Raw genomic sequence first — 72,089 nt, 5'->3', positions numbered from 1 at the left:
TGGGTCAGAAGTTTACATACACTAAGTTGACTGTGTATTTAAACAGCTTGGAAAATTCCAGAAAATAATGTCAAGGCTTTAGAAGCTTCTGAAAGGCTAATTGACATCAATTGAATCAATTGGAGGTGTACCTGTGGATGTATTTCAAGGCCTACCTTGAAACTCAGTGCCTCTTTGCTTGATATTATGGGAAAATCAAAAGAAATCAGCCAAGACCTCAGTAACAAAATTGTAGACCTCCACAAGTCTGGTTCATCCTTGGGAGCAATTTCTAAATGCCTGAAGGTACCACGTTCATCTGTACAAACAATAGTACGCAAGAATAAACACCATGGGACCATGCAGCTGTCATACCACTCAGGAAGGGGAAGCGTTCTGTCTCCTAGAGATAAACATACTATGGTGCGAAAAGTTTAAATAAATACCAGAACAACAGCAAAGGACCTTGTGAAGATGCTGGAGGAAACAGGTACAAAGTATCTATATCCACAATAAAACGAGTCCTGTATCGACATAACCTGAAATGCCGCTCAGCAAGGAAGAAGCTACTGCTCCAAAACCGCCATAAAAAAGCCAGACTGCAGTTTTCAACTGCACATGGGGACAAAGATTGTACTTTTTGGAGAAATGTCCTCTGGTCTGATGAAACAAAAATGGAACTGTTTGGCCATAATGACCATCGTTATGTTTGGAGGAAAAAGGGGGTTGCTTGCAAGCCGAAGAACACCATCCCAACCGTGAAGCACGGGGGTGGCAGCATCATGCTGTGGGGGTGCTTTGCTGCAGGTGGGACTGGTGCATTTCCCAAAATAGATGGCATCATGAGGAAGGACAATTATGTGGATATATTGAAGCAACATCTCAAGACATCAGTCAGGAAGTTAAAGCTTGGTCGCAAATGGGTCTTCCAAATGGACAATGAACCCAAGCATACTTCCAGAGTTGTGGCAAAATGGCTTAAGGACAACAAAGTCAAGGTATTGGAGTGGCCATCACAAAGCCCTGACCTCAATCCTATAGAAAACGTGTGGGCAGAACTGAAAAAGCGTGTGCGAGCAAGGAGGCCTACAAACCTGACTCAGTTACATCAGCTCTGTCAGGAGGAATGGACCAAATTTCACCCAACTTATTGTGGGAAGCTTGTGGAAAGCTACCTGAAACGTTTGACCCAAGTTAAACAATTTAAAGGCAATGCTACCAAATACGAATTGAGTGTATGTAAACTTTCTTTATAACTTTCATCAAGAACCTTAACCCTCCCGTTGTCCTAGGGTCAAAATGACCCACCACTGTGTTGAACCAACTTTATTTAATTTTTATATTTTTGGGATCATTTGTGAGAAGGAGGCAGTGAGACTTTAAAGGGTAAGTTAGTCAGGATGATATCTATGAGGGTACCCATGTTTACGGATTTTGGGTTGTACCTGTGCAGACTGGCCGACGAATTGTCCAGGCTAGAGCTAGAGCTGGCTGGTGGATAGTGTAGGCCACGGACAATGGTGAAGACGCTAACGGTGACTAATAGCAAGTAGCCATTCAGTTGCAGCTACACTAGTTTCAGCTTAACCCTCCCGTTGTCCTAGGGTCAAAATGACCCGCCACTGTGTTGAACCAACTGTTTTTATATTTTTGGGATCATTTGTGAGAAGGAGGCAGTGAGACTTTAAAGAAAGTATCACTGCCTCCTTCTCACAAATGATCCAAAAAATATAAAAATTAAATAAAGTTGGTTCAACACAGTGGTGGGTCATTTTGACCCTAGGACAACGGGAGGGTTAAGGTTCTTGATGAAAGTTATAAAGAAATAATAGAATCCTTTCCACGTTGGGTGAGGCGGGTTGCAGGAAAGTATATTTAGTTAAAGAATGAAAAGTAAAATTGAGAAATATATACAAAATAGACAAAAAAACAAGAAACGGGATATTTACACTAGGACAATGAATAAAACCACGACCGCACTGCTACGCCATCTTGCTTGGTGAGAGGAGCGGGACTGGGTTTCCTCATAAACCTCCGCTCCCTCTGCTGCCTACTCAGTTCCTCTCGCCGTGCCTCCACACTCTCCTTCTCCCTCATGACCAGTGACCCCCGTAACCTAGCGTCCTCCTCTGCTAACCGGCTGAACCGCTCTATCGCGGCCTCCTGCTGCCTCGTCGTCCACGGCGTGATTCCCCCCCTAAAAAATTTATGCACGCATGACTGTAAGTCGCTTTGGATAAAAGCGTCTGCTAAATGGCATATTATTATTATTATTATTATAGGATTAAATGTCAGGAATTGTGAAAAACTGAGTTTAAATGTATTTGGCTAAGGTGTATGTAAACTTCCGACTTCAACTTTATGTGGTAGTAGAGTAGAGGCCTGAGGGCATACACTTAATATGTTGTAACATCTGTTATGAATGTATTGTAATGTTTTTAAATGTATGCCTTAAATTTTGCTGGCAGCAGCTAAATGGGGATCCATAATAAAATACAAAAATCAGAGACCTGGCAGTGTGGTGCCAGTACAACAAACTCTCCCTCAACGTGAGCAAGACAAAGGAGATGATATTGGACTACAGGAAAAGGAGGGCCGAACACGCCCCCATTCACATCGACGGGGCTGTAGTGGAGCGGGTCGAGAGTTTTAAGTTCCATGGTGTCCACATCACCAACAAACTATCATGGCCCAAACACACCAAGAAAGTTGTGAAGAGGGCATGACAACGCCTTTTACCCCTCTGCAGACTGAAAAGATTTGGCATGGGTCCCCAGATCCTCAAAAAGTTATACAGCTGCACCATCGAGAGCATCCTGACCGGTTGCATCACCGCCTGGTATGGCAACTGCTCAGCATTCAACCACAAGGCGCTACAGAGGGTACCTCGACTAACCTGTACCCCTGGACATTGACTCGGTACCAGTACCCCCTGTATATAGCCTCATCATAGTTATTTTATTGTGTTACTTTTTTAAATGTTTAATTTCTTACTTTGGATTATTTTGTAAATATTTTCTTAAAACTGCATTGTTGGTTAAGGGCTTGTAAGTAAGTATTTCACGGTAAAGTCTACACCTGTTGTATTCGGCACATGTGACAAATACAATTTGATTTGATTTTTGGTCCTCCCGCAAACTTTAGACCATGCATGCACACAGTTTCTAGTTGTTGAAGTCTTGCATTGCAAGATGGCAGAAGTAAATGGGGAATATATGATGACACTCTTATTCATAACAAACAGGTAGGCTTTGCTAAATGTAATACCAAGATGCAATAATTTGCCACTAGTGAGAAGAATGAAATATCGAATGATCTTTGCATTCTAAAATATTTAGAAATAGGCAGACATTTCCTCTTATTTAATTTCCATGATCATTGCATAATAAATTCCTCACCTTTTCTGACTGATGGTTTCATAGGCTACTCATGAAATAGCCTATTGGCCTACAACAAGTTAGGTTAGACTACCATTCATCCCATCTCTCATTTAATTGGACCACTTCACAGTAGTAAATTGATAAGCTATTTCAAGTAGCCTATTTTGTCATATCTGATCTGGTCCGAAGCGCAGTTTAACGGTAGAACAGATGGTTCACCTTTTCCATTGGCGTTTGTCTGAGTACTGTATTGTGACATTTCTTGCATAGACAATATTTCATTTATTAACTTAATACATACACTGAGTGTACAAAACAGTAGGAACGTCTTCCTAATATTGAGTTGTACCCCCTTTTGCTCTCAGAACCGCCTCAATTCGTCGGGGCATGGACTACAAGGTGTCGAAAGCGTTCCACAGGGATGCTGACCCACGTTGACTCAAATGCTTCCGACAGTAGACAATGTTTCAGAATTCACGGGAAAAAGTAAATGCAAAACATTATTGCATTCAAACGATCTGTTTACAGGTTCACAAAAATGTGCAATTGTTTTTGTCTTTCAGAAACGATCAGTTAGCGCAAATGTCACTGCAAAAGAAAACATTCTGCCAACACTGCCAAAATACATTTAATCAAGTTCGCCATTGCTATCTCCTATAGATACTTTCTTGGCCTAATTCCAATACTTCAAAACTATACAGCAAATAAGGGTGTTATTGTCACCATAAAAAGTGAATGATGGGTGTTTCATGCGGAGTTATAATACTCGTTCACGTGTGCACAGTTTTACGACATGTCTGATTTATAACGGGAAACATGCGTATGTATGGCGTGCGCTAAGTTTATAAATCAATATTTTTGTGCATGCGCAGTCTTTTCAGAAATGGTGCACAAAGTCTTTAGTGTTTAAAACTATAATAAATGAGGCCCCTGGAGTGTCCGAATATTTCTTCTTAGCCACTCTGTCCAATCCGTGTCTATAGATGTCCTATCCAGATGAGCTCTCCATGGCTGCTGGTCTTTGTGAAGAGAATATGACTTTCATTCCTCCATTGTGTACCTTTATAATTGACTTCTTCCCTGACCATAGCAGCTCATAGAGGAGAACCTGATGAGCGACTGCCTAGATCCAACTCCTCACTGTAAGAAAGGCCTTAATTAAAATGGCTGGAAGGACCCCACGGGCCACAGAGGCAGAGAGAAATATGAGAAAGAGCGAGAGAGTGCCAGAGAGAGACAGAGAGGAGCCCGTTTCATTCTCCTGTTGTCTTCTGTCATCCTCACATTGTTTCGTGTTATTATTTCAGAGCCGTGTTAGAAACTGCTCCAATGACTGGCTGTGAGACTGAAGAGGTCAATCTCTGACATCTTTGTTTATGGTTTACAAAATGGAACTAAAAGGTCAACTTATTAATTTTAGAGCGAGGATACAGATCTCTAGACAGTATGGATTGGAGAGAGTTAGGATGAATGTTTTATAAACTGTGCATGGTACTGAGTGTGTTATATTGTGTCATAGGCAATGACTTGACACACAGATTTTGTTATCAAACCCCAAGTGAAGGACGTACAAACAAAGCAATTTGATGCTTGTTTTCCCACTAACTTGTGTACTATCCCTCCAAGAGACACTGGAAGTAAAAAATCTGGTTGTGTCATATTGACACAGAAGGCAATACAAATCAAAATACATTTACAGTTGAAGTCGGAAGTTTACATACACCTTAGCGAAATACATTTAAAAACTAAGTTTTTCACAATTCCTGACATTTAATCCTAGTAAAAATTCCCTGTTTTAGGTCAGTTAGGATCACCACTTCAGATTTTATTTATTTCATCACATTCCCAGTGGGTCAGAAGTGTACATACAATCAATTAGTATTTGGTAGCATTGCCTTTAAATTGTTTAACTTGGGTCAAACATTTTGGGTAGCCTTCCACAAGCTTCCCACAATAAGTTGGGTGAATTTTGGCCCATTCCACCTGACAGAAATGGTTTAACTGAGTCAGGTTTGTAGGCCTCCTTGTTGCACATGTTTTTTTTTCAGTTCTGCCCACAAATATTCTATAGGATTGAGGTCAGGGCTTTGTGATGGCCACTCCAATACCTTGATTTTGTTGTCCTTAAGCCATTTTGCCACAACTTTGGAAGTATGCTTGGGGTCGTTGTCCATTTGGAAGACCCATTTGTGACCAAGCTTTAACTTCCTGACTGATGTCTTGAGATGTGGCTTCAATATAGCCACATACATTTCCTTCCTCATGATGCCATCTATTTTGTGAAGTGCACCAGTCCCTCTGCAGCAAAGCACCCCCACAGCATGATGCTGCCACCCCTGTGCTTCACGTTAGGATGGTGTTCTTCGGCTTGCAAGCCACCCCCTTTTTCCTCCAAACATAACGATGGTCATTATGGCCAAACAGTTCTATTTTTGTTTACATCAGACCAGAGGACATTTCTCCAAAAAGTACGATATTTGTCCCCATTTGCAGTTGCAAACCGTAGTCTGGCTTTTTTATGGCAGTTTTGGAGCAGTGGCTTCTTCCTTGCTGAGCGGCCTTTCAGTTTATGTCGATACAGTACTCGTTTTATTGTGGATATAGATAATTTTGTACCTATTTCCTCCAGAATCTTCACAAGGTCATTTGCTGTTGTTCTGGGATTGATTTGCACCAAAGTACGTTCATATCTAGAGACAGAACGCGACTCCTTTGTGAGCGGTATTACGGCTGCGTGGTCCCATGGTGTTTATACTTGCGTACTATTGTTTGTACAGATGAACGTGGTACCATCAGTCGTTTGGAAATTGCTCCCAAGGATGAACCAGACTTGTGGTCTACAATATTTTTTTCTGAGGCCTTGGCTGATTTCTTTTGATTTTCCATTGATGTCAAGCAAAGAGGCACTGAGTTTGAAGGTAGGCCTTGAAATACATCCACAGGTACAGCTCCAATTGACTCAAATTATGTCAATTAGCCTATCAAAAGCTTCTAAAGCCATGACATCATATTCTGGAATTTTCCAAGCTGTTTAAAGGCACAGTCAACTTAGTGTATATAAACTTCTGACCCACTGGAATTGTGATACAGTGAATTATAAGTAAAATAATCTGTCTGCAAACAATTGTTGGAAAAATTACTTGTGTCATGCACAAAGTAGATGTCCTAACAGACTTGCCAAAACTATAGTTTGTTAACAAGAGATTTGTGGAGTGGTTGAAAAATGAGCTTTAATGACTCCAACCTAAGTGTATGTAAACTTCCGACTTCAACTGTATGTGTCATGGTTGACGTCTAAAGCAAAGGTGAATCACCATTCAATCCTCCATATTCCACATGAAGAAGAAATCAAATGTTGCTTTTGAGCAGTAATCACAACAGGGCAGTGGCACTGAGCAACTCTGTGGGTGATGATGGGGGTAATTCCTTCTGGAAAGGGGGGTTGTTCTCTATGCGAAGTTAATTCCTGCCAACAGACACCAGACCTGGGTTCAAACACTATTTCAAATCATTTCAAATACTTTAGCTGGGCTTGATTGAGCTTGCTCCGCACAATGATCCAACAGTATAACTTCAAAACTGCAAACCCTGCTGATCTTGCACTCCAGGCAGGCTAAAGAAAACACTAAGTATTTGAAAGTACTATTTGAACCAGGTCTGGTCTGCACCCTCTTTCTAAACCCCATTTGTCTTGTTAATGTATCACTCTGATTACCTGATTGCGTTGGATGACTGTGGAGAAAATCTGATTATATAATTTTGGCAGAGTAAAACTTTTGATTGGAGAGGGATCTAGGTTGGATGATCATTGCGTCTGCCTCCTTTGACTGGGCTGATGTGAAATTTGGCCTCATTGATTTCAAAACAAGTAGCACATGTAATTGTAATCAGACCTCAAGAAGACTGTTCTGAGAATGTAGTCCTAAAATGTAGTCCTATTCTAAAACCTTATAACTTCCTTGCTGTGCAAACATTTGAGCTTGAACAATATGATATAATGTATTACTTATCCCTTAAAAATTGGCAATCAGCAGTTGAAACAATAACAAAGCGTATTCCCCGCCACTGTTTCAGTAAAAAGCTGAGAGATGGGGCTTGAGAAATGTAACCATTCTCAAATTCATAGCCAGAGCTATGGATGCAAGGACTGACAAAATTATAGTTCAGAATATTTTGAGACTATACAGTGTTTAACATTTACTTTGTTTACAAACATTGGAGTTAAACAAGCTTATATTTTGGGTGCTGATGGGGTGTGAAAGTTGAACTAAGCTCATGAAGCATTTCAAAGTTATATTCTTCAAGCATCAAATGGTACATATAAATTAATGATAAGTCCAAAAATGTATGTAGCAACTGCAGATGTGCCCTTTAATTGAAAATCCTTCATGAAGAATAGAAGTTCAAATTCAAATCCTATCCTCTTTAGCCGACATCCACAGAGCAGTTGTTTTGGCGGTGTCAGAGGTGGAACTGCATAAGAGCTGTCAAATCCAGTGGCTCCTGGCATTATACCTGAGGGGGAAATTGCCATTGGCTAAACAGAGTTGATTTAATATAAATCCCATGTAGTCTTGTTTACAAGTTCAAACACTTGAATGTGAATCGACACTTCGATTAGGCTGATAGAAATCCTCATGATTTTGTTTAATGATTTTCAATTTGAGCATCACTATTTCTATATAGCATACACTTTCTCATTCTGATCTTCTAACCCGAGCAGGACGGGTGTGGCTTCGTAACAATGATCAACAGCAGCTGCTCACCGATTTGAGCTTTGAGGGCACTATGGTGTTGAACGCTGAGCTGTAGTCAATGAATAGCATTCTCACGTAGGTGTTCCTCTTGTCCAGGTGGGAAAGGGCATTGTGGAGTGCAGTAGAGATTGCGTCATCTGTGGATCTGTTGGGCGGTATGCAAATTGGAGTGGGTCTAGGGTTTCTGGGATAATGGTGTTGATGTGAGCCATGACCAGCCTTTCAATGCTGATTTGATTGAGAGCCAGGTAATGAGTCAGATGTGCTTCCCAAATGGCACAATAAAAAAGGGAATATTTGGTGCCATTTGGGACAGAGTCAAACAGTAATGGTCCATGGCTGCATAATGCCAGTCCCAGTGTTGGTCACCTTGACAGAGAAGCAATTCCATCAACTGCAATGGTACAATTTATTCACACGTTTAAAGGACCTGAATACTTATTGAGGAAATGGAATGGATGTGAGAATGAGAATTCAGGGTGGGAATGAGAATGGACTGGATGAAGCCAAGGGCTGCAGATGAAAGAGTTGACTCTGTAGGGTTTGGCTTGGAGTCTCTGGTAGACATCACCTTCAGGCCGTGGTAGTTAGGCTGCTGTGGTGAAGGCAATCCCCAAAAAGAGAACTCCAAGTTAGTCGGACCCTGGAGAGGAAGTGAGCTCTTCTGGACTGCAGGTGCTGAATGTTTGGCAATATAGTTGAGTTAGTACAGGCATATGGACGAGATGCCCTTGGAGTGATCCAAACTTAGACCCCAGGAGAGCAAGCTGAAGTGACCGTGGCAAGGAAAAAAACTCCCTTGAAGGAAGAAACCCTTCAGAGGAACCAGGCTCAGCTGGGGAACCAATTCTCTTTTGGCTGGTTGGGTAGACGGTGTCCGTAAATGAGGCAGAGAATGGAGGACTGTGCCTGAGTTAATGCAAGTTCCGAGAGATGAGCATGTTGTGGGCTGTCCTGATGTTGTTGATGTCAGAACGGACGTAGGAATGATAGGTTTGAGAGGACCAGCGGCCGAGGAGTTGTACGGTGTAATAGTGGATTGAATGAAGAGGTATGTTGAGATTGTCTGAGCAGCAGGAAGTAGATGGGTGGTTTGTAAGGGCTGAGGGTAGATTGTTTGCCGAAACGGGTAGACTGGTGTGGTTCTGTCAAACTGATCGGTTTAGCTGGGTTTGATGTTGAAGATGAGGGTATATTTGTTGAGGATGGTGACATCTGACATACTGGGATGATGAGAAGGGTTGTAGATAGCAGATGAGGATGTAAACTCTGAACATTGCAGGAACCAAAAAAAATGCCAAAATAAAACATTCATTCTAGTGTGGAAAAAACTGTGATCGAGATGTAACTAGACCGCAGCGTCTGGATGCAAGCATACAGGATGTCGAGTGTGATGGGCTGGCAGTGATGGGGGTGGTGGACTTTGGTGTGTTGGAGGCCCTTGAGGAGAAAGGAGACTTGCGGGTGAGAGGAGGATGAACATGAAGACCCAGTAAGCAACTTGAGAAATAAGTTGATGGAGGATGTCCGCATGGAGAGGGATGAGCTGGCATGGGTGATGAAGGCAGACATGGTGACCAAGTCATTGGAGGGAAAAGCCTGGTGAGAGATGGTATGGATACACTGGAAGCATCTCCAGGCTGTCGAGTAAGAGGACAGGCTACTTGGTGCAATGGCTAATAGGATGGAGTGGCGTGATTGAGGAGAAGGTACCAAAGCCTGAGCTCCTAGAGCCACGAGGGTTAAAAGACCACGGTGTGAAGCAGGGAAGGCACGGAGGCAGCCAGAGAGAGAAGATGGGACAGGAAGGAGCGGCCTTGATGGATGATTTTGGCATAATTCAGGTTGCCCAGCAGTGAAAGCAGCTGACATTTAGTGTAGGGGGGAGATTCCAAGTAATTGAACAGGAGGAGGGAAATGGGCTGAAGTTTGTCGAGAGGCAGGGATAGCTGAAAGGAGAATGTATCCAGCATGATGCAGAGGAATTCAAGGTGAGTGGAGGGGCCTGCTGTCTTCTCCTCAGAGAGAGGTATGACAAGGCAGCTGAAGGTGGAGACGAGGGTAGAGAGGCCCAGGGCAGGAGGGGATGAAGGGTTCGTCAATAGTGAGGAAATCGCAGAGGAAGTGGAAAACATAAGGAAGCCTGTTTAACCTTTAGAACCCATAGTGGCCGTCAACGGCTGTTCTTTAAAATGACTATAGCGGTGGCAAATAGCCTTGTTTTTCTAAAAATAATATATTGGTCAATATTGCAAAATCAACTTGCTAACAACCTTATTTGCAACATTTTGTCATCAACCAGAAACCGTAAAAAAAGGGTATGCTGTCATAAGACAAAGTTTTTTTCCCACTTCATTACTCAAAATGACAGTGCCAAAGTGGCGACGACTTTTTACTGCGCAAGAAGCTGTATGTATGTTGGTTGGTGATACGGATTCGGACACGTCCTTGCACTTTGAAAGGGATGATGATGTAGAGGTCAGTAAAATTTACAAGTTGGTGCATTCACCCTATAGCCAGTGGGATAACCACTTTACAATTTTTTTTCTATTTTTTTTTTAGGGGGGTAGAAGGATTACTTTATCCTATCCCAGGTATTCCTTAAAGAGGTGGGGTTTCAAATGTCTCCGGAAGGTGGTGAGTGACTCCGCTGTCCTGGCGTCATGAGGGAGCTTGTTCCACCATTGGGGTGCCAGAGCAGCGAACAGTTTTGACTGGGCTGAGCGGGAACTATGCTTCCGCAGAGGAAGGGCCAGAGGTGGATGAACGCAATGCCCTCGTTTGGGTGTAGGGACTGATCAGAGCCTGAAGGTACAGAGGTGCCGTTCCCCTCACAGCTCCATAGGCAAGCACCATGGTCTTGTAACAGATGCGAGCTTCAACAGGAAGCCAGTGGAGTGTGCGGAGGAGCGGGGTGACGTGAGAGAACTTGGGAAGGTTGAACACCAGACGGGCTGCGGCATTCTGGATGAGTTGTAGGGGTTTAATGGCACAGGCAGGGAGCCCAGCCAACAGCGAGTTGCAGTAATCCAGACGGGAGATGACAAGTGCCTGGATTAGGACCTGTGCCGCTTCCTGTGTAAGGCAGGGTCGTACTCTCCGAATGTTGTAGAGCATGAACCTGCAGGATCGGGTCACCGCCTTGATGTTAGCGGAGAACGACAGGGTGTTGTCCAGGGTCACGCCAAGGCTCTTCGCACTCTGGGAGGAGGACACAACGGAGTTGTCAACCGTGATGGCGAGATCATGGAACGGGCAGTCCTTCCCCGGGAGGAAGAGCAGCTCCGTCTTGCCAAGGTTCAGCTTGAGGTGGTGATCCGTCATCCATACTGATATGTCTGCCAGACATGCAGAGATGTGATTCGCCTCCTGGTTATCAGAAGGGGGAAAGGAGAAGATTAGTTGTGTATCGTCAGCGTAGCAATGATAGGAGAGGCCATGTGAGGATATGACAGAGCCAAGTGACTTGGTGTATAGGGAGAATAGGAGAGGGCCTAGAACTGAGCCCTGGGGGACACCAGTGGTGAGAGCACGTGGTGCGGAGACAGCTTCTCGCCACGCCACTTGGTAGGAGCGACCGGTCAGGTAGGACGCAATCCAGGAGTGAGCCGCGCCGGAGATGCCCAGCTCGGAGAGGGTGGAGAGGAGGATCTGATGGTTCACAGTATCAAAGGCAGCAGACAGGTCTAGAAGGACAAGAGCAGAGGAGAGAGAGTTAGCTTTAGCAGTGCGGAGAGCCTCCGTGACACAGAGAAGAGCAGTCTCAGTTGAATTACCAGTCCTGAAACCTGACTGGTTTGGATCAAGAAGGTCATTCTGAGAGAGATAGCAAGAGAGTTGGCTAAAGACGGCACGCTAAATAGTTTTGGAAAGAAAAGAAAGAAGGGATACTGGTCTGTAGTTGTTGACATCAGAGGGATCGAGTGTTGGTTTTTTTGAGAAGGGGGTGCAACTCTCGCTCTCTTGAAGACGGAAGGGACATAGCCAGCGGTCAAGGATGAGTTGATCAGCGAGGTGAGGTAGGGGAGAATGTCACCGGAGATGGTCTGGAGAAGAGAGGAGGGGATGGGGTCAAGCGGGCAGGTTGTTGGGCGGCCTGCAGTCACAAGTCGCTAGATTTTATCTGGAGAGAGAGGGGAGAAAGAAGTCAAAGCATAGGGTAGGGCAGTGTGAGCAGGACCAGCAGTGTCATTAGACTTAACAAACGAAGATCGGATGTCATCAACCTTCTTTTCAAAGTGGTTGACGAAGTCATCCACAGAGATAGGAGGGGGGGGGGAGGAGGATTCAGCAGGGAGGAGAATGTGGCAAAGAGCTTCCTAGGGTTAGAGGCAGATGCTTGGAATTTAGAGTGGTAGAAAGTGGCCTTAGCAGCAGAAACAGATGAAGAAAATGTAGAGAGGAGGGAGTGAAAAGATGCCAGGTCGGCAGGGAGTTTAGTTTTCTTCCATTTCCAGAGCCCCAGAGTTCCTCTGTGGAGATGGGAGAACTTTCCAGAAGGACAACTATCTCTGCAGCACTCCACCAATCAGGCCTTTATGGTAGAGTGGCCAGACAGAAGCCACTCCTCAGTAAAAGGCACATGAGTCCGCTTGGAGTTTGCCAAAAGGCACCGAAAGACTCTCAGACCATGAGAAACAAGATTCTCTGGTCTGATGAAACCAAGATTGAACTCTTTGGCCTGAATGCCAAGCGTCACGTCTGGAGGAAACCTTTACTAAATTATACTTGGTACATTTTGAGTGAGTAATTTAAACACTATGGTTTTTTGTGTCTTTACACAATGGAAGACAAAATGAGTGTTATTCCTATCGACATTAATTTGGTGTCATTAAAAAGGTTGTGGCCTTTAAAACTAAGGGAACTTGTAATTTGTTCTTGAACCATGTCCGTTTGTTTGAAATGTTTGAAATGTCTTAAATTCTCAGTAATCTACAGGAACCTTCTAGAATTATTTTGGGGTCTAAAGGGTTAACATTCAGCAAGATCCAACAGAGGGTCTCTGCTAAGGTTTATAATATTCGAGAGCTGCTCTTGCATCCAAAAGTCAGGCGGATAGAGTAGTACCACACCTCCCAGCAGACTCAGAAGAGATGCCACGTGTCGGGAAACAGAGGCAGCACCTTGAAGGCGGAGGTCGGCCTTGGCAAGCCAGGCTCCACAGCCAGCAAGTTTAACGAGAGTGACGGCCTGGTTGACTGTGGCATACTGCAAGGAGAGTTCAGGACTGGGGATGAGGCTGTTGACACTGGAAACTGAAGATTTGTGGGGGGGGGGGGCGGAGAGATCCAAACGGACAGCCAGATCCATGATGATGTATTGGTAGTCGTCCAACTCCTGGCGGCGAGAAGGATGGGCTAAGTAGATGACGTCTCTGTAGTAGGAGAAAGCTACATTCTGGGACAGTGAGAACTCTGGAGTAGTGAGGGTCAGTGGAGCGCAGCGGCACCTGGAAGAGGCCACGGTCGATGATAGGGAGTAAGGCCTGTGTGGGAGAAGGAGTGAGGGGCGGCAGGTAGCTTAGTGGTTAAGAGCGTTGTGCCAGTAACCGAAAGGTCGCTGGTTCTAATCCCCGAGCTGACTAGGTGAAAAATCTGTCGATGTGCCCTTGAGCAAGGCACTTAACCCTAATTGCTCCTGTATGTCGCTCTGGATAAGAGTGTCTGCTAAAATGACTAAAATAAAAAAATGTGAGGAGAGCGGCAAGATTAACGTCTGCACCTTGCAGGATCTGCTGGCAGAGAGAGGAAGAAACTGGAGGTGGCTTGAAGATCAGGGTGTTGGGTGGAAGATGAGCTGGGGTGGCCGTAGAGAGGGAGTGGTGGGCCGGAGGGCGGGGATGCGGCTGGCAGTGAAGACTGGAACAGAGAGGCAGTCGGTTCACTGAACTGGGACAGGGTCGCAGCTTGGAGGGCGGTGGGCCTGTAACTAGCTGAGTAGGTGGGGACAAGTTCTGAACCTACACATCCATGTATAACTGATCACATTATGAAAAACTATCGTAATTTTGAATTCCGTAAAGTTAGTGTAGAAGAGGTGAAAATATTGTTGTCTATCAACCATGACAAGCCACCTGGGTCTGATGATTTGGATGGAAAATTACTGAGGATGATAGCGGACGATATAGCCAAGCAACCTTTACTGGCTCAAACAGCCGACCAATTAACCAGTTACCAACCCTTAGTAAACGTTTAGGGGAAAAAATGGTGTTTGACTAGATACAAGGATATTAAAAAGTAAACAAATCCAGACTTTCAGCACGCTTATAGGTTAGGGCATTCAACATGTATAGGCACTTACACAAATGTCTGATGATTGGCTGAGAGAAATTGATAAAAATATTGTGGGATCTGTTTTGTTACACGTTGGTGCAGTTTTTGACATTATCGATCCTAATCTGCTGCTGGAAAAAAGTGTTAAGGCTTTACAGCCCCTGCTATATTGTGGATCGAGAGTTACCTGTCTAACAGAACACAAAGGGTGTTTTTTAATGGAAGCTTCTCCAACATAATCCAGATAGAGTCAGACATTCCCCAGGGCAGCTATCTAGCCTCTTTACTTTTTTCAGTCTTTACTAATGACCTGCCACTGGCTCATTGTATTTGGGACAAATCAGAACCTCAACTAACTCTTGTAATGAATAATTGAGCAAGTTGAGGAGACTAAACTGCTTGGAGTAACCATGGATTGTAAACTGTCAATGTCAAAATATATTGATGCAACAGTAGCTAAGATGGGGAGATGTCTGTCCATAATAAAGCATTGCTCTGCTATCAACAAGGAATGTCCTGTAGGCCCTAGTTTTGTTGCACCTGGACTACTGTCCAGTCATGTGGTCAGGTGCCACAGAAAAGGGCAGCACGGCTGTACAGAGAGCTAACAATAATATGCATGTAATTCTCTCCTGGCTCAAAGTAGAGGAGAGATTGACTTCATCACTAATTGTTTTTGTGAGAAGTATTGACATGTTGGCTGCGCCGAGCTGTCCGTTTAAACTACTAGCACACAGCTTATGTCACGCCCTGGCTCTGGGGACTCTTATGTTGAGCCAGGGTGTGTAGGGTCTATGTTTCTAGTTCATGTGTTTTCTAGGTTGGCCGGGGTTGTTCTCAATCAGAGGCAACGAGAACCAGCTGTTGCTTGTTGTCTCTGATTGGGAACCATACTTAGGCAGCCTGTTGTGCACTTGTGTTTTGTGGGATCTTGTTCCGTGTTGGTTTGTGTTGTTAACCGAGGACTTAACGTTTCATTTGGTTGTTTTGTATTTTGTATCGTGTTGCCAGTACACTATTAAAAAGATGTACGCATATCACGCTGCGCCTTGGTCCAATCATTATGACGATCGTGTCAGCTTAGACACCCATGTATACCCCACAAGACATGCCACCAGAGGTCTCTTCACAGTCCCCAACAGACTATGGGAGGCACACAGTAGTATATAGAGCCATGACTACATGGAACTCTATTCCACATCATGTGCCTCAAGCAAGCAGCAAAATCTGATTTTTTTAAAATGATAAAAATACACCTTATGGAACAGCGGGGACTGTGAAGGGACACACAGGCACACGCATACACATAACATACGCACACAGAGTTTGTGTTGTAGATATCTGGTAGAGTAGTGGCCTGAGGGCACACAATGTGTTGTGAAATGTATTGTAATGTAAAAAAATATATATATAACTGCCTTAATTCTACTGGACCCCAGGAAGAGTATCTGCTGTAATGGGGATCATTAATAAATACGCATACAAATGAGAGAGGTTGTTGCTGACAGAGAGAAAAGGTGAGACGCTGCAGTGGTGGCAACGAAGGCTGTGACGATAGTGCAGGCAAGATAGCCGGGAGGTTAGAGTGGGCAACCGGAAAACCAGTTACGATGCAGAGAGAGAGGGGCCGAGAGAGAAAGAGAGAGGTTTTCTATGGGGTTGAGATCTGGAGACTGGCTAGGCCACTCCAGGACCTTGAAATGCATCTTACGAAGCCACTCCTTCGTTGCCCGGGCGGTGTGTTTGGGATCATTGTCATGCTGAAAGACCCAGCCACGTTTCATCTTCAATGCCTTTGCTGATGGAAGGAGGTTTTCACTCAAAATCTCACGATACATGGCCCCATTCATTCTTTCCTTTACACGGATCAGTCGTCCTGGTCCCTTTGCAGAAAAACAGCCCCAAAGCATGACGTTTCCACCCCCATGCTTCACAGTAGGTATGGTGTTCTTTGGATGCAACTCAGCATTCTTTGTCCTCCAAACACGACGAGTTGAGTTTTTACCAAAAAGTTATATTTTGGTTTCATCTGACCATATGACATTCTCCCAATCCTCTTCTGGATCATCCAAATGCACTCTAGCAAACTTCAGACGGGCCTGGACATGTACTGGCTTAAGCAGGGGGACACGTCTGGCACTGCAGGATTTGAGTCCCTGGCGGCGTAGTGTTTTACTGATAGTAGGCTTTGTTACTTTGGTCCCAGCTCTCTGCAGGTCATTCACTAGGTCCCGCCGTGTGGTTCTGGGATTTTTGCTCACCGTTCTTGTGATCATTTTGACCCCACGGGGTGAGATCTTGCGTGGAGCCCCAGATCGAGGGAGATTATCAGTGGTCTTGTATGTCTTCCATTTCCTAATAATTGCTCCCACAGTTGATCTCTTCAAACCAAGCTGCTTACCTATTGCAGATTCAGTCTTCCCAGCCTGGTGCAGGTCTACAATTTTGTTTCTGGTGTCCTTTGACAGCTCTTTGGTCTTGGCCATAGTGGAGTTTGGAGTGTGACTGTTTGAGGTTGTGGACAGGTGTCTTTTATACTGATAACAAGTTCAAACAGGTGCCTTTAATACAGGTAACGAGTGGAGAACAGAGGAGCCTCTTAAAGAAGAAGTTACAGGTCTGTGAGAGCCAGAAATCTTGCTTGTTTGTAGGTGACCAAATACTTATTTTCCACCATAATTTGCAAATAAATTCATAAAAAATCCTACAATGTGATTTTCTGGGGTTTTTTTCCCTCAATTTGTCTGTCATAGTTGACGTGTACCTATGATGAAAATTACAGGCCTCTCTCATCTTTTTAAGTGGGAGAACTTGCACAATTGGTGGCTGACTAAATACTTTTTTTCCCCACTGTATATATATATATATATATATATATATATATATATATATATATATATATATATATATATATATATATATTATACCATTCTCTTCTACACCAATGCTATAGTCCTTTTCAATTCAGCCTTTCTAGGTTCCTGTTCTGATATGTGTGGTGTTCACAGACATATATAATACTTATTCTATTTCTATGGGTGGCATTCACAGACTGTTGTCTATGAGGCTGTCTTTCTCACAGTTTCTATGGATGACCTTGGTTGTGGTAAGGATGTTGTTGATGGGCAGATAAATGCACTATGATTGGTCTTTCGCACATCTCAAAGTATCCAAAGATGGACCTTGAACAGAACCGAAACAAAACCTTGGGAATAAAAACATCAAATGTTTTTCATGTCAACTCATTTCCACCAACTAAATATCTACCTTCAAGGTGTGGGGGAATAGAGGTTGTAGACGAGTATATAGGAAACATAATTTATTGTTTTTGTTCATATATTTAAAATAGAAATAAACTTACCTGATGTTAATTGAAAGGTATTGAAATTATTTTGCCAGATATGCAATGTAGCCATGACATTTGAATGCTTGGAGCGCAGCAATCATGGACATGTGCTTTCTAGAAATCCATACGGCGCTGTTGTTGTCCAGTACACTTCATTAATTAACTTTGTATTGACCACAGACAATGCTCATTCTGACCCTGGCCATTCTACACGCTGTTGTTTCACACTCAGATTATTTCTGATGTTGTTTACACGGTTGTTGTTTACACTGTTGTTAATTCACACATCCGACTCACTTTCTCTCTGTCTTTCTGCCACTGTGAAGTGCTGTTGTTGTATACACTATTGTTGTTGTTTACATTGCTGTTTACAGTGTTGTTTTCAGGGATATACCGTATCATAATGGAAATAGATTCAAAGAAATCTCTGGGGTACGTTGAAAATCATCAACAGTAGTCTTCTGAAGGAGAATTCATTATACTGTTGTTTTTCCTTTCTCTTACTTGATCGTAAAAGAAAACCTTCAATACTCTAAGAGAGGAGGAAAGGTAATAAAATGATGCAATTCCCCATCCTATTTTCCTTCAAGTTATACAATGTTACTGTAACACTGCTGAAAGAATGCAACTTGACATAAGGCAAAGGAGACCTAACACAAGGTTACTTCCTGTTCTCCTGTTAGGTCTGATGTGATGTGCATCATGCTGCAAGCCAAGCAAGGCCTGCAGGCCTCCATCAGGGCCTATGGCAGTCTTAGAAGAAGCCAGGCATCTATGATACACTAGGGCCTGTGGTAGTCTTAGTAGAAATCAGGCATCTACAATACCCCGGGGCTTGTGGCAGTACAGTGTTACATCACATCCCTCTCCAGGCTCTGTAATAGAGCATTGTAACATCTTGGGCCTCCCCTTTCCCTGTCCAGCAAAACATTCCTCCTGCCTCCGACTCTCAAGCAAGACTTGTAATAAAACCTTCACAAATTTGAAAGTTAGATGTTAAAATAAGAGTGTGAATGACTGATTTCGCCAAGATTAGCAGCCGCGAGTTTCCAGCAGCAACTTTCTCAGGACTCTGGAAATCAACAGTGCACTATCTAGGGAATAGTGTGCCATTTGGGACACAAACAGAACCTTTCATTTCGGCCCTGCAGGATTGTCATCAGAAATAGATTTTCTCTCTGAAAGACAAATTGAATCGTAGCATATGAAATACAACAGAGAGGAGGAAACAGAAAGAGTTTGTTTCTATGCTTTTCTTCTACCAGTTCCACTCCCTCCCTCCATCCCCCTCTCTCTTCTCTCTTCTCTCCCCCTCTCCATCTCTTTTTTTGTCTATCCCCCATTTCTCTCACATTCGGAGTGTTCAAACCTAAATTAAGATCTGTGGCAGGATAAACAGTTCAAACTGGTTCCCATGGTTACAGCTCACACAGTGTGGTGATTGTGTTATAATCCGACAGGAATCAAATCTAAATTAATCAGGGATGATACGGGTGCTATTCTCAGTTTGTGTGTGTGTCTGTGAGCACGTGTGTGTGAGTTTGTGTAAATGTCCGTCCATACACACAAAAAGCTTATTTCTCGCAAATGTTGTGCACATATTTGTTTACATCCCTGTTAATGAGCATTTCTCCTTTGCCAAGATAATCAATTCATTTGACAGGTGTGGCATATGAACAAGCTGATTAAACAGCATTATTATTATACAGGTGCACCTTGTGCTGGGACAATAAAAGGCCACTCTAAAATATGAAGCTTTGTCACACAACACAATGCCACAGATGTCTCACGTTTTGAGGGAGCGTGCAATTGGCAATTGTGCAAACGTCTCAGGGAAGCTCATCTGCGTGCTCGTCGTCCTGACCAGAGTCTTGACCTGACTGCAGTTCTGCGTCGTAACCGACTTCAGTGGGCAAATGCTCACCTTCGATGGCCACTGGCACGGTGGAGAAGTGTGCTCTTCACGGATGAATCCCGGTTTCAACTGTACCGGGCAGATGGCAGACAGCATGTATGGTGCCATGTGGGTGAGTGGTTTGCTGATGTCAACGTTGTGAACAGAGTGCCACATGGTGGCGGTGGGGTTATGGTATGGGCAGGCATAAGCTACAGACAACAAACACTTTATTTTATCTGAGGAAATTTGAATGCACAGATGCTTCAAAGATGCACAGATCTTTCACCTCATGCTTCAGCATTATAATTCCCAGTCCCATGTAGCAAGGATCTGTACACAATTCCTGGAAGCTGAAAATGTCCCAGTTCTTCCATGGCATGTTTGGGATGCTCTGGATCGACGTGTACGACAGCTTGTTCAGGTTCCCGCCAATATCCAGCAACTTCGCACAGCCATTGAAGAGGAGTGGGACAACATTCCACAGGCTAAATCAACAGCCTGATCCACTCTATGTGAAGGAGATGTGTCGCGCTGCATGAGACAAATGGTGGTCACACCTGATACTGACTGGTTTTCTGATCCACGGCCCTACATTTTTTAAAGGTATCTGTGACCAACAGATGCATATCTCTATTCCCGGTCATGTGAAATCCAGGGCCTAATTTATGTATTTCAATTGACTGATTTCCTTACATGAACTGTAACTCAGTAAAATCTTTGAAATTGTTGCATGTTGCGTTTATATTGTTCTTCAGTGTACAATGAAGTTGAGCCAGCCTAAGTTTTCTCCTTTCACAGCAAACAACTCTGTAACTGTTTTAAAGTCACCAATGGCCTCATAGTGAAATCCCTGAGTGGTTTATTTCCTCTCCGGCAACAGAGTTAGGAAGGACGCCTGTATCTTTGTCGTGACAGTGTGTGTTAATACACCATCCAAAGTGCAATTAATAACCATGCTCTTGAGAGATTGCAAAGCAGTCATCAAGGCAAAGGGTGGCTACTTTGAAGAATCAAAAATCTTAAATATATTTTGATTTGTTTAACACCTTTTTGGTTACTACATGATTCCATGTGTTATTTCATAGTTTTGACGTCTTCACTATTATTATACCATGTAGAAAATAGTAAAAATAAAGAACAACCCTTGAATGAGTAGGTGTGTCCAAACATTTGCCTGGTACTTTATATATATATATATATATATATATATATATATATATATATATATATATATATATATATATATATTATACAGTGGGGAGAACAAGTATGTAGAGGTCTGTAATTTTTATCATAGGATATACTTCACCTGTGAGAGACGGAATCTAAAACAAAATTCCAGAAAATCACATTGTATGATTTGTAAGTAATTAATTTGCATTTTATTGCATGACATAAGTATTTGATCACCTACCAACCAGTAAGAATTCCGGCTCTCACAGACCTGTTAGTTTTTCTTTAAGAAGCCCTCCTGTTCTCCACTCATTACCTGTATTAACTGCACCTGTTTGAACTAGTTACCTGTATAAAAGACACCTGTCCACACACTCAATCAAACTCCAACCTCTCCACAATGGCCAAGACCAGAGAGCTGTTTAAGGACATCAGGGATAGAATTGTAGACCTGCACAAGGCTGGGATGGGCTACAGGACAATAGGCAAGCAGCTTGGTGAGAAGGCAACAACTGTTGGCGCAATTATTAGAAAATGGAAGAAGTTCAAGATGACGGTCAATCATCCTCGGTCTGGTGCTCCATGCAAGATCTCACCTCGTGGGGCATCAATGATCATGAGGAAGGTGAGGGATCAGCCCAGAACTACACGGCAGGAACTGGTCAATGACCTGAAGAGAGCTGGGACCACAGTCTCAAAGAAAACCATTAGTAACACATTACGCCGTCATGGATTAAAATCCTGCAGCGCACGCAAGGTCCCCCTGCTGAAGCCAGCGCATGTCCAGGCCCGTCTGAAGTTTGCCAATGACCATCTGGATGATCCAGAGGAGGAATGGGAGAAGGTCATGTGGTCTGATGAGACAAAAATAGAGCTACAGTGGGGGAAAAAAGTATTTAGTCAGCCACCAATTGTGCAAGTTCTCCCACTTAAAAAGATGAGAGAGGCAAATAATTTTGCAAATAATTTAATTAAAAATCCTACAAAGTGATTTTCTGGATTTTTTTTCTCATTTTGTCTGTCATAGTTGACGTGTACCTATGATGAAAATTACAGGCCTCTCTCATCTTTTTAAGTGGGAGAACTTGCACAATTGGTGGCTGACTAAATACTTTTTTCCCCCACTGTATATGTTTGATACCGTTACATTTGTTCCATTCCAGCCATTACAATGAGCCCATCCTCCCATAGCTCCTCCCACCAGCCTCCTCTGACATTGATCCATATGTTTTTTCACCAGCTGGAACACATTTAAAAATATGTTGCTATGAACATGCATTGAAGAGAATAATCTAAGCTTTCCAGTGGCCAGTGTCCTTCATAATTGTGCATGCGCTGCTTGAGAAATGTTGATTTCCTGTCTTTCTACAAGGGCTCACGCTCCTCTAGTCCAGACTGCGTTCCAACTCTGGCCTGCAAGCCCATGTGGAGCGAGTGAAGAGGTTAGGAGATGCACACCCTCCTTGTCTACCTTTGGCCTGCAGCCTACCACTCAAGATGTTTAATGTCTGTCTGGATAGCTTTTGTTCTAATATTTCAAAAAATGTGGATGTCTTCCTACTGCTACTGAAAAAGTTAATTGATAGTCATTGTAGAATGGAATTGAATGTAATAGAATTACTTAGCCTACGTTCCACTTCAATTATCACTTAGTGTCAGTCTCTAAAACATGCACCTGTGTCTGAGTTAAATGTGTATGTTTCCTTGCAGTATTTGTCAAAACAAGAGGAGGCATCATCAGAATCTGTCCTGCTCCATCGGGAAGGATTCAATATTTAGCCATTCTCGGGTTCCACTTACGGATTGGTTAACATTTCTTTACCGGTAGGTTAATTAATTTGACACACTAAGAACATTTTGGATAATGACATTTTTAGAAAGTGTTTCACCATCAGGGGCTGCATTACCCAAAAGGGCTTCCAAAAATCCTTAACACTGGGATGGCATGCTTCATTGATGATGATATATTTGGGTTAGTGGTAGACCTGCCAAAGTCAGAAAATACATCATTTTGACCATGTATGTCTTTTTAATAATCAGGCTTTTGGGATATTTCATGCATTATTTACTGGACAGCTTAAAGGGGCCCGCCAAGATTTTCAACATTTAGCTTGCTTTGCCACCCATCCCGATAAGTGTTTCCCTTAGGTAATCACAATTATTCTTGTGAGCCTACACTATTCAGGCAAATTAAGTAAAAGCTGTTACAAATGTGTTTTGAGTACTGTTTTTAGAGCTGCAACTAACAACTATTTTGATAATCAATCTGTCAGTTATTAATTTGATTGCTCAATTTGTTTGAATTTTTAAAAGCCTGTTTTGCTGACAATATAGGCTGAATGTTTGATCAAATATTAAAAATGTTTACAGTGCAATTGGCAACAACAGACCAAATTCAAACTCAGTTATTTTGTGACAACTTCCATTAAAGTGTATTTCCACATGAGATAGGAGCAGTGTCAGCTCAAGACGATTTGGGATCCTATGTAAGATTTGATTTTGGTGCCCCTCCTTTAGAAGTTGATGGTCATCCTTCCCTGGGACACTCAAGTCTTTTCATATCACTAACATTTGTCTTACCTCTCATTATTGAAGGTCTGCAACAAAGCTCTGAGGAGGTTCAAGAGGAGGAAGGGTTTCCAAATTGGGTCAAGTTCACTACGGAGATTGTTGGTGATAGATTCATCCAAGTTCTCGCACAAGAGAAAGGTATAGCATTACCCATTTTGTCATGACTCTCTCCTTGGTGAGGATCAAAGGTGCCAGATCAGCTTGGCAAATGGCTGACAGATAGCCAGACCCCCCTCTCTCCCACAGGAGAGGAGAAGGGGGAGTTGGGCCGGTTTCATGACTTAACAGCCGGTCATAAATAGTTTGCAGAAGCTCTTGTGGTATCTGAGGAATTTATGACTTTGCTAATGGTTTCAAATGGTTTTAGAGGATGTTGACTAAGCTTAAAGGGAGCATCTGGAGAGTAGTTCTATAGGGGCACCCTAAAGCCGAGGAAGTCTGTTAGGTGGCCTCCTGGGATTGGTCGGTAGGGAAAACACACATATCATGGTAAAGATTATAAATACTTGGTTAAAACAAAGGAGGACAGAATAACATATTACAGATTGGGGTCTGGTTATTCTCCAGATGTCTGCAGATATCTGTAAATTCAAGCTGTAACCCTTTGATATAAATAAACCTTTATAATCAAAGAACAGCGTCAGCGGACTTCCTTGTTTTCACAGCATAATTAGCAACGTTTTCGCGACACCACACTCTCCCTTTGGCTCTCTAGTATGGTAAGACTGAAATCTCTTTGTTATAGAGAGACCTTTGCCGCCAAAACCTTTTTCTCCAAAAGATTTGACATTGGAACATTTATTTTTGAGATCCACATTTTTGGAATGGTCGGTGGGGATCTAAAGAATTATCATGTCATATTGTTTATTGTTTTGTGATGTCATTAAGGATGGTATTACTAAATAACTGTATCTCTGAAAGTGTACAGAATTCAGTTATCAGGTTTGCATCTAAATGTTGTACAAAATATATGATTAAGTATGAGAATACATTTGTGAAGATAGCAATGTGATTTTAGCCTTCTAAATGAGATAATTGTTTTTCATAGAAACATTTGCCAGTCAGTAACCACGCCCAAGTGAGCACAAACCTTGGGTCGGCGTGATGGAACTCCCCTTTTTACCCGAGGATAAAAGCCTTGGGAACGAAATGTACATTTAGACCAGAAAAGAGTGGCAACTGCACGTTTAGAATGGTTAGAACTTTGAATACAGACCAGGAAGCGTGGAGCGGTGGCTACACGACTTAAAATGGTTAGATCAGGAAGACAAGAATACATGAGAGTGGCGACTGCACGTTTGAAATGGTGAGAAACTCTGAAACTCTCCATCTCTACACGAGAAGAAGACCACGCACTAGACCTTTTTTTCACTTTTATTTAACCAGGTAAGCCAGTTGAGTACAAGTTCTCATTTACAACTGCGACCTGGCCAAGATAAAGCAAAGCAGTGTGATAAAAACAACAACAACACAGAGTTACATATGGAATAAACAAAATGTACAGTCAATAACAGAATAGAAAATGTATATACAGTGTGTGAATAATGTAGTAAGTAATGGAGGTAAGGCAATAAATAGAACATAGTGCAAAAATAATTACAATTTAGTATTAACACTGGAGTGAGATATGTGCAGAAGATGATGTGCAAATAGAGATACTGGGGTGAAAATGAGTAAAATAAATGACAATGTAAATAACAATATGGGGATGAGGTAGTTGGGTGGGCTAATTACAGATGGCCTGTGTACAGGTGAAGTGATTGGTAAGCTGCTCTGACAACTGATGCTTAAAGTTAGTGAGGGAGATAAGTGTCTCCAGCTTCAGAGATTTTTGCAGTTCGTTCCAGTCATTTCCAGCAGAGAACTGGAAGGAATGGTGGCCAAAGGAGGTGTTGGCTTTGGGGATGACCAGTGAGATATACCTGCTGGAACACATACTACGGGTGTGTGTTGCTATGGTGACCAATGAGCTAAGATAAGGCGGGGATTTGCCTAGAAGTGATTTATAAATGACCTGGAGCCAGTGGGTTTGGCGACTAATATATAGTGAGGGCCAGCAAACGAGAGTGTACAGGTCACAATGGTGAGTAGTATATGAGGCTTTGGTGACAAAAAGGATGGCACTGTGATAGAATACATCCAATTTGCTGAGTAGAGTGTTGGAAACTATTTTGTAAATGACATCGCCGAAGTCAAGGATCGGTAGGATAGTCCGTTTTACGAGGGCATGTTTAGCAACATGAGTGATGGAGGCTTTGTTGCGAAATAGGAAGCCAATTCTAGATTTAACTTTGGATTTGAGATGCTTATCTTGAGTCTGGAAGGAGAGTTTACGGTCTAACCAGACACCTAGGTATTTGTAGTTGGCCACATATTCTAAGTCAGACCCGCCGAGAGTAGTGATTCTAGTCGGGCGGGCGGGTGCAAGCAGCATTCGGTTGAAGAGCATGCATTTAGTTTTACTAGCGTTTAAGAGCAGTTGGAGGCCACGGAAGGAGTGTTGTATGACATTGAAGGTCGTTTGGAGGTTTGTTAACACAGTGTCCAATGAAGGGTCAGATGTATACAAAATGGTGTCGTCTGCGTAGAGGTGGATCTGAGAGTCACCAGCAGCAAGAGCGAAATCATTGATATACACAGAGAATAGAGTCGGCCCGAGAATTGAACCCTGTGGCACCCCCATAGAGACTGCCAGAGGTCCAGACAATAGGCCCTCCGATTTGACACATTGAACTCTATCTGAGAAGTAGTTGGTGAACCAGGCGAGGCAGTCATTTGAGAAACCAAGGCTATTTAGTCTGCCAATAAGAATGCAGTGATTGACAGAGTCAAAAGCCTTGCCCAGGTCGATGAAGACGGCTGCACAGTACTGTCTTTAACGATCGTGGTTATTATATTGTTTAGGACCTTGAGCGTGGCTGAGGTGCACCCATGACCAGCTCGGAAACCAGATTGCATAGCGGAGAAGGTACGGTGGGATTCGAAATGGTCAGTGATCTGTTTGTTAACTTGGCTTTCAAATACTTTCGAAAGGCAGGGCAGGATGGATATAGGTCTGTAACAGTTTGGATCTAGAGTGTCACTCCCTTTGAAGAGGGGGATGACCGTGACAGCTTTCCAATCTCTGGGAATCTCAGACGATACGAAAGTGAGGATGAACAGGCTAGTAGTTGGGGGGGAGGGGGGGGCATGGGCAAGTTGCAGCGGAGGGTGCAGAGCTGGTGGCCGGGGCAGGGGTAGCCAGGTGGAAAGCATGGCCAGCCATAGCAAAATGCTTATTGAAATTCTCGATTATCGTAGATTTATCGGTGGTGACACTGTTTCCTAGCCTCAGTGCAGTGGGTATCTGGGAGGATGTGCTCTAATTCTCCATGGACTTTACAGTGTCCCAAAACCTTTTGGAGTTAGTGCTACAGGATGCACATTTCTGTTTGAAAAAGCTAGCCTTTGCTTTCCTAACTGATTGTGTATATTGGTTCCTAAATTCCCTGAAAAGTTGCATATCGCGGGGGCTGTTCGATGCTAATGCAGTACGCCACAGGATGTTTTTGTGCTGGTCAAGCGCAGTCAAGTCTGGGGTGAACCAGGGGCTATATCTGTTCTTAGTTCTGAATTTTTTGAATGGGTCATGCTTATTTAAGATGGCAAGGAAAGCACTTTGAAGAACATCCAGGCATCCTCTACTGACGGAATGAGGTCAATATCCATCCAGGATACCCAAGCCAGGTCAATTAGAAAGTGTTTTAGGGAGTGTTTGACAGTGATGAGGGGTGGTCGTTTGACCGCGGACCCATTACGGACGCAGGCAATGAGGCAGTGATCGCTGAGATCCTGGTTGAAGACAGCGGAGGTATATTTAGAGGGTAAATGAGTCAGGATGATATCTATGAGGGTGCCCATGTTTACGGATTTAGGGTTGTACCTGGTAGGTTCCTTGATAATTTGTGTGAGATTGAGGGCATCTAGTTTAGATTGTAGGACGGCCGGGGTGTTAAGCATATCCCAGTTTAGGTCACCAAGCAGTACGAACTCTGAGGATAGATGTTGGGCAAGCAATTCACATATGGTGTCCAGGGCAGAACTGGGGGCTGAGGAGGGTCTGTAGCAAGCGGCAACAGTGAGAGACTTATTTCTGGAAAGGTGGATTTTTAGAAGTAGAAGCTCAAACTGTTTGGGCACAGACCTGGATAGTATGACAGAGCTCTGCAGGCTATCTCTACAGTAGATTGAAACTCCGCCCCCTTTGGCAGTTCTATCTAGATGGAAAATGTTGTAGTTCGGGATGGACATTTCTGAATTTTTGGTGGCCTTCCTAAGCCAAGATTCAGACACTGCTAGAAAATCAGGTTTGGCAGAGTGTGCTAACGCAATGAATAACTCAAACTTGGGGAGGAGGCTTCTGATGTTAACATGCAAGAAACCAAGGCTTTTACGGTTACAGAAGTCAACAAATGATAGCACCTGTTGGGTAGGAGTGATACTGGGGGCTACAGGGCCTGGGTTAACCTCTACATCACAAGAGGAACAGAGGAGGAATAGAATAAGGATACGGCTAAAGGCTTTAAGAACTGTTCTTCTAGTGCGTTGGGTACAGAGAATAAAGGGCAGATATCCGGGCGTTGTAGAATAGAGTCAGGGCATTATGTACAGACAAGGATATAGAAGGATATGAGTACAGTGGAGGTACACCTAAGCATTGGGTAACTATGAAAGAGATAGCATCACTGGAGGTACCGATTGAGACGGTCTCCGCGTGTATGGGGGGTTGGACAAAGGAGCTCTCTAAAGCTGGTTGAGCTGAACTTGGGGCTCTACAGTGAAATTGTATAATAAGAACTAACCCAAACAGCAATAGGCTGGGCATATTGACATGGGAGAGAGGCATAACGCAATCACAGGTGGTATTCGAGAGGGCTAAGACAACAACTGGTAATGGCGATGAAAGTTTGGGCTGAGACTAAACAGATAAACAGGATGGGGTACCATGTAAAGGATCAGTCCAGCAGGCATTAGCTGTGTAGCTGAGTGATCATAAGGTCCAGTGAACAGCACTGAGTAAGTCCGGGAGCAGATCGTAGGCTGCTAAAGCACAGGCAAGCAGGAGGCATGGCTGTTGATTGCGCTTGCTAGCGGGCCGGGGCTAGCAGATGGATCTTCCTTGTCGTCGCAACGGAAAGCCTGTTGAAACCACATCAGACGATTACGTCGGCAGACCAGTCGTGATGGATCGGCGGGGCTCCGTGTCGACACTAGGAAGTCCCGTCCGGTTGACAGAGAGGTAGATAGCCGGGAGATGGGCCTGGCTCGAGGCTAGCTCAAGGCTAACTGGTACGTCAGGAAGTGGTGATTAGTCAACAACAGCTATTCGGTTGCAGCTAGCTAGTTGCGATGGTCCGGTGTTAAGGTCCAGTGATTCAGTGATTCCGGCAGAAAATCCGATATGCTCTGGGTCGATAGCACGCTGTGCAGACTGGCCGATAATTGTCCAGGCTAGAGCTGGCTGGTAGGTAGTGCAGGCCACGGACAGTGGTGAAGACCGCTAACGGTGGCTAATAGCAAGTAGCTAGTTAGCTGGCTAGCTGGCTAGTTTCAGCCGTAGGTTCTTGATAAAAATAAATAAATAATAGAATCCGTTCCAAATTTGATTGCAGGAAAGTATATTTAGTTAAAGGATGGAAAGTGAGATAGAGAAATATATATACGAATAAAAGACAAAAATCTGGCTATTTTTTGATTTATTTTTATTTAACCTTTATTTAACCAGGTAAGCCAGTTGAGAACAAGTTCTCATTTACAACTGCGACCTGGCCAAGATAAAGCAAAGCAGTGCGATAAAAACAACACAGAGTTACATATGGGGTAAAAAAAACATAAAGTCAAAAATACAACAGAAAATATATACACAGTGGTGCAAATGTAGCAAGTTATGGAGGTAAGGCAATAAATAGGCTATAGTGCAAAATAATTACAATAGTATTAAAAAGGACACAACAGAATTACATGAGGACACAACAGAATACACGACCGCACTACTATGCCATCTTGGTATCAATACCTTATCATATCAGTCTGCAGCTGTACATGTAAAGTACTAGAACTTTCACTAAAGACACGAGTTGGGAAGGACAATCCCTCTCCGACAACCGTTGGTACATCTGAAGTATCTATACTAACAAACACTCCATTCGAAGACAAGCCGAGTCTCACCGAAGTGGGATAGGACTCTCAAACCCTTTTTGAGAAAGTGGTTCAACAGAGAGATGACGATCAAGGACAGCTACACGTAAATATGCATTGTGTTTCTTATCCAAATGAGCGGTGGTTTCCAAATGTAACAACTATAAGTTGAATCTCTATCTCTCCCTTTCACTCTCTTTCTAGTGACTCCTCTTTCCCCTAACCAAGCAGTCATGCTAATGTTAGTCCAGTCCACTAGGGACCTGTTTTCATTGTATTACGTAAGTAATCAGTAACCTTTACTGTGTGTGTGTGTGTGTTTTGTATTCTGTGTTATTATTTAGTTAGTTAGTAAATACATAAATAAATCATTAATTAAGCCAATTTGTGTATTGCTGATTTTATAAATAACAGTCATCACATTAATGTAAGTCACATCACAACAATTTTGATGTAACATTCATTATCTGGGCTTGGGAACTGAGAGATCATTTGTTGATATATTTCCCTTATGGTAATCAGTTGCCTTTTTAAAGTACTCCTCAGTAGATATATTGATATGGATATTTTTTTTAAATAGATGCCTTGCCCATTTCATATACGGAATTATTTGATAAATACATCTCTGTGCTCTTGGAGACATCGTCAGTGATGTTTCCTAGGATCATGTTTTGGGTCTTTCAACATTGTACAACTTCACCCATCAGACCTTAGCTTGTTACATTATGCTACAGTGAGGGAAAAAAGTATTTGATCCCCTGCTGATTTTGTACGTTTGCCCACTGACAAAGACATGATCAGTCTATAATTTTAATGGTAGGTTTATTTGAACAGTGAGATACAGAATAACAACAAAAAAATCCAGAAAAACGCATGTCAAAAATGTTATGAATTGATTTGCATTTTAATGAGGGAAATAAGTATTTGACCCCTCTGCAAAACATGACTTAGTACTTGGTGGCAAAACCCTTGTTGGCAGTCACAGTGGTCAGACGTTTCTTGTAGTTGGCCACCAGGTTTGCACACATCTCAGGAGGGATTTTGTTCCACTCCTCTTTGCAGATCTTCTCCAAGTCATTTAGGTTTCGAGGCTGACGTTTGGCAACTCGAACCTTCAACTCCCTCCACAGATGTTCTATGGGATTAAGGTCTGGAGACTAGCTAGGCCACTCCAGGACCTTAATGTGCTTCTTCTTGAGCCACTCCTTTGTTGCCTTGGCCGTGTGTTTTGGGTCATTGTCATGCTGGAATACCCATCCATGACCCATTTTCAATGCCCTAGCTGAGGAAAGGAGGTTCTCACCCAAGATTTGACGGTACATGGCCCCGTCCATCATCCCTTTGATGTGGTGAAGTTGTCCTGTCCCCTTAGCAGAAAAACACCCCCAAATCATAATTTTTCCACCTCCATGTTTGACGGTGGGGATGGTGTTCTTGGGGTCACAGGCAGCATTCCATCTTGCATGGAGCCCCAGGCCGAGGGAGATTGACAGTTATTTTGTGTTTCTTCCATTTGCGAATAATCGAACCAACTGTTGTCACCTTCTCACCAAGCTGCTTGGCGATGGTCTTGTAGCCCATTCCAGCCTTGTGTAGGTCTACAATCTTGTCCCTGACATCCTTGGAGAGCTCTTTGGTCTTGGCCATGGTGGAGAGTTTGGAATCTGATTGATTGATTGCTTCTGTGGGCAGTTGTCTTTTATACAGGTAACAAGCTGAGATTAGGAGCACTCCCTTTAAGAGTGTGCTCCTAATCTCAGCTCGTTAGCTGTATAAAAGACACCTGGGAGCCAGAAATCTTTCTGATTGAGAGGGGGTGAAATACTTATTTCCCTCATTAAAATGCAAATCAATTTATAACATTTTTGACATGCGTTTTTCTGGATTTTTTTGTTGTTATTCTGTCTCTCAATGTTCAAATAAACCTACCATTAAAATTATAGACTGATCATTTCTTTGTCAGTGGGCAAACGTACAAAATCAGCAGGGGATCAAATACTTTTTTCCCTCACTGTAGTTCCATTGGATTTACTGATCCGCGTGACTAACCACTGGCCAACTCCCTGTCACAAAATAACGATTTGCACGTGTTCCTATCTTTCAGTACAATCGCGAAAGGATGAGGCCAACATGGAGAAGACAGGGTTGGGTGTTTGGGATTATGGATGTCAAACACAACAGAAGGCGCCCTGTTCTTAAAATGGTGGAAAATCGTTCACAGAAAACCTTAATCCCTATCATCAGACGACATGTGCAAAGAGGTTCCACCATTCTGAGTGACTGCTGGAGAGTGAATGTCAGGTCTCTGAATAGGCTGGGTTACAATCACCAGGCACTCAACCATACAAACAACTTTGTGGATCCTCACACAGGATGTCACACACAACACATTGAAAGAGTGTGGCAGACATTTTAGGGGCAGGTCTGGAGGCTAAGGGACAATCAGAACAAAATAAGTTTAAAGAAGCATCTCCATTTTATTGAGTGGATGTACTGGTTGGGTAAAGAAAATAAGAAAGGAGTACATTGTAACATAGTAACTACATAGTAATTACTTGAGTAAATCACAATGTTTTTCACTTTACATTAAGTTGCTTGTTCCTGTGTAGAAACATTAAATTACAATACTTACCTTTATAACGACATTGTAATAACTGAAATTGTTATATACCCTGCAAAATATTTAATAATTTTGAAAGTACATGGTAATTACACTTAAAGGTGCTGTAACAACGTTTTTTCCTCGATTGAGATGGATTCCCATTGATCACAACTACAAGTACTATATTGGGTGTCTGCCATCGTTGTAACAATAACTACATGGTAATTACATGAGTAATTCATGATGTGTTTCCCTTTACATTAAGTTGCTTGTTCCTGTGTAGAAACATTGTAGTTACTATACTTTTATTTATAACAACATTTTAATAACTGACATTTTGATATCTCCTGTGAAATATGTAATTGCATTGACAGTACATTGTAATTACACTTATAGGTGTGTAACAACAGTTATTCTACATTGAAGTGTATTTCCCCAATGTTTGTAATAAAAAGGTGTACCCTACTGTGTTTCACTTTACTTGAAGCTGCTTGCTGATGAGTCCCTACATTAACATCATACGTTATATTATTTTGAGCAACATTTCACTTACATTACACCTTTGAAGCCAGAGAAATATACCCTTAAATCCCTTTTCATTTACATTACATTTTAGTCATTTAGCAGACGCTCTTATCCAGAGCGACTTACAGGAGCAATTAGGGTTAAGTGCCTTGCTCAAGGGCACATTTACGTCATTTAGCAGACGCTCTTATCCAGAGCGACTTACAAGTTGGTGCATTCACCCTATAGCCAGTGGGATAACCACTTTACACTTTTTTTTTTTTTTTTTTACCTTTTCAAAGGCAGGTACATTATATTTCCATACCATTATGTGTTTCACTTTATATGAAGTTGCTTGCTCCTGGGTAGGTGCATTATTGTTACATGCATATCCATTGTAAATACATTGCTCTTACATTTAATTCAGTACATCCTTTAAGCCAAATAATATGGAAATAAGATAACTGAAGCTGTAGTTAATTTTTATTTTAATTTTTTTTATTTCACCTTTATTTAACCAGGTAAACCAGTTGAGAACAAGTTCTCATTTACAACTGCGACCTGGCCAAGATAAAGCATAGCAGTGCGATAAAAACAAACACAGAGTTACATATGGGGTAAAACAAAACAAAGTCAAAAATACAACAGAAATACATATAATATACAGTGTGCAAATTTAGCAAGTTATGGAGGTAAGGCAATAAAATAGGCTATAGTGCAAAATAATTACAATTAGTATTAACACTGGAATGATAGATGTGCAAGAGATGATGTGCAAATAGAGATACTGGGGTACAAATGAGCAAAATAAATAACAATATAGGGATGAGGTAGTTTGGCGGGCCAATTTCAGATGGGCTGTGTACAGGTGCAGTGATCGGTAAGGTGCTCTGACAACTGATGCTTAAAGTTAGTGAGGGAGATAAGTGTCTCCAGCTTCAGAGATTTTTGCAGTTCGTTCCAGTCATTGGCAGCAGAGAACTGGAAGGAACTGCGGCCAAAGGAGGTGTTGGATTTGGGGATGACCAGTGAGATAAACCCGCTGGAGCGCAGACTACGGGTGGGTGTTGCTATGGTGACCAATGAGCTAAGATAAGGCGGGGATTTGCCTAGCAGTGATTTATAGATGGCCTGGAGCCAGTGGGTTTGGCGACGAATATGTAGTGAGGACCAGCCAACAAGAGCGTACAGGTCACAGTGGTGGGTATTATATGGGGCTTTGGAGACAAAACGGATGGCACTGTGATAGACTACATCCAATTTGCTGAGTAGAGTGTTGGAGGCTATTTTGTAAATGACATCGCCGAAGTCAAGGATCGGTAGGATAGTCAGTTTTACGAGGGCATGTTTGGCAGCATGAGTGAAGGAGGCTTTGTTGCGAAATAGGAAACCGATTCTAGATTTAACTTTGGATTGGAGATTCTTTATGTGAGTCTGGAAGGAGACTTTACAGTCTAACCAGACACCTAGATATTTGTAGTTGTCCACATACTCTAGGTCAGACCCGTCGAGAGTAGTGATTCTAGTCGGGTGGGCGGGTGCAAGCAGCGTTCGGTTGAAGAGCATGCATTTAGTTTTACTAGTGTTTAAGAGCAGTTGGAGGCTACTGAAGGAGTGTTGTATGGAATTGAAGCTCGTTTGGAGGTTTGTTAACACAGTGTCCAATGAAGGGCCAGATGTATACAAAATGGTGTCGTCTGCGTAGAGGTGGATCTGAGAGTCACCAGCAGCAAGAGCGACGTCATTGATATACACAGAGAAAAGAGTCGGCCCGAGAATTGAACCCTGTGGCACCCCCCATAGAGACTGCCATAGGTCCAGACAACAGGCCCTCCGATTTGACACATTGAACTCTATCTGAGAAGTAGTTGGTGAACCAGGCGAGGCAGTCATTTGAGAAACCAAGGCTATTTAGTCTGCCAATAAGAATGCGGTGGTTGACAGAGTCGAAAGCCTTGGCCAGGTCAATGAAAACGGCTGCACAGTACTGTCTATTATCGATCGCGGTTATAATATCGTTTAGGACCTTGAGCGTGGCTGAAGTGCACCCATGACCAGCTCGGAAACCGGATTGCATAGCGGAGAAGGTACGGTGGGATTCGAAATGGTCGGTGATCTGTTTGTTGACTTGGCTTTCAAAAACTTTTGAAAGGCAGGGCAGGATGGATATGGGTCTGTAACAGTTTGGATCTAGAGTGTCACCCCCTTTGAAGAGGGGGATGACTGCGGCAGCTTTCCAATCTCTGGGGATCTCAGACGTTACGAAAGAGAGGTTGAACAGGCTAGTAATAGGGGTTGCGACAATTTCGGCGGCTAGTTTTAGAAAGAAAGGGTCCAGATTGTCTAGCCCAGATGATTTGTAGGGGTCCAGATTTTGCAGCTCTTTTAGAACATCAGCTGTCTGGTTTTGTGTGAAGGAGAAGCGGGGGGGGCATGGGCAAGTTGCAGCGGAGGGTGCAGAGCTGGTGGCCGGGGTAGTGGTAGCCAGGTGGAAAGCGTGGCCTGGCTTGTTGAAATTCTCGATTATTGTAGATTTATCGGTGGTGATAGTGTTTCCTAGCCTCAGTGCAGTGGGCAGCTGGGAGGAAGTGCTCTTATTTTTTTTTTGGAGTTAGTGCTACAGGATGCAAATTTCTGTTTGAAAAAGTTAGCCTTTGCTTTCCTAACTGCTTGTGTATATTGGTTCCTAACTTCCCTGAAAAGTTGCATATCGCGGGGGCTATTTGATGCTAATGGAGTACGCCACAGGATGTTTTTGTGCTGGTCAAGGGCAGTCAAGTCTGAGGAGAACCAGGGGCTATATCTGTTCTTAGTTCTGTATTTTTTGAATGGGGCATGTCTATTTAAGATTGAGAGGAAATTACTTTTAAAGAACAACCAGGCATCCTCTACTGACGGAATGTGATCTATATCAATCCAGGATACCTGGGCCAGGTCAATTAGGAAGGCCTGCTCGCTGAAGTGTTTTTGGGAGCGTTTGACAGTGATGAGGGGTGGTCGTTTGACCGCGGACCCGTTACGGACGCAGGCAATAAGGCAGTGATCGCTGAGATCCTGGTTGAAGACAGCGGAGGTGTATTTAGAGGGTAAGTTAGTCAGGATGATATCTATGAGGGTACCCATGTTTACGGATTTAGGGTTGTACCTGGTAGGTTCGTTGATAATTTGTGTGAGATTGAGGGCATCTAGTTTAGATTGTAGGATGGCCGGGGTGTTAAGCATATCCCAATTTAGGTCACCAAGCAGTACGAACTCTGAGGATAGATGGGGGGCAATCAATTCACATATGGTGTCCAGGGCACAGCTGGGGGCTGAGGGGGGTCTGTAGCAAGTGGCAACAGTGAGAGATTTATTTCTGGAAAGGTGGATTTTTAGAAGTAGAAGCTCAAACTGTTTGGGCACAGACCTGGATAGTATGATGGAGCTCTGCAGGCTATCTCTACAGTAGATTGCAACTCCACCCCCTTTGGCAGTTCTATCTAGACGGAAAATGTTATAGTTGGGGATGGAAATTTCAGAATTTTTGGTGGCCTTCCTAAGCCAGGATTCAGACACTGCTAGAACATCAGGGTTGGCGGAGTGTGCTAACGCAGTGAATAACTCAAACTTAGGAAGGAGGCTTCTGATATTTATGTGCAGAAAACCAAGACTTTTACGGTTACAGAAGTCAACAAATGATAGCTCCTGGGGAGTAGGAGTGATACTGGGGGCTGCAGGGCCTGGGTTAGCCTCTACATCACCAGAGGAACAGAGGAGGACTAGAATAAGGATACGACTAAAGGCTTTAAGAACTGGTCTTCTAGTGCGTTGGGTACATAGAATAAAGGGGGCAGTTCTCCGGGCGTTGTAGAAAAGATTCAGGGCATTATGTACAGAAAAGGATATGGAAGGATATGAGTACAGTTCAGGTAACCCTAAGCGTTGGGTAACAATGAAAGAGATAGCGTCATTGGAGGCATCGATTGAGCCGGTCTCGCGTGTATGGGGGGTGGAACAAAGGAACTATATGAGGCAGTTTGAGAGGGACTAGGGGTTCTACAGTGAAATTGTATAATAAGAACTAACCCAAACAGCAATAGGCAAGGCATAATTGACATGGGAGAGAGGCATAAAGCAGTCACAGGTGTTATTAGAGAGAGCTAAGACACAACTGGAAATAGCGATAACGTTTGGGCTAAGACTAAACAGAATAAACAGGACAGGGTACCGTGTAAAGGAACAGTCCAGCAGGCATCAGCTGTGCAGCTGAGTGATCATAAGGTCCAGTGAACAGCAATATGTGAGTCCGAGAGCAGTTCAAATTGGTGCTTCAGCACAGCTAGCAGGGAGCACAGTTGTAGTTTGCGTGTGCTAGCGGGCCGGGCTGGCAGATGGATCTTCGTGGTCGTCGCAACGGGGAAGCCTGTTGAAACCACATCAGACTATTTCGTCGGCAAACCAGTCGTGTTGGATCGGCGGGGCTCCGTGTCAACACTAGGTGGTTCCGTCCGGTTGACAGAGAGGTAGATAGCCGGGAGATGGGAGATGGGCCTAGCTCAGGATGATTAGCCAGACCTCAACGTCCATTTTGTAGCAGCTAGCTGGTAGCGATGAATCCGGAGTTAAAGGTCCAGTGATTCAGTGATTCCGGCAGAAAAACTGATATGTTCTGGGTCGATAACGCGCTGTGCAGACAGTGCAGACTGGCCGAATAATAGTCCAGACTAGAGCTGGCTGGTAGGTGGTGCAGGCCACGGACAATGGTGAAAAACCGCTAACGGTAGCTGATAGCAAGTAGCTAGTTAGCTGGCTACTCCCGTCCGGTAGACCTAGAGGTAGATAGCCGGGATATGAGCCTGACTCTAGGCTAGCTCGAGGCTAACTGGTGCTTGCATCGGGGGCAGTGGTGATTAGCCAAACAGCAACATCCATTCGGTTGCGGCTAGCTAGTTGCGATCCGGTGATTAATGTCCAGTGATTAAATTATTCCGGCAGAAAATCCAATGTTCCGGGTGAAATAGCAACTGTGGCTAATAGCAAGTAGCTAGTTAGCTGGCTAGCTAGTTTCAACTGGAGATTCTAGATAAAAGGTAAGTCAATAATAGAATCCGTTCCACATTGAGTGAGGCGGGTTGCAGGAAAGTATATTTTGTAGAAGGATGAAAAGTCTGATAGGAAAATATGTACGAAAAATACAAAAAAAACAGGGTATTTACAGGTATTTACAGGCTATTTACAGACACACGACAAAAACAGGACTGCACTACTACGCCATCTTGGAATGATAGGGTGTGCATTGTTCCAAACAGCTGACGGAGTCCTAGCCTAGCTTAATTTGGTGGTAGTGCCTTATGTAGTTACATGTAACAAGGTTACATAATACGATGCATTGTTAACATGGTGCTACACAGGAGACTGCACAAGTGTAATTACAGAACATGTTAGTTACATTTGGAACAAGACATCTTGTAATTACATATACCTAAATCATGAGTAATTACACATGTGGAATAACCAATCAATCAATCAATTTTATTTTATATAGCCCTTCTTACATCAGCTAATATCTCGAAGTGCTGTACAGAAACCCAGCCTAAAACCCCAAACAGCTAGTAATGCAGGTGTAGAAGCACGGTGGCTAGGAAAAACTCCCTAGAAAGGCCAAAACCTAGGAAGAAACCTAGAGAGGAACCAGGCTATGAGGGGTGGCCAGTCCTCTTCTGGCTGTGCCGGGTGGAGATTATAACAGAACCATGCCAAGATGTTCAAAAATGTTCATAAGTGACAAGCATGGTCAAATAATAATCAGGAATAAATCTCAGTTGGCTTTTCATAGCCGATCATTAAGAGTTGAAAACAGCAGGTCTGGGACAGGTAGGGGTTCCATAACCGCAGGCAGAACAGTTGAAACTGGAATAGCAGCAAGGCCAGGCGGACTGGGGACAGCAAGGAGTCACCACGGCCGGTAGTCCCGACGTATGGTCCTAGGGCTCAGGTCTCTCAGTTGGCTTTTCATAGCCGATCATTAAGAGTTGAAAACAGCAGGTCTGGGACAGGTAGGGGTTTCGTAACCGCAGGCAGAACAGTTGAAACTGGAATAGCAGCAAGGCCAGGCGGACTGGGGACAGCAAGGTGTCAGCATGCCCGGTAGTCCTGACGTATGGTCCTAGGGCTCAGGTTCTCAGAGAGAAAGAGAGAACGAGAGAATTAGAGAGAGCATACTTAAATTCACACAGGACACTGGATAAGACAGGAGAAGTACTCCAGGTATAACCAACTAACCCCAGCCCCCCGACACATAAACTACTGCAGCATAAATACTGGAGGCTGAGACAGGAGCGGTCCGGAGACACTGTGGCCCCATCCGAAGAAACCCCGGACAGGGCCAAACAGGAAGGATATAACCCCACCCACTCTGCCAAAGCACAGCCCCGCACCACCAGAGGGATATCCTCAACCACCAACTTACAATCCTGAGACAAGGCCGAGTATAGCCCACAGAGGTCTCCACCACAGCACAAACCAAGGGGGCGCCAACCCAGACAGGAAGATCACGTCAGTAACTCAACCCACTCAAGTGACGCACCCCTCCTAGGGACGGCATGAAAGAGCACCAGCAAGCCAGTGACTCAGCCCCTGTAACAGGGTTAGAGGCAGAGAACCCCAGTGGAGAGAGGGGAACCGGCCTGGCAGAGACAGCAAGGGCTGTTCGTTGCTCCAGAGCCTTTCCGTTCACCTTCACACTCCTGGGCCAGACTACACTCAATCATATGACCTACTGAAGAGATAAGTCTTCAGTAAAGACTTAAAGGTTGAGACCGAGTCTGCGTCTCTCACATGGGTAGGCAAACTGTTCCATAAAAATGGAGATCTATAGGAGAAAGCCCTGCCTCCCGCTGTTTGCTTAGAAATTCTAGGGACAATTAGGAGGCCTGCGTCTTGTGACCGTAGCGTACGTATTGGTATGTACGGCAGGACCAACTCGGAAAGATAGGTAGGAGCAAGCCCATGTAACGCTTTATAGGTTAACAGTAAAACCTTGAAATCAGCCCTTGCCTTAACAGGAAGCCAGTGTAGGGAAGCTAGCACTGGAGTAATATGATCAAATTTCTTGGTTCTAGTCAGGATTCTAGCAGCCGTATTTAGCACTAACTGAAGTTTATTTAGTGCTTTATCCGGGTAGCCTGAAAGTAGAGCATTGCAGTAGTCTAACCTAGAAGTAACAAATGCATGGATTAATTTTTTCTGCATCATTTTTGGACAGAAAATTTCTGATTTTTGCAATGTTACGTAGATGGAAAAAAGCTGTCCTTGAAACAGTCTTGATATGTTCGTCAAAAGAGAGATCAGGGTCAAGAGTAACGCCGAGGTCCTTCACAGTTTTATTTGAGACGACTTTACAACCATCAAGATGAATTGTCAGATTTAACAGAAGATCTCTTTGTTTCTTGGGACCTAGAACAAGCATCTCTGTTTTGTCCGAGTTTAAAAGTAGAAAGTTTTCAGCCATCCACTTCCTTATGTCTGAAACACAGGCTTCTAGCGAGGGCAATTTTGGGGGCTTCACCATGTTTCATTGAAATGTACAGCTGTGTGTCATCCGCATAGCAGTGAAAGTTAACATTATGTTTTCGAATAACATCCCCAAGAGGTAAAATATATAGTGAAAACAATAGTGGTCCTAAAACGGAACCTTGAGGAACACCGAAATGTACAGTTGATTTGTCGGAGGACAGACCATTCACAGAGACAAACTGATATCTTTCCGACAGGTAAGATCTAAACCAGGCCAGAACTTGTCCGTGTAGACCAATTTGGGTTTCCAGTCTCTCCAAAAGAATGTGGTGATCGAGTAGTGTCAAAGGCAGCACTAAGGTCTAGTAGCACGAGGACAGATGCAGAGCCTCGGTCTGATGCCATTAAAAGGTAATTTACCACCTTCACAAGTGCAGTCTCAGTGCTATGATGGGGTCTAAAACCAGACTGAAGCATTTCGTATACATTGTTTGTCTTCAGAAAGGCAGTGAGTTGCTGCAGCAACAGCTTTTTCTAAAATTTTTGAGAGGAATGGAAGATTCGATATAGGCCGATAGTTTTTTATATTTTCCGGGTCAAGGTTTGGCTTTTTCAAGAGAGGCTTTATCACTGCCACTTTTAGTGAGTTTGGTACACATCCGGTGGATAGAGAGCTGTTTATTATGTTCAACATAGGAGGGCCAAGCACAGGAAGCAGCTCCTTCAGCAGTTTAGTAGGAATAGGATCCAGTATGCAGCTTGAAGGTTTAGAGGCCATGATTATTTTCATCATTGTGTCAAGAGATATAGTACTAAAACACTTAAGTGTCTCTCCCGATCCCAGGCCCTCGCAGATCTGTGCAGATCCAGGACAGCTAAGCCCTGGAGGAATACGCAGATTCAAAGAGGAGTCCGTAATTTGCTTTCTAATGGTCATGATCTTTTCCTCAAAGAAGTTCATGAATTTATTACTGCTGAAGTGAAAGCCATCCTCTCTTGGGGAATGCTGCTTTTTAGTTAGCTTTGCAACAGTATCAAAAAATAAATTTTGGATTGTTCTTATTTTCCTCGATTAAGTTGGAAAAGTAGGATGATCGAGCAGCAGTGAGGGCTCTTCGGTACTGCACGGTACTGTCTTTCCAAGCTAGTCGGAAGACTTCCAGTTTGGTGTGGCGCCATTTCCGTTCCAATTTCCTGGAAGCTTGCTTCAAAGCTCGGGTATTTTCTGTATACCAGGGAGCTAGTTTCTTATGACAAATGTTTTTCGTTTTTAGGGGTGCAACTGCATCTAGGGTATTGCGCAAGGTTAAATTGAGTTCCTCAGTTAAGTGGTTAACTGATTTTTGTCCTCTGACGTCCTTGGGTAGGCAGAAGGAGTCTGGAAGGGCATCAAGGAATTTTTGTGTTGTCTGAGAATTTATAGCACGACTTTTGATGCTCCTTGGTTGGGGTCTGAGCAGATTATTTGTTGCGATTGCAAACGTAATAAAATGGTGGTCCGATAGTCCAGGATTTTGTGGAAAAACATTAAGATCTACAACATTTATTCCATGGGACAAAACTAGGTCCAGAGTATGACTGTGGCAGTGAGTAGGTCCAGAGACATGTTGGACAAAACCCACTGAGTCGATGATGGCTCCGAAAGACTTTTGGAGTGGGTCTGTGGACTTCTCCATGTGAATATTAAAATCACCAAAAATTAGAATATGATCTGCTATGACTACAAGGTCTGATAGGAATTCAGGAAACTCAGAGAGGAACGCTGTATATGGCCCAGGAGGCCTGTAAACAGTAGCTATAAAAAGTGATTGAGTAGGCTGCATAGATTTCATGACTAGAAGCTCAAAAGACGAAAACGCCATTTTTTTTTTGTAAATTGAAATTTGCTATCGTAAATGTTAGCAACACCTCCGCCTTTGCGGGATGCACGGGGAATATGGTCACTAGTGTAACCAGGAGGTGAGGCCTCATTTAACACAGCAAATTCATCAGGCTTAAGCCATGTTTCAGTCAGGCCAATCACATCAAGATTATGATCAGTGATTAGTTCATTGACTATGACTGCCTTTGAAGTGAGGGATCTAACATTAAGTAACCCTATTTTGAGATGTGAGGTATCACGATCTCTTTCAATAATGGCAGGAATGGAGGAGGTCTTTATCCTAATAAGATTGCTAAGGTGAACACCGCCATGTTTAGTTTTGCCCAACCTAGGTCGAGGCACAGACAGTCTCAATGGGTATGGCTGAGCTGACTACACTGACTGTGCTATTGGCAGACTCCACTAAGCTGGCAGGTTGGCTAACAGCCTGCTGCCTGGCCTGCACCCTATTTCACTGTGGGGCTAGAGGAGTTAGAGCCCTATCTATGTTGGTAGATAAGATGAGAGCACCCCTCCAGCTAGGATGGAGTCCGTCCCTCATCAGCAGGTCAGGCTTGGTCCTGTTTGTGGGTGAGTCCCAGAAAGAGGGCCAATTATCTACAAATTCTATCTTTTGGGAGGGGCAGAAAACAGTTTTCAACCAGCGATTGAGTGCTGAGACTCTGCTGTAGAGCTCGTCACTCCCCCCTAACTGGGAGGGGGCCAGAGACAATTACTCGATGCCGACACATCTTTCTAGCTGATTTACACGCTGAAGCTATGTTGCACTTGGTGACCTCTGACTGTTTCATCCTAACATCGTTGGTGCCGACGTGGATAACAATATCTCTATACTCTCTACACTCGCCAGTTTTAGCTTTAGCCAGCACCATCTTTAGATTAGCCTTAACGTCGGTAGCCCTGCCCCCTGGTAAACAGTGTATGATCGCTGGGTGATTCGTTTTAAGTCTAATACTGCGGGTAATGGAGTCGCCAATGACTAGGGTTTTCAATTTGTCAGAGCTAATGGTGGGAGCCTTCGGCGTCTCAGACCCCGTAACGGGAGGAGTAGAGACAAGAGAAGACTCAGACTCAGACTCCGACTCGCTACATAATGGGGAAAACCGGTTGAAAGTTTCTGTCGGCTGAATGAGCGACACCGGTTGATCATTCCAACAGTATTTCCCTCCAGAAGCCATGAGAAAGTTGTCCGGCTGCGGGGACTGTGCGGGGGGATTTATACTAACGTTACTATCTGTACTTACTGGTGGCACAGACGCTGTTTCTTCCTTTCCTACACTGAAATTACCCTTGCCTAACGATTGTGTCTGAAGCTGGGCTTGTAGCACAGCTATTCTCGCCGTAAGGCGATCGTTCTCCTGTATATTATGAGTACAGCGACTGCAATTAGAAGACATCATGTTAATGTTACTACTTAGCTTCGGCTGTTGAAGATGTTGACGAACCATGTCCAGATAAAGCGTCCGGAGTGAAAAAGTTGAATGAGGGAAAAAAAAGTTGCGATGGAAAAAAGGAAAATAAAGTAAAGTTGGCAGCAAAAACGCACAGGAAAATGACTCTTCTGTCTCGGGATAAAACGTCCGGGGGTGAAAAAAGTTTAACGAAAAAAGATGAGTGAGGACAAAACTAAAAAAGTTGGTAAATTTGTTGAACACAGAGATTGATTAAACGTTTATTAAAAGTAAAACGTGAATAGTTTGGCAGGTAGCCAAGTAGCAGCAAACAGCACAGCAGCACGGAGACAATGCGGAAGCAAACAGCACAGCAGCACGATTTGTAATCATACATCCTTGTTCCACTTGTGTAATAACCTATACCTCTAAACCCATATTACAGTGTAATTACATACAATTTACATAGCAATTACATGTAACTGTTATGTTATAAATACATGTATTACTATACCTAAGTGAAAGTGTTACCTAATCATTTTCTAGAGGCAGACGACCCCCATAGCTTGGAGGGGATAGGACAGGATGAAGGTCAGCCCGCTACATCTGCAGCAGCCAGAAGGGAAGACTGTGTTACTAACACGGGCCAGAGGACAACGAGAGAAGCTGAGCATGCATGAGAAACTGGCCATGGAATTTTATGATCGCAAACTAATGTATTTAAAATAAGAGCCTGATATGAAGATGCAAATCCTTCATGTTGAGTTGTCTATGTAGGAGGAGGAGAGAAACATGAAGCAGCAGCAATGATCTTCACAAACCAGCACCAGTTCGGGGTCCCGATATTTCTCCAACAATGTTGGAGAACAAAAAATTGGGAGTGCACACACTTTGCACATTTATTGAGAACGAGTTTTAACGATTCCTGTACTCCACAGCATCTACTGTAGAGGGAAACTTAATGGGAATATGACATCCATCTTTACAGCCAATGACTGCAGGTAAGTTCCCATTTAAGTGATAATGCCAGAGAAGCCGGTGTTTGGAGGATATATTGGCATGGGTGTTGTTATATTGGCAAACCGTGCCAATATATCCTCCAAACACTGGATTCGAGGGCATTATAACTTTTATACTACGGGCTACCAACATATTCAATTAATAGCCAACTACGGCTAACTTACGTCAAACAGTGCAGTCAGAATAACAGCAAAGTAGCTGCATTTGCATTTGTTTAAGCTGTTTTCTAGTGACATTTATTTGGATACATTAAAAAAATAATGAACTAACGATGCACGATTTCACCTGGCATAGAAAATGTGCGCTCTTGTCAGGACACTGTTGTTTAGAGGAGCTATCCAACAACCCAGCTAACACAATCACTTCAAACTGAAGCTGGAAAGACTGCAAACTAGCTGCATTTCATTTTGTTTTCTATTGACATTTCTTTGTACATGTCCATACAAATGGTGCCGATTCATGATTTCGACTGGCTGAGAAAAGCTGCCTACCTGTCTGTCACGTCCCGACCCCTACACATTCATTTCTATGGGACAGCTGGAGACCAAATTTCAATATTTAAATAATGTTGCAAATGTCAGAGAGACAGACCACACATTTTATACAAATCTCCACTTTGAAAACACATTGATAGACTAAAGGAAATGGGAGATAATGTCTAGATGCTTTTTATAGTGGAGTTTATAAATTGTCAGGCTGGGCTGACAGTGGATTGCGCAGTGAGATGGAACAGAGTAAATAGGCATTTCAACGTCATAGCTTTAGCTGGTTGTAACATGTGGAATAGACACCCCCTGGAATGCGGTTTTAACCAGTCAGCATCCAGGATTAGACCCACCCGTTGTATAAATTCATATAACTCTACCTTGTAGTTGGCTTGGGCAGCAGCATCAGGGATCTTGATATAATTGTCTTTCAGTTCACGTATATGACCGACCGCCTCGATTCGGTCTTATGTAGCAAAATTTGAAATGGTGTTTATTACATTGGATAAAAGTAGAAACTCAGAGCTAGAAAATGGTATATCATACACTGCAGTTGAGGAACAATGGGAAAGTAATTCTGCTTTGAAAGTTTATCAATTTGTAACCCCACTTTTGAGAAAATTGCCCTTGACTGTTTTGGTACACCTACTGGAGTGCTCTTCTTTGTCTACACCCATTCAGCATTGTTTACACCCTCTTAAGCCTCTTTAAGGATTCACATGTGAGGCCATGTGGTAAACACATGCTATATCAAATAAAATCAAAGTTTATTTGTCACATGCATAGGATACAGAAGGTGTAAACGGTACAGTGATAGTACTTGCATAGTAGCAATATCAAAAACAGAAAGAGTCCAGATAAAAATATTGTATACATTTTTTATCATTATTAGATGACGCTTACCCGACACACTTGTCTAAATTAATGGGTCATGTGAAGAAAATGCTATAACCACCCCCCAGCCACATATAGCTAAGTGGATGGGTCACTATTGTCTAGACATGTACACATGTTCATGAAATACAATTGATGGCTGTAATCCCCCCCAGACACACCTGCTAATTTGATGGGTCATGTAATAATCCGTCCGAAGTGGAGTCTTTTGTTTAGACATGTACCTAGCTAGGTAGCTAGCTAGCTAAACAATGAACCGGCATAACCCCAACTCATACTACAACCAATACAAACATTGTCATAGCTTTGGCCGGTGTAGGCTGTCATTGTTAATAAGAATTTGTTCTTAACTGACTTGCCTAGTTAAATAAAGGTTAAATAAACATTAAAATTAAATAGCTGTAGTATGAATCTGCATGTAGCTAAAGCTAACAAACTAGGTTCAATGTTAACTAGCTAACATTAGGCTATAACTAGCAATGCTCATGGATTTCTGATTCAAATAAATTTACTACACAAATCATACACGTACCGTTAGCTAGCTAGCCAATACGCTCAATAAAAATTACTTTCTGACATAATTAGAAACTATTTGGAAAATGTAGCTAGACTTACCGTAAACATGGATGAACGCCTCACAGCAGACTGGAACCATTTAACTCTGTTTTGTTTGTAGCTACATCCTGTTTGGCCAGCTTTGTGTCAAGTCACTGCGGTTCACACTGACCGTGGCGTGTGCAGAAATTAGCCCATCACTTTCTCCTACTGAACTGTTGATAGCACCTGCTAAATTCAGGGCATCAATATTCTTGAGAAAAATAGCAAAACTTTTGTAGTTCTCGATGGCTAACGTTATATCTTTCAAAAAGGGCATGGAAGAAAGGACTGTTAACGCATACTGAACAGCTCACGTTATAGACAGATTCTGGCTGGGCCACTCAAGGACATTCAGAGACTTGTCCCGAAGCCACTCCTGCGTTGTCTTGGCTGTGAGTTTAAGGTCGTTGTTCTGTTGGAAGGTGAACCTTCACCCCAGTCTGAGGTCCTGAGCACTCTAGAGCAGGTTTTCATCAAGGACCTCTCTGTACTTTGCTCCGTTCATCTTTCCCTCGATACTGACTAATCTCTCAGTCCCTGCCGCTGAAAAGCATGATGTTTCCACCACGATGCTTCACCATAGGGATGGTGCCAGGTTTCCTCCAGACGTGACGCTTGGCATTCATGCCAAAGAGTTCAATATTGATTTCATCAAACCAGAGAATCTGGTTTCTCATGGTCTGAGAGTCATTTAGGTGCCTTTTGGCAAACTCCAAGCAAGCTGTCATGTGCCTTTTACTGAGGATTGGCTTCCGTCTGGCCACTCTACCATAAAGGCCTGATTGGTGGAGTGCTGCAGAGATGGTTGTCCTTCTGGAAGGTTCTCCCATCTCCACATAGGAACTCTGGAGCTCTGTCAGAGTGACCATCTGGTTCTAGGTCACCTCCCTGACCAAGGACCTTCTACCCCGATTGCTTAGTTTGGCCGGGCGGCCAGCTCTAGAAAGAGTCTTGGTGGTTCCAAACTTCTTCCATTTAAGAATGCTAGAGACCACTGTGTTCTTGGGGACCTTCAATGCTGCAGACATTTGTTGGTACCCTTCCCCTGATCTGTGCCTCAACACAATCCTATCTCGGAGTTCTACGGACAATTCCTTCGACCTCATGGCTAGGTGTTTGCTCTGACATGCTCTGTCAACTGTGGGACCTTATATAGACAGGTGTGTGCCTTTCCAAATCATGTCAAATCAATAGAATGTACCACAGGTGGACTCCAATCAAGTTGTAGAAACATCGCAAGGATGATCAATGGAAACAGGATGTACCTGAGCTCAATCTCGTGTCTCATAGCAAAGTGTCGGAATTCCTATGTAAATAAGGTATTTCTGTTTCGTATTTTTAATAAAGTTTAATCAATTTTTTGAATAAGGCTGTAACGTAACAAAATGTGGAAAAGGTCAAGGGGTCTGAATATTTTCCGAATGCACTGCAGATTAACTCCAATCGTCCTTCTGGAAATCAGACTTTTTAAATCTAGACTAGGGCATCTGAGACTATTTTAAACTATGTCTGGGAGATGCCATTTCAGTTGTTGCAGTTTAAAAGTGCAATGTAGGCTAGCATTAGGCTTAATCTGTCATGAACCCTGCGTCCTGAGTCTGTTCCTGCCTGGGTTACCGTTTTTCTGCTCTGTATCTCCTGTTTTCCTGAAGGTTCCTGAACGCACCCTGTCCGGTTGCCGGGCGACGTTGCTAGGCGGGTGATCTCTCGATTACCCGCACCTGCTTCTCATCAGCCTCGGCACACCTGGTCCTGATCATCACCCCTTCTTAAGCTCTGACCTGACATCCATTCCCTGCCGGATCGTTAGCCATTAACAGTATGTTTTGCCAGCGTATCAGCCTCTGAGTACTAGCGATAGTTTTGTTGTTTTTGCACCTTGTTGACCTGCCTTGTACTTACCTCCGTTTTTTTTTGTCTACAGTCATTCTCCCGGAACCTTCACCCAACCCCTGCCATGCCATCATTTAATCTGTCACTTCACCTCCACCTACTCATCTCCGCCACCCGCTCCGTCTCCTGGATTATTCTACATCCTTTTGAATCTGTAAATAAACACTCACCTTTGTTCAACTCACCTTGTCCTGGTCTGCTTCTGGGTTCGGTCTTAGAGAACCGTGACATAATCTGTTTCTGCGTGTCACACCAGCCTTCGCTTTGGCTCCCCTTCCTGTCCGGCTCAGTTGTTCGGCGTCGCTGGCCTTCTAGCTGCTGCCAAACCTGCTGCTGGCAAACGCCCTTCACTCATCAACCACGCCCTTCACTCATCATTACACACACCTGGTTCCTATCGCCAATCTATCACTTTATAAACTCCCTCTGTCATTTGTCTTTGTCGGTCATTGTATATGATGCTTGTTTTGCTGAGAGGAATCTGTCCTACTATTTCCTGAGTACTTCATATTTTGCACTGTGGGTTTCGTCCCGCTTTAAGCAATGGTGCTTTAATGAATTCAATAGTTCTAATCCTGCGACTGCCTCCTGCCTACTCCTCTCTACACTTGTGACAGAATAACTGACCCAATAAAACAGGAAGCAGCAGGACATCCCGACCTCTGCATTGTAGGAGCGAAGCTCCTCCTCCACGACTCGTGCCTGGAGCGCCTCGGGACTGACATGGACGAGGTGCTCCGGGCCATACACCAATGGCAGGCTACACCACCAACTTCCCAGCTCCCCATGGTCATTCAAGCCACCCCACCACCATCTACATCACCCGGTCTGATCAGCAACGTCCACCTGCCCCTCCCGAGCGGTTTGACGGCACCCCAGCTCACTGTAGGGGGTTTCTCCTGCGGTGTGACCTACACCTTGCCCGTCATGCCGGGACGGCCTCCGAGAGGGACGAGGTGGCCCTGGTGATCTCGGTGCTGACAGGCCAGGCTCATGAGTGGGCGCACGCTTTCTGGGAGAGGGACAGTCCAGAAGTGCAGTCCTATGAGCGCTTCACCCAACTCTTCCGTGCTGTCTTCGACAACACAACAGAGGGCCCGAGACAGTGTCGGAGTACGCTCTGGATTTCCGGACGGTGGCTGCGTCCACTGGCTGGAACGACCAGGCCCTGTTGAAGGTTTTCCGCAGCTGGCTACAGGCGGACGTCCAGACTGAGCTGGCCTGTCACGATGAGGACCTCACGCTGGACCAGCTCATCGCCATGGCCATCCGCCTGGATAATCTCCGTCGCCGCCCATCCCGGGGGTTCGGGTCTCTCCCAGGAACCTCTTAGCGAGACTGAGCCCATGGAGGTGGGCACGACGCACCTTCCTCCTGTTGAAACTCAATGCCGCCGTCAACAGGGTCTCTGCTCCTACTGTTGGGAGTCGGACCAACCCTGGAACACCTGTTCCAGAAGGAGAACCAGGCGAGGAAGCGACAGGCCTAGGAGCGCTCCTGCACCTTCCCAGGTAGGCGTGGACGTGCCTTGCTCCTCTCTGTCCACCCATCCCATCCTCCTCCCTGTCACCTTACCTGACTATCCTGGTCCTCCTCTGAGTCCGCCCCTAGTGGACTCAGGTGCTGCAAGTAATTTCCTAGACCGGTCAGTGGCTTTATCATTACACATTCCTCTAGTCCCTTCACAACCCCCTATTCCAGTCCATGCCCCAGACAACTGTCCCCTCGGAATAGGACTGGTGCGCCAGACCATGATTCCCATTTCCCTCACACCCGGGTATAGCCCATACTATCGACTGTCTCTCCGCCAAGTACTGGTGGCCCACCTTGGCCTGGTTCCACAATAACCCTGGTCCCATCTCTCCGTGAACTTTGTCACAGACCTTCCCCCCTCGGAGGGCCACACCGCCTGTCATTTGATTCCTCTGCATGGTCTCCCTACGGCCCTGCAGACCGCAGAGGCTCTCTTCTCTCAAGTTTTCCGGCACTACGGGATCCCGGAGGTCATTGTGTCTGACCGTTAACCTCAGTTCACCTCCCATTTCTGGAAGGCCTTCATGGAATGACTGGGGGTCACGGTCAGCCTCACCTCTGGGTACTGTCCCCAACCTAATGGTCAGGTGGAAAGGGTAAATCAGGAACTGGCTGGGTACTGTGATGTCACGAGAGGCTACACAGCTTTCAGCGGGATTGCTCAAGTAGTGCTGTATTCCACGTTGCAGCTAGTGGCCAACCCAGCAAAACGTCCTTCCAAAATCCCACACGTATTTCCACAGGTGCATATATCCAAAGGTGAGTATTTCCCAAAGGTAAGTATCTCCAAATCCTTATATTCCTCATGGAAGTGGACGTGCAGCACTCTTGTCCTCCAGAGAGCCCAGGTTGGAGACTGTGTTTCTTCACAACCCACACACTCACCCCCAGTGTGTCTCTTCCCTTCAACAAACCTCCAGCTCATCAGCTCCTGATTGGTTTCAGCTGCGTGGGAAGATTGGCCATAGAGGGTTGGAGTTCCCGACCATACCAGCAGATGGAGCCATAGCTGTCTGGGTTTGCAGCCACCTCAGGGGGATGTAACGTCCCTCCAGGACACAGCCTCTCGTGACATCACACATCCCCCTCCTCGGGACCGACGTCCTCGTCGGGGTAAAGGCAGCGAAGAAGGCATCACGCCGGGAGAGGGCGTCCGCATTGCCGTGGTGCTTGCCAGCCTGCTCTCTCTTCAACTCCTCCACCTCTAGGACCAGGGACTCAGCCTCCTGTTGTCTCTCCTTGAGTTTCTTACTGAACGCATCAGCCTTGGTTTTAGCAGAGTTTAGCTTCTGTTGAGCAGCTTTCAGTTCCTTCTCTCTCTCTGCCTGTATTCTCCACCATCTGTGATGTCACGAGAGGCTACACAGCTTTCAGCGGGATTGCTCAAGTAGTGCTGTATTCCACGTTGCAGCTAGTGGCCAACCCAGCAAAACGTCCTTCCAAAATCCCACACGTATTTCCACAGGTGCATATATCCAAAGGTGAGTATTTCCCAAAGGTAAGTATCTCCAAATCCTTATATTCCTCATGGAAGTGGACGTGCAGCACTCTTGTCCTCCAGAGAGCCCAGGTTGGAGACTGTGTTTCTTCACAACCCACACACTCACCCCCAGTGTGTCTCTTCCCTTCAACAAACCTCCAGCTCATCAGCTCCTGATTGGTTTCAGCTGCGTGGGAAGATTGGCCATAGAGGGTTGGAGTTCCCGACCATACCAGCAGATGGAGCCATAGCTGTCTGGGTTTGCAGCCACCTCAGGGGGATGTAACGTCCCTCCAGGACACAGCCTCTCGTGACATCACAGTACCTTCGTAATTACTGTCAGGACCGGCCGGGGGAGGGGTGCATTTCTGCCTTGGGCACAATATGCACAAAACTCCCTCTGTCACTCCTCCACTAACCTCACACCTTTTCAGTGTGTTCTAGGCTATATTTTGCACTGTGGGTTTCATCCCGCTTTAAGGTATGGTGCTTTAATAAATTCAGTAGTTCTAATCCTGCGACTGCCTTCTGCCTACTCCTCTCTACACTTGTGACACTGCGAAACAGCCCCTCAATGTAGAAATACCTCATGAGCTGAGTTCAACTGTTGTACCCCATCAGAACCCCAAATGCAAGCTTGTTTCAATCCAATGTTTTTTAAACAAAGTAAATGTAAACACACACTGTTTAGCCTCAAAACATACAGTAGTTAATACTATAATTTTGATATCATGCATGGTCAGTCCTTCTATCCATAGCTCTGTCTATGAATTTGAGAGTGGTTACATTTCTCCAGCCCCATCTCTCAGCTTTTTACTGAAACAGTGGCGGGAGGTCGCTTTGTTGCTGTTTTAATTGCAGATTGCCCCTTTAAGGTCAACTCTGTTAAGTGAACTGAACTCTCGTTTTAATATGGTGAAAGAAAACATTGTACATCTAATACTCAAATCATAGTGTTAAAGCAGGTGAGCTGGTTCTACTATTTTTGGCCATTTTCTGGTGTTTTTTTGTGGAAAACTGAGCAGGTTGAGCATAACATGTCCAAATTTCAAATTTTGGGTGAAGCTTGCATTCAATTGCCCCTCCCTGTTTGCACACAACAATCTTCCATTCCCCCTTTCACAAGGGGATTTATGGCTGATTTAAGATGAAATCGTCAACCCTTTTACGGTCAACCCTGTTACTTTATTTGGCACTTACTGTAGTCATTTTTTTATTTAACTTCTTGAGATGGGAAAAGGTGTTTTTTATTAAGTTGATTATGTGCTCTTTATGATAGTATATTAAAAGTATTTTTTCTTCAAGTTACAGCAGTCAAAGGGCACCTAATTGGTGGAACAACTTGTATGTTAGCAGACAAATATAGTAGCTTATGATTTCCTGTGTATATAATAAAACGAGGAACAATGACACTTAAAAAAAAATTATGACACTTAAAAAAATCTCTAACCCCAATAAGCCTAGTACTATACTGCCCTGCAAAGGCAAAACGCATTAACTACAAATTTGGTCAAACATCTTTGATCTGTTTTAATGGCCAGGTATATTCTCTGATTAATGTGGTATTTAGTTTCCTGACACAAGAACAAGCCAGTTGATCAAAATATATCATAGAGTATCAGACATTGCTGTCTGTCTAGACAGAAAAATACTTTCAAGTCAGATTTGGCAGTAAAGAAAATTATGTAGTTACTGCGTTTTGCCTTTGTAGGGCAGTATAGTACAACAATAATGCATTAGGAATATGAGGCAATTTCATCAAGTACAGTACATCAAGTGCAACCCTGATCAAAACATCCATGAGACTTTTAATAAAGTTATATGGTGGAAAAAGGCATTAGTAACTATTTTCAAGAGGTAAAAAGTGTAGCCATTTGGATCTACTGTAGTCCCCCCTCAGTTTGCAGGCTAATATCCCATTTTGTGGTTCTTCTAGCATTGCAAGGTAGCGATAGCCCTTCACACCTCTAGGAATCCTCCACTGAGGCCAGATCCAGTTCAAGTGGCCCTTTAAGCTACCCTGAAGACAACATTGGACCATAGAAGACCCATCTGTGTCTTTATATGTCTCTCTACATCCACTTGTAGAGGTGCCCTCACAATGGCCATGCTTGCCTCAGGTCATGGTTCAGGTTTTAAATCTCCCCTGTGCATATGACCCCTTGGTGGTGTCCTTCTCCCCAGAGGTCTGCGGCGTGGTGCCCGCTTCCTGGCCGGAGCTGAGTGGCCGGGCGTTGGCCTTGGATGAGCGCTGGCGACGGGTGCAACTGCCCATGCAGCGCAGCAGGTTTTTGAACGTGGTCCACATCTCCTTGTCATTGTAGGAGTAAATGATGGGGTTCATGACCGAGTTGAGCACGGCCAACAGGAGTAGCCAGCGCTTGAATAGCATCACCTTGCACTGCTGGCACTGGAGGCCGTCGAGCAGCAGCACCACCAGGCCCGGCGTCCAGCAGATCACAAACACCCCTACAACAGAAAGACACAATATTAGAGATTATTAGAGACATTATATTATTACAAATATTAGAGCTATCTCCAATATGAGATGAGATTAGATCATTATATACCGCATATAGAGATTATTAGCGATATTGGAGATACTGTATCTCTAACATCATTAGAGATGAGATCACTAGAAACACTGCATTAGGAGATATCTCCAATGTTATTACAGATTGGATGTATTAGAGATGTCTCTAATATTCAAGATTTATTGATTTTATTTCAACAGGTCAAATGACTGAGAAAACATTCTCAGTCTCAGCTACAACTGAAACATAATCGTTCTGTGATAAATTAACATTGTAAACAGGAGCTACAGTGCATTCGGAAAGTATTCAGACCCCTTGACTTTTTCCACATTTTCTTAGGTTACACCCTCATCAATCTACACACAATACCCCATAATGACAAAGCAAAAACAGTTTAGAAATTTTTAAAACTGAAATGTCACATTTACATAAGTATTCAGACACTTTACTCAGTACTTTGTTGAAGCACCTTTGGCAGCGATTACAGCCTTGATTCTTCTTGAGTATGACGCTACAAGCTTGGCACACCTGTATTTGGGTAGTTTCTCCCATTCCTCTCTGCAGATCCTCCCAAGTTCAGTCAGGTTGGATGGGGAGAGTCGCTGCACAGCTATTTGCAGGTCTCTCTAGAGATGTTAGATCGGGTTCAAGTCTGGGTTCTGGCTGGGCCACTCAAGGACATTCAGAGACTTGTCCTGAAGCCACTCCTGTGTTGTCTTGGCTATGTGCTTAGGGTCATTGTCCTGTTGGAAGGTGAACCTTTGCTCCATTCTGAGGTCCTGAGTGCTCTGGAGCAGGTTTTCATCAAGGATCTTTCTGTACCTGCTGCTGAAAAACATCCCCACAGCATGATGTTGCCACCACCATGCTTCACCGTAGGGATGGTGCCAGGTTTCCTCCAGAGGTGACGCTTGGCATTCAGACCAAAGAGTTCAATATTGATTTCATCAGACCAGAGATTCTTGTTTCTCATGCTCCCGAGTGGCGCATTGGTCTAAGGCACTGCATCTCAGTGCTTGAGGCATCACTACAGACCCCCTGGTTCAATTCCAGGCTGTATCACAACCTGCCGTGATTGGAAGTCCCATAGGGCGGTGCACAATTGGCCCAACGTCGTCTGGGTTTGGCTGGTGTAGGCCGTCATTGTAAATATGAATTTGTTCTTAACTGACTTGCCTAGTTAAATAAAAATAAAATAAAATGGTCTGAGAGTCCTTTAGGTGCCTTTTGGCAAACTCCAAGCGAGCTGTCATGTGCCTTTTACTGAGGAATGGCTTCTGTCTGGGCAATCTACCATAAAGGCCTGATTGGTGGAGTGCTGCAGAGATGGGAGAACCTTCCAGAAGGACAACCATCTCCACAGAGGAACTCTGGAGTTCTGTCAGAGAGACTATCGGGTTCTTGGTCACCTCCCTGACCAAGGCCCTTCTCAGTTTGGCTGGGCGGCTAGCTCTAGGAAGAGTCTTGGTGGTTCCAAACTTCTTCCATTTAAGAATGATGGAGGCCACTGTGTTCTTGGGGACATTCAACGCTGCAGACATTTTTTGGTACCCTTCCCCAGATCTGTGCCTCGACACAATCCTTTCTCGGAGCTCTACGGATAATTCCTTCAACCTCATGGCTTGGTTTTTGCTCTGACATGCACTGTCAACCGTGAGACTGTATATAGGCAGGTGTGTGCCTTTCCAAATCTTGTCCAATCAATTGAATGTACCACAGGTGCACTCCAATCAAGTTGTAGAAACATCTCAAGGATGATCAATGGAAACAGGATGCACCTGAGCTCAATTTTGATTCTCATAGCAAAGGGTATGAATACTTATGTAATTAAGCTATGTTTTTAATTATTTTTTACACATCGCTTCGTCATTGTGGGGTATTGTGTGTAGATTGATGAGGAAAAAATGATATGTTATACATTTTTGAATGAGGCTGTAACGTCACAAAATGTGGAAAAAGGGAAGGGGTCTGAATACTTTCCGAATGCACTGTATACCAATTAATTTTGATTGGTTTGACTTGATCAACAGCTTATCATACTGAAGGTAGCTGTTGAGTTTGAGTGCAGAGAGTGATTATCTCCTTCAACACTTGATTCAAGTTAGAATAGAGGCAAGGAGGCATAGCATGCTGAGGTGTGCACTCATTCGCTACATCAAACAAATTAAAAACAGATTGGTATAGGCACAGACTAATGGGAGTTTCCACCATATTTCTTATACCTGTCATTTTCTTTCAAATCAGTGAAGGGAAGTGAACAAGTGCACAATTTGGGAGGAAGGAGAGATAATTGGGAGGTAGCTGTCACTGGAGACAAAGGCAAGAGCTTCCTGAGTGATGATGGCTTGCCAATACATTCTGTCTGAGGCAAGCAGGTACAAGTTAGAGAAAAACCAACGGACCAAAGACTGTCTAGAAGGAAGAAAATTTTATCTTTCACGGTTGCTGTGTATACATCTTTGTGTCTCAGAGACAGCACTCATTGTTTGTCTCAATTTGCATTTGACCTGAAATCCCAAACAATATTTAGACTAGTCATCCACTGCACAGAGCGTGTTGCGGCACGATGAAGGAATTTCAGGGAGTTTTTCTGGGACTGAGGGGACGGCACGTGTAGCAGCTTGTCCGTTCTGCCTATACCTCTCCAGAACCCTGCTTCAGTTCAGAGGAGCAAAAATAATGATTGTGTTTCCCACAAGGGACAAGAGATGGATGGAAGATGAAACACGGTTTCTTTCGCTCATATAATACAAGGCCACCAACTAAAATACAAGGAGCTGGCAGAAAGAAAAAGGCTGACTTTGGTGCTCCTTTCCCTTTTTGGTTGTAATGAGGCTTGAAAGAATCTCAAAATGTTACAGTGAAACCCAATCAAATGGGGTTCCACAGGCAGTTTTTATAATATATTCCCCATTTAAGTGTGTTTGTCCTTTCTAATCTTTGAAGTAAAATAAAAACATCTGGGTTGTGAAGCGGGCATATTTGTAGCACATGTGCACTGAAATATAGTATATTATACATCAGTATATATACATCAATGGAAGCAGCATGCGTCAAGGAGGTTTTTCTCTGCAGTTTTGTTTGCTTCAGTCGAAATTCTTAAATGGTCCCACATATTACATTGAGATGCCTTCATTATAATGAAGGTTCACCCTCCTTCTTTCCACAGAAATACAAGGATGATGAATCAAAGCATAGGGGTTGAGTAAATTGATGCACAGTTTGCCTAAATAGCCACCATCATGCACAATCAGGTCCCAATCAGTTTCGACATGCTAACATTTTAGCATTTTTGGCACAAAAGGATGTGCGAAAAAATGCTAATATCGGTCCCATAACTAAAATAAGAAACTAAACCAAAGCATGAATTGCTGTCATACCTTGTTCATAGTCATTTTCCTGTGCGTTTTTGCTGCCAACTTTACTTTATTTTCCTTTTTTCCATCGCAACTTTTTTCCCTCATTCAACTTTTTCACTCCGGACGCTTTATCTGGACATGGTTCGTCAACATCTTCAACAGCCGAAGCTAAGTAGTAACATTAACATGATGTCTTCTAAATGCAGTCGCTGTACTCATAATATACAGGAGAACGATCGCCTTACGGCGAGAATAGCTGTGCTACAAGCCCAGCTTCAGACGCAATCGTTAGGCAAGGGTAATTTCAGTGTAGGAAAGGAAGAAACAGCGTCTGTGCCACCAGTAAGTACAGATAGTAACGTTAGTATAAATCCCCCCGCACAGTCCCCGCAGCCGGACAACTTTCTCATGGCTTCTGGAGGGAAATACTGTTGGAATGATCAACCGGTGTCGCTCATTCAGCCGACAGAAACTTTCAACCGGTTTTCCCCATTATGTAGCGAGTCGGAGTCTGAGTCTGAGTCTTCTCTTGTCTCTACTCCTCCCGTTACGGGGTTTGAGACGCCGAAGGCTCCCACCATTAGCTCTGACAAATTGAAAACCCTAGTCATTGGCGACTCCATTACCCGCAGTATTAGACTTAAAACGAATCACCCAGCGATCATACACTGTTTACCAGGGGGCAGGGCTACCGACGTTAAGGCTAATCTAAAGATGGTGCTGGCTAAAGCTAAAACTGGCGAGTGTAGAGAGTATAGAGATATTGTTATCCACGTCGGCACCAACGATGTTAGGATGAAACAGTCAGAGGTCACCAAGTGCAACATAGCTTCAGCGTGTAAATCAGCTAGAAAGATGTGTCGGCATCGAGTAATTGTCTCTGGCCCCCTCCCAGTTAGGGGAGTGACGAGCTCTACAGCAGAGTCTCAGCACTCAATCGCTGGTTGAAAACTGTTTTCTGCCCCTCCCAAAAGATAGAATTTGTAGATAATTGGCCCTCTTTCTGGGACTCACCCACAAACAGGACCAAGCCTGACCTGCTGATGAGGGACGGACTCCATCCTAGCTGGAGGGGTGCTCTCATCTTATCTACCAACATAGATAGGGCTCTAACTCCTCTAGCCCCACAGTGAAATAGGGTGCAGGCCAGGCAGCAGGCTGTTAGCCAACCTGCCAGCTTAGTGGAGTCTGCCAATAGCACAGTCAGTGTAGTCAGCTCAGCCATACCCATTGAGACTGTGTCTGTGCCTCGACCTAGGTTGGGCAAAACTAAACATGGCGGTGTTCACCTTAGCAATCTTATTAGGATAAAGACCTCCTCCATTCCTGCCATTATTGAAAGAGATCGTGATACCTCACATCTCAAAATAGGGTTACTTAATGTTAGATCCATCACTTCAAAGGCAGTCATAGTCAATGAACTAATCACTGATCATAATCTTGATGTGATTGGCCTGACTGAAACATGGCTTAAGCCTGATGAATTTGCTGTGTTAAATGAGGCCTCACCTCCTGGTTACACTAGTGACCATATTCCCCGTGCATCCCGCAAAGGCGGAGGTGTTGCTAACATTTACGATAGCAAATTTCAATTTACAAAAAAAAAAATGGCGTTTTTCGTCTTTTGAGCTTCTAGTCATGAAATCTATGCAGCCTACTCAATCACTTTTTATAGCTACTGTTTACAGGCCTCCTGGGCCATATACAGCGTTCCTCTCTGAGTTTCCTGAATTCCTATCAGACCTTGTAGTCATAGCAGATCATATTCTAATTTTTGGTGATTTTAAATATTCACATGGAGAAGTCCACAGACCCACTCCAAAAGTCTTTCGGAGCCATCATCGACTCAGTGGGTTTTGTCCAACATGTCTCTGGACCTACTCACTGCCACAGTCATACTCTGGACCTAGTTTTGTCCCATGGAATAAATGTTGTAGATCTTAATGTTTTTCCACAAAATCCTGGACTATCGGACCACCATTTTATTACGTTTGCAATCGCAACAAATAATCTGCTCAGACCCCAACCAAGGAGCATCAAAAGTCGTGCTATAAATTCTCAGACAACACAAAAATTCCTTGATGCCCTTCCAGACTCCTTCTGCCTACCCAAGGACGTCAGAGGACAAAAATCAGTTAACCACTTAACTGAGGAACTCAATTTAACCTTGCGCAATACCCTAGATGCAGTTGCACCCCTAAAAACGAAAAACCTGTCCCAGACCTGTCCCAGACCTGCTGTTTTCAACTCTTAATTCAATGTCTGGTCTCCTTGGTAAGCAACTCCAGTGTAGATTTGGCCTTGTGTCCTGCTGAAAGGTGAATTAATCTCCCAGTGTATGGTGAAAAGCAGACTCAACCAGGTTTTCCTCTAGGATTTTGCCTGTGCTTAGCTCCATTCTGTTTATTTTTTATCCTGAAAAACTTCCCAGTCCTTAATGATTACAAGCATACACGTAACATGATGCAGCCACCACTATGCTTGAAAATATGGCGAGTGTGTGAAGAGGTGATTTGGAAGGAGTCAGGCGCAGAAGCGTAAATAACAGGATTTATTCTGAAGCACAAAGTTACGCAGTAATGCGTCAAAACACCCAAGCGCGCAAAACAGGCGCACTGGAAAATACAAGGCACACAGGGAAATATCCCGGCGATACAAAATACACGGAGCTCCACCGAGCTACTCTATCCTCCACAATAAAGAATCACACACAAAGACATGGGGGCAGAGGGAACACTTATACAGGTACTGATGAGGGGATATGAACCAGGTGTGTGTAATAAACAAGACAAAACAAATGGAATTATGAGATGAGGAGCGGCAGTGGCTAGAAGGTCGGTGATGACAAATGCCGAAGCCTGCCCGAACAAGGAGAGGAGGCAGCCTCGGAGGAAGTCGTGACAGAGTGGTACTTAGTATTGTATTGCCCCAAACATTACACTTTTTATTCAGGATAGAAAGTTATTTGTTTGCAAAATTTTTGGCAGTATTACTTTAGTGCCTTGTTGCAAACAGGATGCATGTTTTGGAATATTTTTATTCTGCACAGGCTTCTTCTTTTAACTCTGTCAATTAGGTTAGTATTGTGGAGCAACTACAATGTTGTTGATCCATTCTACGTTTTCTCCTATCACAGCTGTTAAACTCTGTAACTGTTTTAAAGTCACCATTGGCCTTATGGTGAAACCATTTAGCGGTATCCTTCCTCTCCGGTAACTGAGTTAAGAAGGACGCCTGTATCTTTGTAGTGTACTAGGTACATTGATACACCATTCAAAGGGTAATTAATATCTTCACCATGCTCAAAGGGATATTCAATGTCTGCTTTTTTTATTTTTACCCATCTACCAATAGGTGCCCTTCTTTGCGAGGAATTGGAAAACCTCCCTGGTCTTTCTGGTTGAATCTGTAGATTCACTGCTCTACTGAGGGACATTACAGATAATTGTTTGTGAGGGGTACAGAGATAAGGTAGTCATTCAAAAATCATGTTAAACACTATTATTGCACTCAGAGTGAGTCCATGCAACTTATTATGCAGTGGTGTAAAGTACTTCAGTAAAAACACTTTAAAGTACTACTTAAGTTGTTTTATGGGGTATCTGTACTTTACTATTTATATTTCTGACAACCTTTACTTTTACTTCACTACATTCCTAAAGAAAATACTGTACTTTTTACTCCATACATTATCACTGACACCCAAAAGTACACGTTACATTTTGAATGCTTAGCAGGACAGGAGAATTGTCCAATTCATGCACTTATCAAGAGAACATCCCTGGTCATCCCTACTCCCTCTGATCTCGCAGACTCACTGAACACAAATGCTTCATTTGTAAATTATGTTGGAGTGCGCCCCTGGCTAGCCAAATAATAATAATAACAAGAAAATTGTGCCGTCTGGTTTACTTAAAATAAGCAATTTAAAATGATATATAATTTTTTATTCGATACTTAAGTATATTTTTGCAATTACGTTTACTTTTGATACTTAAATATATTTAAAACCAAATACCTTTAGACTTTTACTCAAGTAGAATTTTACTGGGTGACTTTTACTTGAGTCATTTTCTATTAAGACATCTTTACTCGAGTATGACAATTGGGCACTTTTTCCACCACTTATGTGACTTGTTAAGCAATTTTTTTCTCCTGAACTTATTTAGGAGAGCCATAACAAAGGAGTTGAATACTAATTTGTAACAATTCTGAAAAACATAAATTCCACTTTGACATTATTGTCACACCCTGGCTCGGGGACTCATTATGTTGAGCCAGGGTGTGTTCATTCTATGTTTTCCGTTTCTTTGGTGGGTGTTCTAGGTTGTCTATTTTCTATGTTTGCCGGTGTGACTCCCAATCAGAGGCAACGAGTGTCAGCTGTCGGCTGGTTGTCTCTGATTGGGAGCCATATTTAATCTGTCTGTTTTTCTTTCGGGTTGTGGGATTTTGTTCGTGTGTGTTCGTGTTGAACCATAGACGTCACGCATTCGTTGTTTATTGTTTTGTTCGTGTGAGCATTTAAATAAATAGAATATGTTCACTCGCAACGCTGCGCCTTGGTCTCCCTCATTAGACGATCGTGACAGAAAATCCCACCTAAACCAGACCAAGCAGCGTGAAGAGGAGAGAGGAAGGACTTTGGATCAGGGGAGTAGGAGTTTCGGCTGGGCCACGCTAAGTGAAGAGGAGAGAGGCTGGTCTATGAAGCAATGGATCGAGAGTCTGGCGAGAGCTAGGGAGGCCTGGTCCACGGGGAGGAGAGAACCCCAGAAATTTTTTAGGGGGGGGCTCACGACGTGGACGACGGGGCAGCAGGAGGCCGCGATGGAGCGGTCCAGCGGGTGTGAAGAGGAGGCCGCCAGGTTAAGGGGGCCACTGGTCACAGAGGAGAGGGAAAGTGTGGAGGCACGGCAAGAGGTACTGGGGTGTGTTACCAGTCCGGTCCGGCCCATTCCTGATCCCTGCGTAGGGCCAGTGGTGTGTGTCCCCAGTACGGTCCGGCCTGTTCCTGTTCCTCGCATCAAGCCTGTGGTGCGTGTCGTCAGCCCGGCCCGGCCTGTTCCTGCTTCCCGCATCGAGTCTGTGGTGCGCGTCGCCAGCCTGGCCCGGCCTGTTCCTTCTCCCCGCACCAAGTCTGTTGTGCGTCTCGTCAGCCCTGTCCGGCTCGTTCCTGCTCCCCGCACCAAACCTGTGGTGCGCGTCGCCAGCCCGGCCCGGCCCGTTCCTGCTCTCCGCACCAAGTCTGTGGTGTGCGTCGTCAGTCCGGCACGGCCCGTGCCTGTTCCCCGCACCAGGTCGGGAGTGCGCTTCGACGGCCCGGCTCGGCCCGCTCCTGCTCCCCACACCAAGCCAGTGGTGTGCGTCGTCAGTCCGGCACGGCCCGTGCCTGTTCCACCGGTGGCTGGTCCGGCACCGGTCAGAGGCTTCACGTCGGAGCTAGAGCAATCCGCTCCACCAGTGTTCAGTCCAGCTCCGGCCAGCAGGGCCAGACCAGACCAGGGGTACTTTGGGGGGTTCGAGAAGGAGTGGGGGTCAAGCCCGGAGCCGGAGCCGCCGCCGAGGAGGAATGCCCACCCAGCCCTCCCCTGTTTTTGCTCTTATTTAGGCGCGGTCGCAGTCCGCGCCTTTAGGGGGGGGTACTGTCACACCCTGGCTCGGGGACTCATTATGTTGAGCCAGGGTGTGTTCATTCTATGTTTTCCGTTTCTTTGGTGGGTGTTCTAGGTTGTCTATTTTCTATGTTTGCCGGTGTGACTCCCAATCAGAGGCAACGAGTGTCAGCTGTCGGCTGGTTGTCTCTGATTGGGAGCCATATTTAATCTGTCTGTTTTTCTTTCGGGTTGTGGGATTTTGTTCGTGTGTGTTCGTGTTGAACCATAGACGTCACGCATTCGTTGTTTATTGTTTTGTTCGTGTGAGCATTTAAATAAATAGAATATGTTCACTCGCAACGCTGCGCCTTGGTCTCCCTCATTAGACGATCGTGACAATTATGGAGTATTGTGTGTAGGCCAGTGATAAACAATCTCAATTTAATCCATTTTTAAATTCAGGCTGTAACAAAACAAAATGTGGATAAAGTCAAGTGGTGTGAAATGGGACAATTGCATCTGAAAGCAATTGCACGCTGCCTGAAAACCCCCTCAAAGTATGGGTTATTTTGAGGGTTCTTCTGAGGAAGCCACATACCGTGCAGTCTCGGGAGGTTCGGCCGAGATGCCTGGCAGCCTAACCAGTGTGTGTGTGTGTGTGTGTCCTTGTGTAAGAGATAATTACACAGAGCAGTCTTGAAGACACTCTGTACGAGAGCGAGGCAGCCTCCTCCGTGCCAATCTGCGAGGTGACCAGAGTGCAGATAGTCTACTTTGTTCTTTGTCTATCTGGCAGGGGGACATAACAAAAGAAAGCACTAATTCTAGCATATTTACAGCTCTATGTTTGCTATCTGGCACATCATAAAATTGATATAAACAAAAGGTTTAGGGAATTCAGCAGCACCTACTGGCTGAGCTGATAACAATCAAACTTGTCTGACCTGTCCTGAGGAGCCATGCTAAGGAGAGGGTGGGCGTTCTCTTGAGTATTGTCTGTTGCAACACACCTACCAGCAGTGGCCCGCATGACCTTATCTGGGATGTGTGCATACTCATTTGCAGGGTTTTTCTGGATCAAAATGGGGCTTAGGTGGTGGACGTGGCCATCGGCATGGCCAATGGTGCGGTCGCAAACTGAACATTTTAAGAGCCCTCTTGTTGGCTGCAGTGACATAATTGTGATGTTTTAAAGCTAATTACAGTGGGGGAAAAAAGTATTTTGTCAGCCACCAATTGTGCAAGTTCTCCCACTTAAAGAGATGAGCGAGGCCTGTAAATTTCATCATAGGTACACGTCAACAATGACAGACAAATTTAGAATATTTTCTCCAGAAAATCACATTGTAGGATTTTTTATGAATTTATTTGCAAATTATGGTGGAAAATAATTATTTGGTCACCTACAAACAAGGAAGATTTCTGGCTCTTACAGACCTGTAACTTCTTCTTTAAGAGGCTCCTCTGTCCTCCACTCGTTACCTGTATTAATGGCACCTGTTTGAACTTGTTATCAGTATAAAAGACACCTGTCCACAACCTCAAACAGTCACACTCCAAACTCCACTATGGCCAAGACCAAAGAGCTGTCAAAGGACACCAGAAACAAAATTGAAAACCTGCACTAGGCTGGGAAGACTGAATCTGCAATAGGTAAGCAGCTTGGTTTGAAGGGAGCAATTATTAGGAAATGGAAGACATACAAGACCACTGATAATCTCCCTCGATCTGGACCTCCACGCAAGATCTCACCCCGTGGGGTCAAAATGATCACAAGAACAGTGAGCAAAAATCCCAGAACAACACGGGGGGACCTTGTGAATGACCTGCAGAGAGCTGGGACCAAAGTAACAAAGCCTACCATCAGTAACACACTACGCCGCCAGGGACTCAAATCCTGCAGTGCCAGACGTGTCCCCATGCTTAAGCCAGTACATGTCCAGGCCCGTCTGAAGTTTGCTAGAGTGCATTTGGATGATCCAGAAGAGGATTGGGAGAATGTCATATGGTCAGATGAAACCAAAATATAACTTTTTGGTAAAAACTTAACTCGTCGTGTTCGGAGGACAAAGAATGCTGAGTTGCATCCAAAGAACACCATACCTACTGTGAAGCATTGGGGTGGAAACATCATGCTTTGGGGCTGTTTTTCTGCAAAGGGACCAGGACGACTGATCCGTGTAAAGGAAAGAATTAATGGGCCATGTATCGTGAGACTTTGAGTGAAAACCTCCTTCCATCAACAAGGGCATTGAAGATGAAACGTGGCTGGGTCTTTCAGCATGACAATGATCCCAAACACACCACCCGGGCAACGAAGGAGAGGCTTTGTAAGAAGCATTTCAAGGTCCTGGAGTGGCCTAGCCAGTCTCCAGATCTCAACCCGATAGAAAATCTTTGGAGGGAGTTGAAAGTCCGTGATGCCCAGCGACAGCCCCAAAACATCACTGCTCTAGAGGAGATCTGCATGGAGAAATGGGCCAAAATACCAGCAACAGTGTGTGAAAACCTTGTGAAGACTTACAGAAAACGTTTGACCTGTGTCATTGCCAACAAAGGGTATATAACAAAGTATTGAGAAACTTTTGTTTTTGACCAAATACTTATTTTCCACCATAATTTGCAAATCAATTCATTAAAAATCCTACAATGTGATTTTCTGGATTTTTTTTTCTCATTTTGTCTGTCATAGTTGACGTGTACCTATGATGAAAATTACAGGCCTCTCTCATATTTTTAAGTGGGAGAACTTGCACAATTGGTGGCTGACTAAATACTTTTTTTCCCCACTGTACCTACAATTCTGCACATTTCGTCATGTGGCAGATATAAAATGTTGCAGTTTTAGGCTGAGAGAGAAATGTGGGATTTTAAAGCTAATTTATGATATCTGGGTGACTCAAACATTATAACAAAATCAATGGGGGCCCCAAGCCATGCCAAAAATACTCCTGAACATATCATTGTTGAATTTTCGATTCTCTCCAACTTTCTAGCTTTTATTTGATTGATTGTTAGTTCTCAAAGATGATCTTATTAAAAATATATAGGTACATTATCTTTTCTACATACTTTATGTCTGGTTTAAGTTGTTTAAGTTTACACTGAAAAAGTTTTTCCATCCCAATTATGATTATTTTTAAAATACTTTTTGGGGACATAGGTGGCCCGAAAAAAAACACTTAGGCGGCCCGCCCAAGACTTTTCTGGATTTGTATACAATCACATACACTTTAAATCTAAAATTAGGAACACCTTCCCTTTTGCCCTCAGACCAGCCTCAATTTGTTGGGGCATGAACTCTACAAGGTGTCGAAAGCGTTCCACAGGGATGCTGGCCCATGTTGACTCCAATGCTTTCCACAGTTATGGCTGGATGTTCTTTGGGTGGTGGACCATTGTTGATACATACAGGAAACTTTTGAGTGTGAAAAACCCAGCAGCGTTGTGTTCTTGACACAAACCTTCTACCATACCCCGTTCAAAGGCAATTCAATATTTTGTCTTGCCCATTCACCCTCTGAATGGCACACATACACAATCCATGTCTCAATTGTCTCTAGGCTTAAACATCCTTCAACATGGCTCCTCCCCTTCATCTACACTGATCTACACATCTACACTGATTGATACTCTACTCTACTGTGCTCTGCTGTGCTGCGTTGTGATGTCCAAACTTGTGAAACATGAGGAGAATGACATTCATATCCATAATTATGCATTTCTGTATAGTGCAGATCAGGGACCCATTATGTAATTCTGATACAGTAATTCCGTTACCGGATGTAAATCTACTTCACTTACTGTAGGTCAATAACCATAAGAGATATTTTCAAACTTAAGGTGTCATATCATAAGTGTCATAGCTGACACCCCATTCTTTCTGCAGACATCTTTCAATCTTAAGCAGATATAAAAATAAAAAAAATATGGGAAAATGTGGTCGCATAAAAACTGGAGGGAGATTTTACCGTAATTCCATTACCAAAGTTTGCATCTGCACAGTTATTCCACTAAATTAGTTTTTGTAAAAATGTTCAGTAGAAATTGTTACAAGTAGTCCTTATGTATAGAGTTGTATGGTTTGTTAAACTTTGGAATCAATGTTTTTTGTTTGGCATACATTTTAAAGGGAAAAAAAAGCGTAATACCATTAACAATTAATTGCCCATATGTTTGCCATTCACACACGTTGAAAACAAGCCCTTGTAGACTGATCAGCGAACAGTTTATTTATTTTTTATATAACCTTTATTTAAGACCTATTTTACAAGGAAGACCTGGCCAAGAGGGCAGATCAAAATTGTGTTTGTTTATTTTTTTTTATTTTTTTGTGATTTAGGCCACATGCGCATACAGTAGATGACTGATACTAATAAGTGGAGAACCATGTTATTTAGCAGAGACAGATCAGAGCAAATAATTTCCTTCTGTGCTGAATAAAATGCTGAGTAATTACAGGCCAAGTTGAAAACACACAATTGCACAGCAAAGTCCTTTATCTTTATGAGGTCTATGGTACAACCGTCCACTTTGTACACCAACTCCCTTGTCAAACAAAGATTACTCAAAATATGTCAATATCAGTCAAATTAGTTCACTTTGTGGGACATATTGACATTATGTTTTTTCAATGGCCTTGACCATAACATTGTGCTCAAAGCTGATTTGAATTTACTTCATCAGGATTTTTTCCCCCTATCTGGGTAATAAGATTACAATCCACTGTGGTCAGCAACAATGCTTTCCCTTCCTATCTCCACACTCAACCAGCTAAATTGACTTTGGGATAAGCTTGCGAGTGTTTCTAATTGCGTTTGAGGAAAGTCCTTTATGGACCAATTAAAAAATATAACGTTCTGCTACATATTAAGAGCACAGAGTAGTAGTGCTACTCAGTCCTTAGGAAGTGCTACATTTCCCAACCGAGAATTTCTGATGTGTCCAATCAAGGACTATATTGAAACAATAAAAATAAAAAATGCAATAGAGTTATCCCATGGCCCCAAGCCTACCTAACACGGTCATGACCGTCTTGATGAGTTTGATGGGCATCTGCTTGTGGTTAATGGAGCCGCTGGTGTGCGGGCTGAGCACCGCCGTCTTCCTCTTGACGTAGGTGTAAATCCGCAGGTAGATGGACACCATGACCAGGAACACCACCAGGTTAGACACAGACCAGAAGATTAGGTAGCTCCGGCTGAAGATGGGCGCCAGCTGGGAGCAGCCCTGAAGGTTGCAGATGCAGTTCCAGCCTAGGCTGGGCACGGCACCCATGAAGATGGAAATAGCCCACACCAGCATGATGAGAAGGGTCACCCGCCGCTTGGTCAGGTTGCTGTGGACCTTCCAGTTCATCACAGAGATGTAACGCTCCAGGGCGATGACTAGTAAGTTCGCCAGAGAGGCCGAGAGACTGGTGTCCAGAAGCCCTTGACGAATGAAATAGCCCCTCACAGTTAACTTCCTGGACACCTGGCCAGTATTGAACATGAGGTACACGTAAGCTATCCCAGCAAGGAAGTCCGAAGCGGCCAGGTTGGAGAGGAGATAGTAGAATGGGTAGTGCAACCTCTTGTTGATGATGACGGAGGCGATGACCATGGCATTGGACATCAGGATGAAGCAGCAGAAGAGGGAGCCTACGACTTGGACCAGAATGAGCTGTGTTGAGTTCCAGTCGTCTTTGGCCTGGTTGCTGTTGTTGTAAAAGAAGCTCATGATCTCATCGTGGTAGCATTTGTTCTGGTTGGCCATTTTGAGCGGAATGCTGCTGACGAGAGTGGACAAGAGATAGAATGTTAAAGAGAATCCAATAAATGCTTATTTTTTCTCTCTTTCTAACAAATATCAACCTTTTGGAATTTATGGTAGGTCTGCACAGCATCACGGTATAACTACATGTACAGTACATGGGCTAATTTAGTATGAAGACGGTAATGAGAACTCTACATCAAAAGTTATAATAAACCCATTCTTTGTGCCGTGCCAGTTTTCCCAAGGCCAAATAACTTCTGAACTGAGAAAGATGAAATGACACAACTCCAAAGGGCAATCAACATGTCAAACATCCTTTTTACTGGAAGCAGCTGCTTAAATCACTGGTTAATCACACACTCCCCCGTTACAGACCTCTGAGATAAGGATAAAGACATTCTGAGCTTCAACTGATGATATTTACTAACAGCAAGCTATTGACTCTGCCAAAACCAATTAAGTATGACTTTTACAGCTATGGATACAATCGCTTCCATACATAAAGTTATGAAAAAAATTAGCACACTTCATGCCCATGATAACTAATGATTATGTATCATGCAATTTGTAAAATAGTGTGACACATAGTGACACCTAAGGCTTTAGTTATCATGGGCAAAAAAGTACAATCAATAGAGAAATGTTTTGCAATGCAATTCAACTTTTCTTCTAAGCAGGCCTATAGCATCTTTAGTTATTTACACTAAGTGTAAAAAACATTAGGAACACCTTTCTTATATTGATTTGCACCCCCTTTTGCCCTCAGAACAGCCTCGATTTGTTGGTGTCAAAAGTGTTCCACAGAGATGCTGGCCAATGTTGACTTCAATGCTTCCCACAGTTGTGTCAAGTTGGCTGATTGTCCTTTGGGTGGTGGACCATTTTTGATACACACAGGAAACTGTTGAGCGTGAAACACACAGCAGCATTGCAGTTCTTGACACACTCAAACCAGTGCGCCTGGCACCTACTACCATACCACTTTCAAAGGCACTTACATATTTTATCTTGCCCTTTCATCCTCAGAATGGCACACCTACAAAATCCATGTCTTAATTGTCTCAAGGCTTAAAAATCCTTCTTTAACCTGTCTCCTCCCCTTCATCTATACTGATTGAAGTGGACTTAACAAGTGACATCAATAAGGGATCATAGCTTTCACCTGGATTCACCTGGTCAGTCTATGTCATGGAAAGGGCAGGTGTTCTCAATGTTTTGTACACTCAGTGTACATTATTTGTAATCATTTTAAAAAGTGTAGAAATAAATGGGTTTGTCTTTCAACATTTACAATGTAGACCATTTATGATAAGGAATTTCAAAATGCTAAAAAAGTATTATTTGCGGTTGAAAGAGAAAACAAGTATTCTCTGCCAGGAAAACACTAAAATACATTTTATCATGCTGAAAACTATAGGCAAATCTAGTCCAAATAAACAAAATAATTAAAACTTACTTACCAGGTGGAGTTTACATGTGGAAAATATTTTCTGTTGAATCCTTATAGTGTCAATGGAATTTCTCATTCGTTCTCATTTCAAGAATGTTCTCCTCCATTCTACCAGGACAACTTTACAAGAGAAGGTAACAGCCGTGAGTGAAGCACGAGGGAGAAAAGTTTGAGGCAAGAGTAGTCTGACGTAGAGGGCGTGTGCCACAGCCTCTCATACAGTATCTCGACTCCACTGGCTGCAATATAAAGAATTTATGTGGATGCGCGTGGTTCACCACATGGGGCCATGAGCTAAAATAATTTTCCTACTTGCCTACCACTCCGCTGGTATGTTAGAAAAGGATATTGAATGTTGAATGTCTGGGTTAAAAAGTCTGGGTTAAAAAAGACTAGCATAAAAGCTTGCTATATAGACTACCTTTTTGGTGGTTGGTTTAGTCAGTATATTCACACAACCTCAAAACCATAGAGAGAATATCTACATACAGTATTTCCATCAGGAAAAACACTGAATAGATTACACATCAGTTATAGAGTATGACATACATATAATCACCATCACCACCTCCACCTCAGGGCAAAGGCCACTGCCAAATATTAACAGCCACTCATGAGGCAATACAACCATTAAAACAACATTCATAAGACACCTTGTCTTGTTCACTACAGACCACCTAAGGTAAAGGATTCATTTGATGATTGGATAACTCTGTAAAGGTGGATTCTCTTTTTACTGACTCATGACATTTACTCCCTGATGAGCTTTCCTACAGTGCTAAAGAAAGTTGTGTTCCAGCTCGTCCCTACTACATCCTGTCAAAGCAGATCGTGTGATGATAAGGCTCATTGCCAACATTACATGGCATTTGTCATAATAGCCTGACACATTTTATTCAGTCATACAGACCCCCCTGTGAAAAACAAAAAAATTCATTTGAGATACTCTGACACTAAGATCACTAACACACACACACAACACAACTTTGTCTGGCTCTTGTATTGCATTAGTATTTTCAGATTTATTTTGAACATACAAATCTATGAAACACTGAAAAATAAATTACACCTTTGTTTCACATTGAAATTGCATACATACGAAGTGCATCAGAATCATATAGCAATCAGGCTCTCTGTGCGTACCTGGTCCTGTAAACCTCTGAAACCTGGCAACTATTAAAAGCTTTTTTCCTTATCTTTGGCACTTATATTGCACATATGCTCCCCTGTGGAATATACAAACTCGACCTATACAAACCTGCATGGTTCCAAATATTATTGTACAGTGTTTCTTCCTGTATATCAGGAGGTTTGGGGTTCCCAATTTCCAGAATCATCATCTTCACCCGTTCTTAAGAGACTAAAGCTCCACCTGTAACAAGAACAAATTGTTAGAATGATGACAAAGCCATGAAATTGCATTAATAAGCTACGGGCAGCATAACTATAGCTGAAAGCCACGGTCCTTGATTGATATATTACTGTTGATGGCCACCCTGCCACATAGTGTCACGGTTTCGGCCGAGGCTGCTCCTCCTCCTTGTTCGGGCAGGCTTCGGCGGTCGTCGTCCCCGGAGTACTAGCTGCCACCGTTCGATGTTTCATGTTTGTTTGGTTTTGTCTGTTTGTACACCTGTCCCTTGTTAGTGTTTGATTTGGTTGCCTATTTAGTTTTCGTGTGTGGGGGCAGGTGTTATGTGGTATTGTTTATTTGTCAAGCTGTTGCTCTGTGATATTTACTCTCAGGATTGTTGTTTGTTCCGAGAGTCCGCACTGTGTGCGCTATCGCCTTTTACGCACTGTGTGTTTTGTGCGTACTGTGTATTTTGCCTCCCGGTTGGGTTGGCTGTTCGCCTGTTTTGCTGCTGTTATTTTTGTGACTAAAGTCTGTTGACGAACGCCCGTGTTTCCTGCGCTTGATTCCTCACCGCATCTACACTCAGCTACTGACAGAATACCACATCACACCATGGAGTCAGCAGGAGCACGCGCGCCGACAGAGGTCATGGAGGACCGTCTTCGTGGACAGGAGGACCGGATTAACCAGATCGGGCACGCCTTGGAT

The 72,089-nt window shown here is 43.7% G+C and overlaps 1 protein-coding gene across 1 annotated transcript; it reads right to left on the bottom strand.

Annotated features, from left to right (window-relative positions):
• Nucleotides 1-52,631: 52,631 nt before the first annotated feature.
• Nucleotides 52,632-68,580, bottom strand: LOC121539922 (lysophosphatidic acid receptor 3-like). The gene is made up of 2 exons (XM_041848568.2): nt 67,833-68,580; nt 52,632-53,796 (listed from the first exon to the last, which is right to left on the bottom strand). Exons 1-2 carry the CDS (start codon nt 68,572-68,574, stop codon nt 53,456-53,458), a joined length of 1,083 nt encoding a protein of 360 aa, XP_041704502.2. The 5' UTR covers nt 68,575-68,580; the 3' UTR covers nt 52,632-53,455.
• Nucleotides 68,581-72,089: the final 3,509 nt, after the last annotated feature.

The sequence above is a fragment of the Coregonus clupeaformis genome, chromosome 26 (genome assembly GCF_020615455.1).
Source record: "Coregonus clupeaformis isolate EN_2021a chromosome 26, ASM2061545v1, whole genome shotgun sequence".
Classification (NCBI taxonomy): domain Eukaryota; kingdom Metazoa; phylum Chordata; class Actinopteri; order Salmoniformes; family Salmonidae; genus Coregonus; species Coregonus clupeaformis.
This window is presented reverse-complemented; position numbering and strand designations above follow the sequence as displayed.

Coding starts and splice junctions, on each gene's coding strand:
- LOC121539922 (XM_041848568.2), bottom strand. CDS start 68,574: ATGGCCAACCAGAACAAATGCTACCACGATGAGATCATGAGCTTCTTT. Junction 53,797..67,832: donor GACGGTCATGACCGTGTTAG/GTAGGCTTGGGG, acceptor TTTCTGTTGTAG/GGGTGTTTGTGATCTGCTGG.